Below are 54,630 nucleotides of genomic sequence, written 5' to 3'. Positions count from 1 at the left end.
AGAATCATTTCAGCCTAGGAGTTTGAGACCAGCCTGGGCAACATAGTGGGACCCTGGTTCTACAAAAATTTTTTAAAAAATTAGCCGGGCATGATGGCATGCACCTGTACTCCTAGCTACTCAGGAGGCTGAGGTGAAAGGATGGCTTGAGCCCAGGAGGTTGAGTCTGCAGTGAGCTGTGATTGTGCCAGTGCACTCCAGCCTGGGTGACAGAGCAAAACCCTATCTCACAAAAATAAAATAGGCCGGGCGCGGTGGCTCACGCCTGTAATCCCAGCACTTTGGGAGGCTGAGGCAAGTGGATCACCTGAGGTCAGGAGTTTGAGATCAGCCTGGCCAACATGGTGAAACCCCGTCTCTACTAAAAATACAAAAATAAGCTGGGTGTAGTGGCACACACCTGTAATCCCAGCTACTCAGGAGGCTGAGGCAGGAGAATCGCTTGAACCCGGGAGACAGAGGTTGCGGTGAGCCGAGATCGTGCCGCTGCACTCCAGCCTGGGTGACAGAGCGATATTCCATTTCAAAAATAAATAAATAAATAAATAAATAAATAAATAAATAAATAAATAAATAAAATATAAAATGAAATAAAAAGACTTGGGGGCTGGGCATGGTGGCTTATGCCTGTAATCTCAACACTTTGGGAGGCTGAGGCAGGTGGATAACTTGAGGTCAGGAGTTTGAGACCAGCCTGGCCAACATGGCGAAACCCTGTCTCTACTAAAAATATAAAAATTGGCTGGGTGTGGTGGTGGGTGCCTGTGGTCCCAGCTACTTGGGAGGCTGAGGCAGGAGAATTGCTTGAACCCAAGAGGCGGAGGTTGCAGTGAGCCGAGATTGCGCCACTGCACTCCAGCCTGGGCAACAGAGCAAGACTCTGTCTCAAAAAAAAAAAAAAAAAAAAAGACTTGGGCTTGGTGTCGAGTGTGGTGGCTTGAACCTGTAGTGCCAGGTACTCAGGAGGCTGAGCCAGAAGGATCACTTAAGCCCAAGAGTTTGAGGTTACAATGAGCTATACTCCAACCACTGTACTCTAGCCTAGGTGACAGAGCAAGACTCTATCTCTAAAAAAACAAACGAAAAAACTTGGGCTTGGGTCCTGGCATTTATTGGCTATGCAGCCTTGGGTAACCCAACCTTTCTGTTCTTTTTTTTTTTTTTTTTTTTGAAAGGGAGTTTTGCTCTTGTTGCCAGGCTGGTGTATGGAGTGCAATGGCACGATCTTGGCTCACTGCAACCTCCACCTCCCAGGTTCAAGCGATTCTCCTGCCTCAGCCTCCTGAGTAGCTGGGATTACAGGCACGTGCCAACATGCCCAGCTAATTTTCTGTATTTTTTTTTAGTAGAGATGTGGTTTTATCATATTGACCAGGCTGGTCTCTAACGCCCGACCTCAGGTGATCCACCCACCTCAGCCTTCCAAAGTGCAGGGATTACAGGTGTGAGCCACCAAGCCCGGCCATCCCAACCTTTCTGAGCTTTATTTCCTCACCTGAAAAATGGAGACAATAATGAGAATGCCCACTTAGTGAAGTTGTTAGGAAGATAAAATGGGATCAATACAAAAATTAGTCTGTTACTTATTAGATGAAAGCTTAGATACCTGGAGGCCAGAGTGACCCAAGGGCTTGAGGAACTTCGAATGCCCTATCTGGAGGTCAGAGTCTGGTAGAGAGATGCTTGGGACAAACTGAAGCCAGTAAAGAGCCTGATTCTGGGGGAGAGCAAGAGCTAGGCTGCACTAGTGTTGGCGGGGAGGGGTGGTGGCTATACTTCCAGGAACTAGCCTGCAGGCCATGGCTCTCCCATCCCAGCACTACTGGGCAGGGCTTGTTCCAGCCATGCCATGGGCGCAGTGCCAGGCTTATGGGCTTCAGTCACCTTCCAGGAACCCCAGAACCTCCGCCCCACCGCACACTGTTGCAACCCTCTAAAGTGGGTGGAGCTGCCTAGGAAGTCCCACCCTCTGCTCCTCCTTAGAGGATGGAAGGTCAGATCCCTGGCCATTTACCAACTTCTTTTCACAGGCATCCTTCTCATTCCAGACCTCTATCTTTGCCCCTGCTGCTCCCCTCTACCTGGAATGCCTTCCTTGGCCTGTTCTACCAATCTGAGGCAGTATGGAGTAGACGAGAGATCTGGGTTTGAGTCTTCAGCACCTAGCAGCGTGGACTTGGGCAAATTATCTAACCTCCTAGAACCTCAGTTTCCCCTTGGTAAAGAGTGAGAACAGAGCTTCCATCACAAATTGTGTAAGGGATCAGATGAAGCAATGCACATACAGTGCTTATACAGGAAACACATTAATGTTGGTTCTCTTCTTATAATCTACTGTCCAAGTAGAGTTCATTTCAAGCTCAAGGTCTACAACACTCTGATTACTTTCGCACATACACATAGTCCTCTTTTCTTTCTTTCTCTCTCTCTTTTTTTTTTTTTTTGAGACAGAGTATCAGTCTTTTTTTTTTTTTTTTTTTTTGAGACGGAGTCTCGCTCTGTTGCCCAGCCTGGAGTGTAGTGGCGCAATCTCGGCTCACTGCAAGCTCCGCCTCCTGGGTTCACGCCATTCTCCTGCCTCAGCCTCCCGAATAGCTGGGACTACAGGCGCCCGCCACCGCGCCCGGCTAATTTTTTGTATTTTTAGTAGAGACGGGGTTTCACCGTAGTCTCGATCTCCTGACCTCGTGATCCACCCGCCTCGGCCTCCCAAAGTGCTGGGATTACAGGCGTGAGCCACCGCGCCCGGCCTAGAGTATCACTCTTGTCAGCCAGGCTGGAGTGCAGTGGCGCAATCTCGGCTCACTGCAACCTCCGCCTTCCGGGTTCAAGCAATTCTCTGCCTCAGCCACCTGAGTAGCTGGGATTACAGGCGCCCACCACCACACCTGGCTAATTTTTTGTATTTTTAGTAGAGACAGGGTTTCACATCTTGGCCAGGCTGGTCTTGAACCCCTGACTTTGTGATCTACCTGCCTCAGCATCCCAAACTGCTGGGATTACAGGAGTGAGCCACCATGCCCGGCCAATTTTTGCAGAGATGGGGTTTCACCATGTTGGCCAGGCTGGTCTCAAACTCCTGACCTCAGGTGATCCGCCTGCCTCGGCCTCCCAAAGTGCTGGGATTACAGGTGTGAGCCACCACACCTGGCCATATTCCTCTTTTCTTTTTTTTTTTTTTTTTTTTGAGACAGACCCTGGCTCTGTCCCCCAGGCTGGAGTGCAGTGGCACCATCTCGGCTCACTGCAAGCTCCACCTCCCGGGTTCACACCATTCTCCTGCCTCAGCCTCCCGAGTAGCTGGGACTACAGGCGCCTGCCACCACGCCCTGCTAATTTTTTTGTATTTTTAGTAGAGACAGGGTTTCACTATGTTGGCCAGGATGGTCTCGAACTCCTGACCTCGTGATTCGCCCACCTTGGCCTCCCAAAGTGCTAGGATTACAGGCTTGAGCCACCGCGCCCGGCCCCTATTCCTCTTTTCTAACTTATTTTGCAATAATATGTACCAGAGAATTAATAACGTCATTTAAATATTTTTCTATTTGGACCACATGATTTTGTATTTTATTATATCATCCTATAATAGTGATGGTAAAAGTGGTATTGAACAAAATTTGTCTAAGGCACCATAGTACAATGGCTAAAAGCATGAGTTTCAGAGTCAGAAATGCCTACACTCAAATCTTGGATCTGAAGATGGGAACCATAGACACTGGGGACTACTGATGGCAGGGAGGGCTGAAAAACTACCTATTGGGTACTATGCTCATTACCTGGGTGACAGGATCATTCATACCCCAAACTTCAGTGTCATGCAATATACCCATATAACAAACCTGCACGTGTACCCTCTGAATTTAAAATAAAAATTGAGGCCAGGTAGGGTGGCTTATGCCTATGATCCCAGCACTTTGAGAAGTTGAGGCAGGAGGATCTCTTGAGCTCAGGAGTTGAGACCAGCCTGTGAAACATAGTGGGACCCTTCTACAAAAAAAAAAAAAAAATTCTTTTTAATTAGCTAGGTGTGGATGCATGCAACTGTAGTCCCAGCTACTCAGAAGGCTGCAGTGGGAGGATTGTTTGAGCCTAGGAGGTCAAGGCTGTAGTAAGCTGTGATCATGCCACTGCACTCCAGACTGGGTAACAGAGAGAGACCCTGTCTAAAAAAAAATAAAATAAAATAAATTATTATTATTATTATTTTCTTTTTTCTTTTTTTTTTTTGAGACGGAGTCTCGCTGTGTCCCCTAGGCTGGAGTGCAGTGGTGCGATCTCGGCTCACTGCAAGCTCCGCGTCCCAGGTTCATGCCATTCTCCTGCCTCAGCCTCCCGAGTAGCTGGAACTACAGGCATCTGCCACCATGCCCGGCTAAACTTTTGTATTTTTAGTAGAGACGGGGTTTCACCACGTTAGCCAGGATGGTCTCAATCTCCTGACCTCATGATCTGCCCGCCTCGGCTTCCCAAAGTGCTGGGATTACAGGTGTGAGCCACCACTCCCGGCTTATTATTATTATTTTTTGAGATGGAGTTTTGCTTTTGTTGCCCAGGCTGGAGTGCAATGGCATGATGACGGCTCACCGCAACCTCCGCCTCCTGGGTTCAAGCAATTCTCCTGCCTCAGCCTCCCGAGTAGCTGGGATTACAGGCATGTGCCACCATGCCTGGCTAATTTTATATTTTTAGTAGAGACGGGGTTTCTACATGTTAGTCAGGCTGATCTCGAACTCCTGACCTCAGGTAATCCTCCTGCCTCAGCCTCCCAAAGTGCTGGGATTACAGGTGTGAGCCACTGCACCCAGCCCTAGTTTTTCAATTTTTTTTTAGAGTCAGGGTTTGACTCCTAGGCTGGCATGTAGCAGTGCTATCATAGCTCACTGCAGCCTCAAACTCTTGGGCTCAAGTGATCTTCCCACCCCAGCCTCCCAAAGTAGCTGAGACTACAAGTGTGTGCCACCACACCAGGCTGATTTTTAAATTTTTTGTAGAGACAAGGCTTCACTGTGATGCCCAGGCTAGCCTCAGACTCCCAGACTCAAGCAATCCCCCAACCCTCGCCTTCCAAAATGTTGGGACTACAGGTGTGAATCACTGTGCCTGGCCTTTTATTTTTTAAATAATCCACTCACTCCCCTTCACATCCAGAACTATAAACTTGCAGACATTGTTAACTTCCTTGTCCCTCTTGCCCTCCATAGAACTTTCCTGGAAAAAAATCAAATTCTAGTTAAATCCAACAATTCAGCTTCTCCATATATATATATACCTAGGTAGCTGAATATTGAAGGAGAAAATCTCAGAATCTGGCTAACTAGCATCACTTTAAATTTATGCCCCTAAGCTGGGTGCAGTGGCTCATGCCTGTAATCCTAGCACTTCGGGAGGCCGAGGTGGGCAGATCACTTGAGATCAGGAGTTCAAGACCACCCTGGCCAACATGGTGAAACCCTGTCTCTACTAAAAATACAAAAATTAGCTGGGCGTGGTGGCACATGCCCGTAAACCCAGCTATTTGGGAGGCTAAGGCAGGAGAATAGCTTGAACCCGGGAAGCAGAGGATGCAGTGAGCTGAGACGCACCACTGCACTCTAGCCTGGGTGATAGAGCAAGACTCTGTCTCAAAAAAAAAAAAAAAAAAAAAAAAAAGCCCCTGAAACGCAACACTCCCAAATAATTCTGTATTTCCCTGGTAAATTCTCTTCTCTACCCTGCATAATGATTGTTTCACACCTTCTCTCTTCTAACATCTCCAATACCACCTCCACTTCAGTCTCAGCAGATGATCTTGCTTCATGTTTCATTGATAAAATAGATGCAATTAGATGAGACTACCTCATTTTTTCCAATACCAAATCCACCAGTTTACTTGTATCTATTCCCACATGCTTGGCCTTCTACCTTATCAAGGTGAAAGAAGGCAGCCGGGCACCGTGGCTCACGTCTGTAATCCCAGCACTTGGAGAGGCCTAGGCGGGTGGATCACCTGAGGTCAGGAGTTTGAGACCAGCCTGGCCAACATGGTGAAACTCCATCTCTACTAAAAATACAAAACTTAGCTGGGCATGGTGGCGCGCATCTGTAATCCCAGCTACTCAGGAGTCTGAGGCAGGAGAATCACTTGAACTCAGGAGGCAGAGATTGCAGTGAGCTGAGATCTTGCCACTGCACTCCAGCCTAGGCGACAGAATGAGACCCTCTCTCAAAAAAAAGAAAAAAAGATGAAAAAAATATCCCTCTTCCTAAGGAAAGTCATCCCCTCACAGCTCTGTGAAGGGATGAAAAAAATTGGATTCCTCTGGGTGCATAGCTAACATTCAATTCTGCCTCCTAGCAACGTTGTTCTCTATACAGGTTACTATGTGTGATGTAGTCCTGAGGAAGGCTGATAAATTAATTAAGAGGTAGGGGTGGATCTTTAGGTGGCAGTCTGAAGAGTTCATCCACGTAGCACCTCAACCTACTGGATGAAAGTTGCAACTACATAACCCCAGGAATCTTCTTTTTTGTGGTCTTAATTTTTATCATAGTCATATGTTAGGGAGACACCTCCTGCACCTCAGAGACAAAGCCAGACTGTTGTTGTTAGGTTAGATGCCACCTCTGGGTGCGGTGGCTTATGCCTGTAATCCTAGCACTTTGGGAGGCCAAGGCAAAAGGATTGCTTGAGGCCAAGGGTTTGAGACCAACCTGGGAAACATAGTGAGACCCTGGAAACATAGTGAGACCCTGTCTCAACAAAAAATTTAAAAATTAGCCAGCTGTGGTGGTGCACACCTGTAGTCCCAGCTACTTGGAGGCTGAGGTGCAAGGATCACTTGAGCCCAGGAGGTTGAGGCTGCACTCCAGCCTGGCCAACAGAGGTTTTTTTGTCTTATCAAAAAAAAAAAAAAAAAAAGATGCTGGGTGCCATGGATTACACCTGTAATCGTAACACTTTGGGAGGCCAAGGCGGGCAATCACCTGAGATTGGGAGTTTGAGACCAGCCTGACCAACATGGAGAAACCCCGTCTCTACTAAAAATACAAAATTAGCCTGGCGTGGTGGCACATGCCTGTAATCCCAGCTACTCGGGAGGCTGAGGCAGGAGAATCACTTGAACGCAGGAGGCGGTGGTTGCAGTGAGCCGAGATTGTGCCATTGCACTCGAGCCTGGGCAACAAGAGCAAAACTCAGTCTCAAAAAAAAATGTCACCCTTCTATTGTCTCCCCAAGACCTGATTTTGTGGAGGGGATGTGCCCACATCTCTGGGTCAACAGCTGCAGTTGCCCCAACTCTGCTGTGATGACCACTGTGCTGTTTCCTATTATGCAGTGGCTGGAGTAGCAGCAATCTATGATTGCTATAGCAAGAGCCAAAGCAAGCCCTGGGTTGGGAGTTAGTGTCTAGAGCCTTATCTAATTGAATTGTGTGGCCCTAGGCAATTTGAATTGCTTTTTTGAGTCTGCTTCCACTGTAGAATGGAAAAACCAAACAAAAAAATTCCTCTCACTGTCTCTTCTAAGCATATGAAATAAGGCTCCTTCCGCACCTGTGTTGATTAGACTATCAAGGATAGAAACATTGCTAACTTTTTTTTTCTAAGAACATTGAGGCTGGGCAAGTTGGCTTATGCCTGTAATCCCAGCACTTTGGGAGGCTGAGGCGGGTGGATCACCTGAGATCAGGACTTTGAGACCAGCCTGGCCAACATGATGAAACCCCATCTCTACCAAAAAATACAAAAATTGGGCAGGTGGGGTGGTGTGTGCCTGTAGTCCTAGCTACTAGGGATGCTAAGGTGGGAGAATCCCTTGAACCAAGGCGGTCGAGGTTGCAGTGAGCCGAGATCACATCACTGCACTCAAGCCTGGGCGAATAGAGTAAGACCCTGTCTCAAAAAAGAAAGGAAAAGAAAACATTCAAGCTTTGGCTTGAATGCCCATGTCAATTTTGGTCAATTAATTCATCTTGGAAGAACTCACTTATGCTGACCAAACTTAGAAGAATATAACATATAAACCACATGGTTAATTTACATATTTCCACATAAAACTTCCAGTGGCCTGGCCGGGCACGGTGGCTTGGGCCTGTAATCCCAGCACTTTGGGAGGACGAGGCAGGCAGATCACTTGAGGCCAGGAGTTTGAGACTAGTCCAGGCAACATGGTGAAACTCCGTCTCTACTAAAAATACAAAAATTAGCTGTGCGTAGTGGTGCACACCTGTAGTCCTAGCTACTTAGGAAATATTTATCTATTTTCAAGCTGAAAATCACTTGAACCTGGGAGGCTGATGTTGCAGTGAGCTGTGATTGCACCACTGTACTCCAGTCTGGGTGACAGACAGTGAGAGACTCTGCCTCAAAAAAGAGAGAGAGAGAAAGAAAGAGAGAAGGAGAGAGAGGAAGGAAGGAAAGAAAGGAAGGGAGGGAGGGAAGAAGGAAGGAAGGAAAGAGAAAAAGAAAGAAAGAGAGAGAGAGAGAGAGAACAAACAAAACAACCTCTCTGTACCACTTTTTTTTTTTTTTTTTGAGATGGAGTCTCGCTCTGTTGCCCAGGCTGGAGTGCAGTGGTGCCATCCAGCTCACTGTAACCTCCGTCTCCCGGGTTCAAGCGATTCTCCTGCTTCAGCCTCCCAAGTAGCTGGGACGACAAGCACATGCCACCACGCCCAGCTAACTTTTTGCATTTTTAGTAGAGATGGTGTTTCACTGTGTTAGCCAGGATGGTCTCGATCTCCTGACCTCATGATCCGCCCGCCTTGGCCTCCCAAAGTGCTGGGATTACAGGCATGAGCCACCACACCCGGCCGTCTGTACCACTTTTAAATTTTGTTATTAAAAAATAGAGGAAAAAAACGTCCAGTGGCCTAGACAATCTTATTGGCTAATCAAAATGGTTGACTATTTTGGAAGACAAGTTTGATCATTAGAAGGTTGCTTAGTGAACAAGTGGAATTAGTTGGATAATTTTATTTTATTTTTTTGAGACAGGGTTTCGCTGTCGCCCAGGCTGGAGTGCAGTGGTGCGATCTGGGTTCACTGCAACCTCCGCCTCTCAGGTTCAAGCGATTCTCCTGCCTCAGCCTTCAGAGTAGCTGGGATTATAGGCTCCTGCCACCACTCTTGGTTAATTTTTGTATTTTTAGTAGAGACAGGGTTTTGCCATGTTGGCCAGGCTGGTCTCGAACTCCTGACCTCAGGTAATCCATCCGCCTCGGCCTCCCAAAGTGCTAGGATTACAGGCGTGAGCCACTGCGCCCACCTTAGTTGGATAATTTTAATGACTAATAGAACAGCATACATCTTCTTTATACAGATATAAGATATACATTTGTGTTGGACAAATGGGTAATCTTCTTTCCTAAATGTCGCTGGAGAAACATTGACAATTTTGGGGGTGGGGATTCTTTGCAGACTACTTCCTTACTCCCCCTTCTCTGAAGACAAGGTGCAATTCAACTGATTGGGTTTCAGCTCTAGCCAAGTTAATATAATTGATTCTGTTTATATTCCCTTCAGCCATCTTATTCTAATTGATTGGGTTAGAATTTGATTGTGTTAGGCCTCCAGCCATTTTACTTTGAGTGATTAGGTTGCTAGAACTTTAGATATGTTGATAGAATTATGCTTTCCTGAAACTACACCAGGTTATTTGCTACTTCTACAAATGACTGATCTCGGCCGGGCCCGGTGGCTCACGCTTGTAATCCCAGCACTTTGGGAGGCCGAGGCGGGCGGATCACGAGGTCAGGAGATCGAGACCACGGTGAAACCCCGTCTCTACTAAAAATACAAAAAAAATTAGCCGGGCGTGGTGGCGGGCGCCTGTAGTCCCAGCTACTCGGAGAGGCTGAGGCAGGAGAATGGCGTGAACCCGGGAGGCGGAGCTTGCAGTGAGCCGAGATCGCGCCACTGCACTCCAGCCTGGGTGACAGAGCAAGACTCCGTCTCAAAAAAAACAAACAAACAAAAAAAATGACTGATCTCATCTATTATACTTTGACTTTTCCTTTCTTTTTTTTTTTTTTTTTGAGACAGGGCCTCATTCTCTTGCCCAGGCTGTAGTGCATTGTCGTTATCATGGCTCACTGAAGCCTGTAACTCCTGGGCTCAAGTGATCCTCCTGCTTCAGCCTCCCAAGAAGCTGGGACTGCAGGCACATACCACCATGCTCAGCTGACTTTTCCTAATTTCACTTGTGGTGCACAATCGTTTGGGGGACATTTTCTTACTGTTACTGTTTTGTGTCCATTGTAACCTGAAGAACTGCAATGAATTCCTAGTTGGTCTTTCTGCTTTCTGTCTCTTGAAATCCTTTATGCACACACAACTGTCAAATTAATCATTTAAAAATTGCTTCCATAAACCTACAGAATAGAAGAAAATAATTGCAATTTTTGTACCTGATAAGGATCCAGTATCTAGAATATATAAAGAACTTTTACAACTACTACAACAACAAAAAACAATAATCCAACTCAAAAATGAATAAAGGACTTGAATAGACATTTCTCAAATAAAGATATACAAGGCCGGGCGTGGTGGCTCATGCCTGTAATCCCAGCACTTTGGGAGGCCAAGGTGGGCGGATCATGAGGTCAAGAGATCGAGACCATACTGGCCAAGGTGAAACCTCGTCTCTACTAAAATACAAAAATTACCCGGGCGTGGTGGCACGTGCCTGTAATCCCAGCTACAGGAGAGGCTGAGGCAGGAGAACTGCTTGAACCAGGGAGTCGGAGGTTGCAATGAGCTGAGATCGTGCCACTACACTCCAGCCTGGTGACAGGGCGAGACTATGTCTCAAAAAAAAAAAAAAAAAAAAATCCAGGCACAGTGGCTCATGCCTATAATCCCAGCACTTTGGGAGACCAAGGCGGATGGATCACCTGAGGTCGGGAGTTCGAGACCAGCCTGACCAATATGGTGAAACCCCACCTCTACTAAAAATACAAAATTAGCCAGGCATGGTGGTACATGCCTATAATCCTAACTACTCTGGAGGCTGAGGCAGGAGAATTGCTTGAACCTGGGAGGCAGAGGTTGCTGTGAGCCGAGATTGCACCATTGCACTCCAGCCTGGGCAACAAGAGCAAAAGTTGGTCTCAAAAAAAAAACATATGCAAATAGACAAACATATGAAAAGATGCGCAAATCATTAGTCATTAAGGGGCCGGGCATGGTGGCTCACACCTGTAATCCCAGCACTTTGGGAGGCTGAGGAGGGCAGATCACGAGGTCAGGAGTTCGAGACCAGCCTGACCAACATGGTGGAACCCCGTCTCTACTAAATACAAAAATTAGCCAGGCGTGGTGGTGCACACCTGTAATCCCAGCTACTCAGGAGGCTGAGGCAGGAGAATTGCTTGAACCTGGGAGGCAGAGGTTGCAGTGAGCCAAGATTGTGCCATTGCACTCCAGCCTGGGCGACAAAGTGAGACTCCATCTCAAAAAAAAAAAAAAAAAAAAAATTAGTCAAGTGTGCTAGTGCACGCCTGTGGCTAACATGGTGAAACCTCGTCTCTACTAAAAATACAAAAAAATTAGCCGGGCGTGGTGGCGGGCGCCTGTAGTCCCAGCTACTTGGGAGGTTGAGGCAGGAGAATGACGTGAACCCGGGAGGCGGAGCCTGCAGTGGGCCAAGATCACGCCACTGCACTCCAGCCTGGGGGACAGAGCAAGACTCTGTCTCAAAAAAAAAAAAAAAAATCACTAGTCATTAGGGAAATGCAAATCAAAACCATGAGACACCATGGTTTACAACCACCACTAGGATGGTTGTAAAGAAAATACAAAACCAAAAAACTCCGAAAATACCATGTGTTGGTGAGGATGTGGAGGGGAGAAATCAGAACCCTCAAACATTGTTGTTGGGAATGTAAAATGGTGCAGCCACTGCGGAAAATAATTTGGTAGTTCCTCAGGAAGTTAAACACAGGGCCTGGTGCAGTGGCTCACGCCTGTGATCCCAGTGCTTAGAAGCCCAAGGCAGGAGGATTGCCTGAGACCAGGATTTCAAGGTCATCCTGGGCAACAAAGCAAGAGTCCATCTCTACAAATAATACATATATATTTTTTGAGACAGAGTCTCACTCTGTCGCCCAGGCTAGAGTGCAATGGCGTGATCTTGGCTCACTGCAATCTCTGCCTCCCAGGTTCAAGTGATTCTCCTACCTCAGCCTCCCAAGTAGCTGGGATTACAGGCATCCGCCATCGTGACCCGCTAATTTTTGTATTTTTGTAGATACGGAGCTTCTCCATGTTGGCCACGCTGATCTTGAACCTCAGGTGGTCCGCCTGCCTTGGCCTCCCAAAAGTGCTGGGATTACAGGTGTGAGCCACTGTGCTGGCCTACAAAAAATAAATTTTTTAAAAATTAGCCAAGTGTGGGCTGGGCACGGTGGCTCACACCTGTAATCCCAGCACTTTGGGAGGCTAAGGCGGGCGGATCACGAGGTCAGGAGTTCGAGACCAGCCTGACCAACATGGTGAAACCCCGTCTCTACTAAATACAAAAATTAGCCTGGCGTGGTGGCGCACACCTGTAATCCCAGCTACTCAGGAGGCTGAGGCAGGAGAATTGCTTGAACCTGGGAGGCAGAGGTTGCAGTGAGCCAATATCGTGCCATTGCACTCCAGCCTGGGCGAAGAGCAAGACTCCATCTCAAAAAAAAAAAAAAAGAAAATTAGCCAAGTGTGCTAGTGCACGCCTGTGGTCCCAGGTACATGGGAGGCTGAGGCTGAAGGATTACTTGAGACCAGGAGGTTGAGGCTGCAGTAAGCCGTCTCCTCGCCATTGCACTCCAGCCTGGAAAACAAAAACAAAAAAGCAAAAAAACAAAACAAAGCAAAAACAAAAAACAAAGTCCCAAAAAGAAGTAAAACAGGCCAGGAGTGGTGGTTTACACCTGTAATCCCAGAACTTTGGGAGGCCGAGGTGGGCAGATCACCTGAGGTCAGGAGTTCCAGACCAGCCTGGCCAACATGGTGAAACCCTGTCTCTATTAAAAATACAAAAATCAGCCGAGCATGGTGGTGCGTGCATGTAGTCCCAGCTATTCAGGAGGCTGAGGCAGGAGAATCACTTGAACCCTGGAGTAAGAGGTTGCAAAGAGCCAAGATCCCACCACTGGACTCCAACCTGGGCGACAGAGTGAGACTCCATCTCAAAAAACAAAAAGTAAAATATAGCTACCATATGACCCAGCAATTCTACTCCTAGATACATACCCATAATAATTGAAAATACTTGTGGCTGGGAGGAGTGGCTCATGCCTGTAATCCCAGAATTTTGGGAGGTTGAGGTGGGTGGATCACTTGAGGTCAGGAGTTCCAGACCAGCCTGACCAACATGGTGAAACCCTGTCTCTACTAAAAATTAAAAAAATAAAAAAATAAAAATAGCCTGGTGTGGTGCCGCACACCTGTAATCCCAGCTACTGCAGAGGCTGAGGCAGGAGAATCACTTGAACCCAGGAGGCAGAGGTTGCAGCGAGCTGAGATCTCACTATTGCACTCCAGCCTGGGTGATAGAGCGAGACTCTATCTCAAAAAAAAAAAAAAAAAAAAAAAAAAAGGAAGGATTCGTGAATTTGCATGTCATCCTTGCGCAGGGACTATGCTAATCTTCTCTGCATCTTTCCAATTTTAGTGTATGTGCTGCTGAAGCCAGCACTATATATATATATATTTTGAGGCATAGTCTTGCTCTGTCACCCAGGCTGGAGTGCAGTGGCATGATCTCAGCTCACTGCAACTTCTGCCTCCTGGGTTCAAGCCATTCTCCTGCCTCAACCTCCTTACAGGCGCGCACCACCACGCCCAGCTAATTTTTGTATTTTTAGTAGAGACGGGGTTTCACCATGTTGGCCAGGCTGATCTCGAACTCCTGACCTTGTGATCTGCTCATCTTGGCCTCCCAAAGTGTTGGGATTACAGGCATGAGCCACGTGCCTGGCCTCTTTCTGTGACTTCTTTGGGGTCTCTTAATGAAATGTCCCCTTCTGAATAAGGTCTTCCATTACCACCCTATTTAACTCTTCTTCCTTGTGCCTCGCTTCTCCCTAACATAAATGTACCATTTCAAATTGTGCAACATATAGCCCAGCACCCATGCCATGAGCCTGTAGTCCCAACAACTCAGGAGGCTGAGGTGGGAGGATCCCTTGAACCCAGTAGTTGAAGTCCAGCCTAGACAACAGAGTGAAACCTCATCTCTAAAAAAGAATATATATATATATAAAATAAATTGTTCAACAAAGTGGAATTGTCCACTACCCTCTTTTTCCATTTTGTTGTTCTCCATAACACTTATCACCTAACCTACTATATAGTTTACTTTTTTTTTTTTTTTGAAATGGGGTCTCACTCTGTCACCCAGGCTGGAGTGCAGTGGCAAGATCACGCAGCTCACTTCAGCCTTGATCTCCTGGGCTCAATCGATCCTTCAGCCTCAGCCCCTGGAGTAGCTGGGAATACAGGCGCATGCCACCACGCTCAGCTAATTTTTTAATCTTTTTTAGAGATGAAGTCTTGCTCTGTTGCCCAGGCTGGTCTCGAACTCCTGGCTTCAAGCAATCCTCCTGCCTCTGCCTTCCAAAATGTTGGGATTACTGGTGTAAGCCACCCCCCACTGGCCCTAGCTTACTTATTTTTTTGGTTTACTGTCTGCTCCTACACATTACCCCACCAGCTAGAATGCAAGTTACATGAGGGTAAACATACTTGTCTGTTCTGTTCACTGCTTTACCCCAGTGCCTGGCCCACAGTTGGCATTCAATAAATAGTAATAGAATAGAATATAAACATTTACAAACATAGTTATTCATAATTATAGTCTTTTTTGTTTGTTTTTGAGACAGAGTTTTTGTTCTTGTCGCCCAGGCTGGAGTGCAATGGCGCAATCTGGGCTCATTGCAACGTCCTTCTCCCAGGTTCAAGTGATTCTCCTGCCTCAGCCTCCCGAGTAGCCATGATTACAGGCGTGCACCACCATGCCTGGCTAATTTTTGTATTTTTAGTAAAGATGGGATTTCACCATGTTGACCAGGCTGGTCTGGAACTCCTCACCTCAGGTGATCCACCTGCCTCAGCCTCCCAAAGTGCTGGAATTACAGGGGTGAGCCACGGCGCCTCGCCTATAGTCTTATTCTTTTTTAATAAAAAAATAAAATCATGACATATAAATTACTCTGCAACTTACTTTTTCATTTAACATGCCATTGTTATTTCTCCAGGTTAATGTATGTAGATCTAACATTCCTTTTTTTCTTTTTTTTTTTTTGAGACGGAGTTTTGCTCTTGTCACCCAGGCTGGAGTACAGTGGTGTGACCTTGGCTCATGGCAACCTCCTTCTCCCAAGTTCAAGCGATTGTCCTGCCTCAGTCTCCCAAGTAGCTGGGATCACAGGCGCTCACCACCATGCCCAGCTAATTTTTGTATTTTTAGTAGAGATGGCATTTCACCGTGTTGGCCAGGCTGGTCTCGAACTCCTGACCTCAGGTGATCTGCCCGCCTCGGCCTCCCAAAGTACTGGGATTACAAATGTGAGCCACTGTGCCTGGCCTAGTTGCATATTATTCCACAGTCTAGATGTACAATAATGTATTAACTCATTCCCCTATTGACAGATGTTATTTCTGACCATTGTAAAAAATTCTATAATAAGCATTCTTAAATATGTATCATTAGGTATTGGGCTGTGTTTTTATTTCTCTAGGAGAGGGTATATCCATGTTTAGTTTTACAGGATATTGCCAGAATACTTTCCAAAAGACTGTAACAATTCCAACTTCCACAACATCTGGTCCCTCTATGGCAGCTACCTAGGTTTGTTTTCAAGGTGTTTCACAACCTGGACACAAAGTACCTTTCCAGTTTTATATTTATTCTCTTCCATATTTCTTTCTTTGAATTCTGTTCTATGAAATCGATCCTTCAAAGATTTCTTATGTAACCTTTAAGACATTCTGCTAAGTGAAATAAGCTAGATGCAAACAGAAAAATATTGCATGATTCCATTTTATGAGGTACTAGAATAGTCAATTCATAGAGACAGAAAGTAGAGTAGTGGTTACCAGCTGCTGGGCAGAGGAAATAATGGAGGTTATTGGTTTTTTAATTTATTTTAATTAAATTAATTAATTAATTAATTAATTAATTAATTTTTGAGACAGAGTCTCGCTCTGTTGCCAGGCTGGAGTGCAGTTGTATGGTCTTGGTTCACTGCAACCTCCACCTCCTGGGATCAAGCAATTCTCTGCCTCAGCCTCCCAGTAGCTGGGATTACAGGCACCCGCCACCAAGCCCAGCTAATTTTTTGTATTTTTAGTAGATACAGGGTTTCACCATCTTTGCCAAGCTGGTCTTGAACTCCTGACCTCGTGATCCACCCACCTTGGCCTCCCAAAGTGAACCACCATGCCTGGTCTATTTCCATTTTTTTGTAGAGATGGGGGTCTCACTATTTTGTCCAGGCTGGTGTCGAACTTCTGGCCTTAAGCCATCCAACCAACTCGGCCTCTCAAGTCCTGTGATTACAGTCATGAGCCATGGTGCCTGGCCAATCATAGAATTTTAAAGTTAGGTAGGGCCTGGCTGGGCATGGTGGCTAACGCCTGTAATCCCAGAACTTTGGGAGGCCGAGGCAGGCAGATCACCTGAGGTCGGGAGTTCGAGACCAGCCTGACCAACATGGAGAAACCCCGTCTCTACTAAAAAAACACAAAATTAGCTGGGCCTGGTGGCGCATGCCTGTAATCCCAGCTACTCGGGAGGCTGAGGCAGGAGAATCACTTGAACCCAGGAAGCGGAGGTTGCAGTGAGCTGACAGCGTGCCATTGCACTCCAGCCTGGGCAACAAGAGCGAGACTCCATCTCCAAAAAAAAAAAAGTTAGCTAGGGCCCTAGAAAGCTCTGGTCTGAACCTCTCCCCTTTCCAGAAGCGACAGCTATAATCCATCCAGAGAGGGTACAGAGACTTGCAGAGTTCTCTCACTGATTAAAGCAAAGTCACAACAATAACTAATGTCTCTAATTCAGTCAATTGTCTTCCCCCCACCGCACAATTACCCTAACAGGCTGGAGAGCTAAGAATCAAGCGATCTTCTGCAACAATATCTGACTTAAAATGTGTCAGTTACTCCACAGGAAAAGGAGCCAACCATCCCCATGAACCAACCATACCACACTTTTTCCTCTTCATGGTCCTCGTAGAATATCTGGCACTGAGGTAGAGTCCTCGAGGTAGGACTGGGTTGCAAGAGAGGCAGTACAACCAACTAGAGGAGTGGACTGTGGGTAAGAACATGGTTTAGAGTCTCCTGTGCGCAAACGTATGGCTGCTAAAATAGTTCTGTAGCCTTAAGTAAATTATTTAACTGCTCTAAACTCCATGTTGCTCATCTGTAAAATGGGTTTGATAATCATCTACTTCATAAGGATTTTTTTTTTTTTTGAGACGGAGTCTCCTCTGTCACCCAGGCTGGAGTGCAGTATGCAATCTTGGCTACTGCAACCTCTGCCCTCTGAGTTCAAGCGATTCTCCTGCCTCAGCCTCCCAAGTAGCTGGGATTTCAGGTGCCTGCCACCGCGCCCGGCTAATTTTTTGTATTTTAAATAGAGACGGGGTTTCACCATCTTGGCCAGGCTGATCTTGAACTCCTGACCTCGTGATCCACCCGCCTCGGCCTCCCAAAGTGCTGAGATTACCGCACCTGGCCAGGAATTTTTTTTTTTTTTTTTTTGAGACAGAGTTTCGCACTTGTTACCCATGCTGGAGTGCAATGGCAGGATCTCAGCTCATTGCAACCTCCACCTCCCGGGTTCAAGAGATTCTCCTGCCTTAGCCTCCAGAGTACTTGGGATTACAGGCACCTGCCACCACACCTAGCTAATCTTTGTATTTTTAGTAGAGACGGGGTTTCACCATGTTGGCTAGTCTGGTCTCGAACTCCTGACCTCAGGTGATCTGCCTGCCTCAGCATCCCAAAGTTTTGGAATTACAGGCATGAGCCACCACGCCCAGCTACTTCATAAGGATTATGAATAATACAAATGTATTAAATAATATATTTAAAGATTTAGCGCCGTGCCTGGCACATAATAAGTGGTCACTAAATGTTAGTATTATCATTAAGCCACCAAGCCAATGACAACCCACTGACTGTGATGCCAGGCACAGTAAATGTGTGAATAACTCTCCTTGAGGAATAAAAGGACAAGCCTTCACTTCTTCCAGATATAAGGCTTAACACCTGGGATTCCACCAGAAATTCACCTTCCGTCAGAGTACACTGTAGCTCTATAATTTGCATTGTGTTGTTTAATTTTTTATTTTATCTTATTTTTATATACAGACTGGGTCTCGCTGTGTTGCCCAGGCTGGAATGCAGTGGCTATTCACAGGCACAATCACTGCACACTACAGCCTCGAACTCTTGGGCTCAAGCATCCTCCTGCCTCAGCCCCTGGGGTAATTGGTACTACAGGCACATGCCACAGCGCCCTTGTATTGTATTGTTTTATATGTTTCTTTGATTCTACTCCGACTATTAGAAAAATTCCTGGGTGGCTGGGCACGGTGGCTCATGCCTGTAATCCCAGCACTTTGGGAGGCCAAGGCAGGTGGATCATCTGAGGTCCAGAGTTCGAGACCAGCCTGGCCCATATGGCAAAACTCTGTCTCTACTAAAAGTACAAAAATTGGCCAGGGGTGGCAGGCGCCTGTAATCCCAGCTACACGGGAGGCTGAGGTGGCGGCAGGGAGAACTGCTTGAAACCAGGAGGCGGAGGTTACAGTGAGCCAAGATCACACCACTGCACTCCAGCCTGGCAACAGAGAGAGACTCCGTCAAAAAAAAAAAAAAAAAAAAAAAAGGCCGGGTGCAGTGGCTCACGCCTGTAATCCTAGCACTTTGAGAGGCCAAGGTGGTCGGATCACGAGGTCAGGAGATCGAGACCATCCTGGCTAACACGGTGAAACCCCGTCGCTACTAAAAATACAAAAAATCAGCTGGGCGTGGTGGTGGGCACCTGTGGTCCCAGCTACTCGGGAGGCTGAGGCAGGAGAATGGCGTGAACCTGGGAGGCGGAGCTTGCAGTGAGCCGAGATTGAGCCAGTGCACTCCAGCCTGGGGGACAGAGCAAGACTCCGTCTCAAAAAAAAAAAAAAAAAAAGAAAAATTCCTGGATAAGTTTGGAATCTCTTCTTGGAGGGCTCCTAAGGACATAATTTTCGGAGATGAGGGAAAAAATCCCTTTAGGATAATTAAGGTAATAGGTGTCTCTGCCCTAAGCAGAGTCAGGGATCAGGAAACCAAGGGATAGGGGAAAAGCCAAGCTTCATCAAAATCATTCCCTATTGTGAAATCCTTGCATTCAGTAAACTTCTCTTTTCTCATTTTGTAACGGCTCGTTTCTTTCCTTTCCTTTTGTTTCTTTCTTTCTTTCTTTTTTTTTTGAGATGGAGTTTCACTCTTGTTGCCCAGGCTGGAGTGCAACGACGAGATCTCGGCTCACCTCAACCTCCGCCTCCCGGGTTCAAGTGAGTCTCCTGGCTCAGCCTCCCGAGTAGCTGAGATTACAGGCATGCTCCACCACGCCCCGCTAATTTTGCATTTTTTTTTTTTTTTTTTTTTTTTTTTGAGAAGGAGTCTCCCTGTGTCACCCAGGCTGGAGTGCAGTGGTGCGATCTCAGCTCACTGCAAGCTCCACCTCCCAGGTTCACGCCATTCTCCTGCCTCAGCCTCCCGAGTAGCTGGGACTACAGGTGCCCGCCACCCACGCCCGGCTAATTTTTTGTATTTTTAGTAGCGACGGGGTTTCACCATGTTAGCCAGGATGGTCTTGATCTCCTGACCTCGTGATCCGCTCGCCTTGGCCTCCCAAAGTACTGGGATTACAGGTGTGAGCCACTACGCTCGGCCTGTATTTTTTTTTTAGTAGAGACGGGGTTTCTCCATGTTGGTCAGGTTGGTCTCGAACTCCCGACCTCAGATGATCCGCTCGCCTCGGCCTCCCAAAGTGCTGGGATTACAGGCTTGAACCACCGCGCCCAGCCACAACGGCTTATTTCTATTGGAAAACCCCAGATCTTACTCCCTATAAACCCTCCCTTCTTCTAATCCCTTTCCCCGTTTGTCCCCCAAACCCCACCTCCAAAGCCGATTTCACGTTGAGCTCAGGTTGGCTTTTACAAACTGACTTCTCATGTTCCTCAGGCCCAGCAAAGCCTGGAACTCCACCTTAGGGAGATTGTTATTGCAACTATCAACTCCTGGCAGCCTTGGTTTATGTAGTTAACATGTTGGGCCTTTCTTGGCTCTACTCTATGGTTGTGCAGACTTTCTGTGAGGATACTGAAGTGACCTGAGCGTGCATGAGGGAAGGGCTAGCCACAGAGATCATGGACCTAATTGGGGCGCTGAAAATAGGGATTAGGGCAGGATTCCGGTTAGAAAGCGCCAGTGTTAAAGGCTAAGGAGACACAGCGCCCCCTAAAGAGGGTGCGGTTTAAAATCGCTGGATCAGTCCGACAATATCACGTGTCCTCGGCCCTACCAATTGAAAATTAACAATCGCTTCCTCTATTCCCCATGGAAACAACCCCGCCCCACTGACCGTCGCACCCCAATGAGTCGTGAGGTTTTGGCGTTTTATTGAGTATTCAAGCTGACAATCAAATACCTGCGCCTTCTGGTTGGACACTTTGCTTCCGGTAAGCAAGCTAGTACAATAATTGGCCAATAAAGCAAGCCTTACCCAATGATCCTTATCCTAGGCGGGGCCTAATGGGAACGTATGGCCAATCAGCGGCGGCGTTACTTTTGCGGCTCCACGTCGGCACCAGCTGCGGGGCAAGATGGAGGCGCTGATTTTGGTAGGAGCTGGAGGGGCAGCAGAGATGCTGTGGTGTCCACAGGGGCCGGGAGTCAGGGTTCAGCCCGAGTGGGAGACGGGGAAGGAGAGTTCTGGGTAATTCTTGGGGACTGAAGGTTCTGCTGACCCTTGGAATAAGTGTGTGGCCTAATGTAGAAGCTAAAGCCTTGGTTTAGAGTAGGAAGCCCTGCCGGGGAGAGGGCATAGAGTCGGTGGAAAGTTGAAGGCAGCACATAGACTCCTTAGGATACACAGACCTGTAGGCGTACTGGATTAGGACCCTTCAGGTTGCCCCTTATTTTTAGCATTGTGGATGATATCCTGATTTTAATTTATTAAACCACCAAACTCGCCCCATATTGTAAGAAAAGAATACAGATGTTTTGTCGTTACAGACTCCTCCTCATGGTTTCCCAAGTTTGACTCTCCATTGCCGATTCCCTGCCACATTCCTTCAGGAAACTGTTTTGTCTTCGGTTTCCTGTTAATCCCTATTATATAGGTTTGTCATTATAAAGAATCAGTATTCCATCAAAGTTCTGGGATACCGGATAAAGTTAGCATGGATTGTGGAATATTTTTTCTAGACTCCTTATTCTGTTCTCCTTTTCTCTACCCATTTAGACCTTAGGAATTCTTTTTTTTTTTTTTTTTTTTTTTGAGACCGAGGCTTGCTCTGTTACCCAGGCTGGAGTGCGCACGTGGCGCGATCTTGGCTCACTGCAATCTCCGCCTCCCGGGTTCAAGCTATTCTCCTGCCTCAGCCTCCCGAGTAGTTGGGACTATAGGCGCGTGCCACCACGCCCGGCTAATTTTTTTGTGTTTTTAGTAGAGACGTGGTTTCACCATGTTGGCCAGGCTGGTTTCGAACTCCTGACCTCAAGTGATCCGCCCCCCTCGGCCTCCCAAAGTGCTAGGATTATAGGCTTGAACCATTTTTTTTTTTTTTTTTTTTTTTGAGACAGGTCTCGTCTCGCCAGGCTCGGCTCACTGCAAGCTCCGCCTCCCGGGTTCACGCCATTCTGCCTCAGCCTCTTTGAGTAGCTGGGGCTACAGGCACCCGCCACCACGCCCGGCTAATTTTTTTGTATTTTTAGTAGAGACGGGGTTTCACCGTGGTCTCGATCTCCTTACCTCGTGATCCTCCCGCCTCGGCCTCCCAAAGTGCTGGGATTACAAGCCTGAGCCACCGCGCCCGGCCTATTATTATTATTATAATTTTTTTTTTGAGACGGAGTCTTGCTCTGTCTCCCAGGCTGGAGTGCAGTGGTGCGATCTCGACTCACTGCAAGCTCCGCCTCCCGGGTTCACGCCATTTTTCTGCCTCGGCCTCCCGAGTAGCTGGGACTACAGGCGCCCGCCACCACTCCCAGCTAATTTTTTGTATTTTTTAGTAGAGACAGGGTTTCACCGTGTTAGCCAGGGTGGTCTCGATCTCCTGACCTCGTAATCCACCCACCTCGGCCTCCCAAAGTGCTGGGATTCCAGGCGTGAGCCACCGCGCTGGGCCAGGAATTCTTATTGTATGATTTAGGATGCTAATTTCTCCCTCTCTGGTTACATGAGAATTGTGGTTGCTAAAGGGGTGTATTAGCCCTCTTGTCCATATGATGCTTTATGCTTGTTCTAACAAATAAAATACCTGTTACCCCTTTTTAGAACTGGACCAGAGAATTTCTCTCAAAAGTGCCCTATTTTGCGATTTGGAGGGGTGTGTGTGTGTGTGTATGTGTAGGTAGGTAGGTAGTATAGTGCAGGAATTTAACTCCCAGCCTCCTTCCTTAATTGGCTTGAACTCTAGGCCTCTTTCCAAAGAAGCTTGTCTTTTATTTTCCTTCAGATCTCCTATGCATACACATTCACATCCCCGTCAGATAAAGGAATAACAGGTTTTAATTCCTCTCTTTCAGTTAAAGACAGTTAATTCCTTATGTCGGTTGGTCAAGTATAGGTAAAAAGCTTAAAATCTGAGTAGTTTTAAATATTTTCTGTACCAAGCAGTTAACAAATATCTTTTTTTTTTTTTTTTTTTTGAGATAGAGTCTGGCTGTGTTGCCCAGGCTGGAGTGCAGTGGTGCGATCTTGGCTCAGTGCAACCTCTGCCTCCCAGAATCAAGCAATTCTCATGCCTCAGCCTCCCGAGTAGCTGGGGTTACAGGCACGCGCCACCACACCCAGCTAATTTTTGTACTTTTAGTAGAGACAGGGTTTCACCATGTTTGCCAGGCTGGTCTGGTCTTGAACTCCTGACCTCAAGTGATCTGCCCGCCTTGGCCTCCCAAAGTGCTGGGATTACAGGCATGAGCCACTGCACCCTGGCCAGTTAGCAATTTTTTTTTTTTTTTTTGGAGACAGTCTCGCTGTGTCACCCAGGCTGGAGTGCAGTGGTGTGATCTCAGCTCACAGCAACCTCTGCCTCCCAGGTTGAAGCAATTTCTCCTGCCTCAGCCTCACAAGTAGCTGGGACTACAGGTGCACGCTGCCACACCTGGCTAATTTTTTTGTATTTCAGTAGAGACGGTTTCACTGTGTTGCCCAGGCTGGTCTCGAACTCTTGAGCTCAGGCAATCCTCCCGCCTCAGCCTCTTATAGTGCTAGGATTACAGGAGTGAGCCACTGTGCCCGGCAGCAGGTATTCTTAATCAAGTAAGAGGTTGAGTGTGGTGGCTCATGCCTGTAATCCCAGCACTATAAGAGGCTGAGGCAGGAGGATCGCTTGAGCCTGGGAGTTTGAGGCTGCAGTGAGCTATGATTGTGCCACTGCACTCCAGCATGGGTGACAAAGCCAGACCCTGTCTCAAAAAATAAGAATAAAAAACCTCCCCCTGAACCCAATTGGCAGACTAGGATAGATTCTAGGGAATTGGTTTCTTTGGAAGTTTTTATATATGTTTAGAAGGGAGCCTGCTTAAAGGTAAAGGAATGAGGAAGATAATACTTGGGGAGCCCTTTTAACAATGGGCCTGTGTGTGGTGGGTAAGTTGGGGGAGTCATATGTGAAAGTCTCTCTGTCGGGCGAAGTGCAGTGGCTCATGCATGTAATCCCAGCACTTTGGGAGGCCGAGGCAGGCGGATCATGAGGTCAAGAGATGGAGACCATCCTGGCCAACATAGTGAAACCCTGTCTCTACTAAAAACACAAAAATTAGCTGGGCATGGTGGTGTGTGCCTGTAGTCCCAGCTACCTGGGAGGCTGAGGCAGGAGAATCACTTGAGCCAGGGAGGTAGAGGTTGCAGTGAGCCGAGATCGCGCCACTGCACTCCAGCCCGGCAGACAGTGTTAGACTCCGTCTCAAAAAAAAAAAAAAAAGGCCGGGCACGGTGGCTCACGCCTGTAAATCCAGCACTTTGGGAGGCCAAGGTGGGCGGATCATGAGGTCAGGAGTTGGAGACCAGCTTGACCAACATGGTGAAACCCGGTCTCTACTAAAAATACAAAACTTAGCTGGGCGTGGCCATGCCTGTCATCCTAGCTACTCAGGAAGCTGAGGCAAGAGAATCACTTGAACCTGGGAGGCAGAGGTCGCAGTGAGCCGAGATGCGCCACTGCACTCCAGCCTGGGCGACAGAGCAACACTCCGTCTCAAAAAGAAAAAGTCTCTCTGTCACATTTCTCTTCCCTTAGTTCTCTGTCTCTTCTTCCTCAGTGAAGTCTGTTTCAGCCTGCTTCTTCCTTATTTTTCTGCTTTAATCTATGCCTAATGGGCTGCATTCACAGATCCCTGCTAACTTGGTCAGGTAACCCTGGACTTTGCTTTTAAAACCACACTGATTCTTTGTTATGAGAAACCTATGTAATGCGGTTAGGGACAATCTGATCAAAGCATATTTTTCTGTCCTTAACTCTGCAAGGTACATACATAGCTGCAGGATGTCGAGAAAAAGGGATGGGTAAGCTGCAGGGGGTCAAGAAGAACTGTTGATCAAAGTTTGCATTGATTGTGGAATTTCTTTTTTTTTTTTTTTTTTTTTTTTTGAGACAGAGTCTCGCTCTGTCGTCCAGGCTGGAGTCCAGTGGCGCGATCTCGGCTCACTGCAAGCTCCGCCTCCCGGGTTCACGCCATTCTCCTGCCTCAGCCTCTCTGAGTAGCTGGGACTACAGGCGCCCGCCACCACGCCCGGCTAATTTTTTGTGTTTTTAGTAGAGACGGGGTTTCACCGTGGTCTCGATCTCCTGACCTCGTGATCTGCCCGCCTCGGCCTCCCAAAGTGCTGGGATTACAAGCGTGAGCCACCGCGCCCGGCTGATTGTGGAATTTCTAAATAACAATAAGTTCCCTTCTTTTAGGTACTTTACAATGGGTCACATGGTCACATTTCTTTCTTGAATTAAGTAATCCAGCTCTAGCTTTCAAGCAGATTTCTCTGATCTCTGTCAGGTCTCCTTAGGCTTTAAGGAAAGGGATCCTTTCATCTCTTTTAGTTCCCAATGCTTAATAATAGTGATCTCAGCCTGCATCTTTGGACTTGGCTTCTTCTCTCTTGCTGTTTCTGCTGGTTCTCGCTTTTTGAGTTGTGAATGGAGAGGATCTCTGCGGTTCACCATTCACCATTAATAACCTATGGAATCTTAAGGATTTCCCCTTCCTCCTTCCCGCTTTACTTTTTTTCTTTAAAGCTGAATTACTCGGGCTGGGCTCGGTGGCTCACGCCTGTAATCCTGAGGTGAGTGGATCACCTGAGGTCAGGAGTTCAAGACCAGCCTGACCAACATGGTGAAACCTGTCTCTACTAAAAATACAAAAATTAGCTGGGCCTGGTGGCACGCGCTTGTAATCCCCAGCTACACGGGAGGCTGAGGCAGGAGAATCGCTTGAACCTGGGAGGTGGAGGTTGCAGTGAGCCGAGGGCCATTGCACTCCAGCCTGGGCAAAAAGTGAAACTCTGTCTCAAAAAAACAAACAAAACTGAATTCTGTATCGGTTTAGATCTTTAAATCTTTGTTCATAGGTTTTATTTTTCCTAATCCTCTCTGGATTCACTTTCAGAGTGCTTCCCCAGTGCTTTACAGACTAGACTTCTAATTCTGTACTTTGTCTTACCTTAATATTTTAAAACCATAACCAAATCCTAAATTCTAAGCCTCATTCAAAAATCAGGCCATCCAAAGTGCACAAGGATATGAGTATATATGGAGGAGGAAACTATGCAGAATATGTCAGTGACTTTAAAGGTTGATATTGCTCCTTGGCCTTCGCTTCCTGAATCATCTTAATGGGGCTTTTGTTAAATTCCTTTGGCCCTAACAGTAGAGGTACTTGGCCTAAATGCCCCCCTCCCCCTGCTCTGGGCAAAGGTATCAATTACATTAAGCCCCTAAAGCACTCCCATCTCGTTCCTGGCAGTCCCCTGTGCCCCTCTCCCAGCTGCGTCCTTGCTGGTGCCTGGCCCCTCCATTTCGTTAGGAGAAGCAATCTCCTCGTTCCTGCGCTGTGGAGATATATTTCTCAGCTAGAGCGCGAGCAGTGCCAGCACTGCCCCCGGTGAGGTCCCTGGCAGCAATAAAAATTTTTATTGTGATTATCTTGGTGTCGGGGTGTCCATCTGGGTTATTGCACACCTAGTTTAATTGATTGAAGTTTAATTTATTGACACTTCAAATTAAATGATAAGAATAAACTGTGCTGTTACTCTGGCCGGCTTGTTTTAATGGTTGATTGCTGGAAGCAGACCTCGGCTTGAACTAAAACCCCGAAAGAGCAATTGACGCTGCTTCTAACTCTCCCCATGTCTTGCCCTCCAAGAAGACCTTGTTATAGATTTCCGACGTATTTATATATTTTTTTTCCCTCTCCTTCACAGTGGTGGGAAACAGTTGGTCCCTGGCAAGGTATAAATTATATCAAAGATCTAGGGGAGCTGTCACATGGTCAGAAGTGGAAGGGGGGCCTCCATGTGAAGAAAACCAGACCCTTGAGAAGCCAGGTCTGCCTTGGGAGGCAGAGGATGAATGCAATTATCCAGGTATTTGATGGAGCCTAGTGGCAGGTTTAGGGTCCTTTTTATATAGATACTTGCTGCTGTTTCTTACTTTACTCCATTGACATGACTTGATTAGAGTCTGGATGTTGACAAGAAAACAGGTTGTGGAAAGGGAAACTAGAGGAGCAAATCAGATGGAGCAGGGATAAAGAATCAGTACTCATGTACCCACTTGTGCTGGAGTAATTAGGAAGAGGAAAGGCAGAGTGCCCAGGGGACAGCTGATGAAGATGGATTGGGAGAATGAGTCCATGCACTTGTAAGATGCTTGTGCTGGCAAGGGCCCTCTCACATTCTGTCCCTCCTGTTTCTGGGCAGAATAGGTTTCCTTTTTTTTTTTTTTTTTTTTTTTTTTGAGACGGAGTCTCGCTCTGTCACCCAGGCTGGAGTGCAATGGCGCGATCTCGGCTCACTGCAAGCTCCGCCTCCCGGGTTCAGGCCATTCTCCTACCTCAGCCTCGCTATAGCTGGGACTACAGGCGCCCGCCACCACGCCCGGCTAATTTTTTGTATTTGTAGTAGAGACGGGGTTTCACTGAGTTAGCCAGGATGATCTTGATCTCCTGACCTCATGATCCACCCGCCTCGGCCTCCCAAAGTGCTGGGATTATAGGCGTGAGCCACTGCGCCCATCCAGAATAGGTTTCCTTACATCAGATTATTAGGGGGCTCTCTCCTGGCCTTACGTTCCCTAGCCTGTGTCACCTCTTCTGGTGTTTGACCACACCCATCTCTTCAGGAAGTCCTTCCTGTTGTGTAACCTAAGTTATATGTGCTGCAGATGAAGACTGCTTTTTTATTTTCTCACTTTTTTTTTTTTTTTTTTTTAAGACAGAGTCTTGCTGTTGTTGCCCAGGCTGGAGTGCAATGGCATGATCTTGGCTCACCGCAACCTCCGCCTCCCAGGTTCAAGCGACTCTCCGCCTCCCGAGTAGCTGGGATTACAGGCCCCCGCCACCACGCCTGGCTAATTTTTGTATTTTTAGTAGAGACGGGGTTTCGCCATGTTGGCCAAGCTGGCCTCGAACTCCTGACCTTGTGATCCACCCGCCTTGGCCTCCCAAAGTGCTGGGATTATAGGTGTGAGCCACTGCGCCCGGCTTATTTTCTCACTCTCAATGCAGATATCCCATCCATAGCCAATTGCCCTGGATAACTCGATCAACTAATTTTCTGCAACTTCTTTTCTGTTGTGTAGTTTTAGAGGGAGACTAAAACCAGAGGAGAACAGAGCAATTCTGCCTCAGGGGGTTGATTTGGGGGCATAAATAGACTGAAAGATAACACAGAGGCTGTCATTTCAGTCTTTCAGAGACTAGCTTTTTGTTTTCAGGAGCAAAAGCAGGGAGCTGTGGCGGGGAGTAGAGGGATAAATCATGATACAAATCATGACCCAGGACTCATCAGGAATGGATCTAGCCCCGTTTGATTTTTTTTCTTTTCTGAGTAATATTTAAGTGAGGGCTCCTGGATTACCAAACTGAGAAGGCAGAATGTTCTAATGGTGCTCTCAGGCCTCAAGTCTGGAGTACAGTCTGATTTCTCATTCAGTTCATCTCTCTTCCCAGCAGTACTGCTTTGTCCCTCATTTCTGTGATTCTTTCACTTCCATGATAGTTGAAGAATTAGAGACTATGTGACCCCTGGGTAAAAAATTATCCAGCAAGGCCGGGCACGGTGGCTCACGCCTGTAATCCAGCACTTTGGGAGGCCGGGGCGGGCAGATCACGAGGTCAGGAATTTGAGACCAGCCTGACCAACATGGTGAAACGCCGTCTCTATCAAAAATACAAAAATTACCCAGGCGTGGTGGCACACGCCTGTAATCCCAGCTACTCAGGAGGCTGAGGCAGGAGAATAGCATGAACCTAGGAGGCAGAGGTTGCAGTGAGCCACTGCACTCCAGCTTGGGTGACAGAGTGAGACTCTGTCTCAAAACAAAAAAATTTTCCAACAGACAGCCTTTCTGAGTTTTGAGAAAGGTCCTGAGACTTTGCATTCCTAAAAAGCTTAGGGTTTGGTTATCTTTGTCCTGCCCATTTCATAGTCACCAAATTCAGCCATTGAAAGCTGGAGGCGGCTGGGCATGGTGGCTCATGCGTGTAATCCCAGCACTTTGGGAGGCTGAGGCAGGCGGATCACCTGAGGTCAGGAGTTCGAGACCAGCCTTACCAACATGGCAAAGCTTTGTGTACTAAAAATACAAAATTAGCCAGGTGTGGTGGTGGGCGCCTTGTAATGCCAGCTGTTTGAGAGGCTGAGGCAGGAGAATCGCTTGAACCTGGGAGGTGGAGGTTGCAGTGAGCCGAGACTGCGCCATTGCACTCCAGCCTGGGCAACAAGAATGAAACTCGGTCTAAAAAAAAAAAGGGGCAAAAAAAAGAAAGCTGGAGGGGGCATGGTTGCTGACCTTTATTCCCCCTGCTGGCCGTTAGTTTTCTCAGTCATACTTATTAATTTATGAAGGCCACACACACATTTATTGAAGTCATTACTGGGTGCCAGGTAGAGTAGAGGGGGTGACTTACAAAAGTATCACTCATTTCTCCTCTTTTTCCTGCCCCCTCTACACCATCTTATTATCTTCAGAGAGAATCTCATTTAATTCTGAACTCGACTCTGTGAACTCTTTGAAATCATAAAAACATTATTTTTATTTATATATATATTTTTTGAGACAGAGTCTTGCTCTGTCATCCAGGCTGGAGTGCAGTGGTGCGATGATCTTGGCTCACTGCAATCTCCATCTCCGGGGTTTAAGCAATTCTCATGCCTCAGCCTCCCAAATAGCTGGGATTACAGGCATGCACCACCATGCCCAGCTAACTTTTTTGTATTTTTATTTGAGACAGGGTTTCACCATGTTGCCCAGGCTGGTCTCGAACTCCTGACCTCAAGCTATTTGTCCCCACATTGGCCTCCCAAAGTGCTGGGATTACAGGTGGGAACCATCATGCCTAGCCATGAAATCATAAAAAAATTTGTGAATGTATTTTGCTGGGAATAAGGTCCATAGATTTAATTGGTTTATCAAAGGGGTCTGCTGTAACTCAAAAAAGGCATTAACCTTAACTGATCTAGGTCAAGCCTCTCATTTCTCTGATGAAGAAGCTGAATCTCAGAGAAAGGGAAAATTTGAGTTAATGGCTGATCCCCATTATAATACAAGTATTGTAGCCAGGCGTGGTGGTGCATGCCTGTAGTCCTAGCTATTTGGAAGGCTGAGGCAGGACTCCTTGAGCCCAGGAGTTCAGGTCCAGTCTGGGCAACATAGCAAGACCCTGTCTCTATTTAAGAGATGGATTGTAGGAGTTTAGAGACATTTTCTCCTGTAATATCAAAACTCTTGTTGACTGTGCTTTACATGTTTTGGATCTGTGTCAGATAGGAAGATTGTAGGTGTCTCTTCCTGCCGTCAGTTCTTCGCGAGTCATGTGTTGAGTTTTTTCTTTATAACCAGTATTTGGTCTCATGTCAGCTGGGTAGTGTTCTGTGGTACCAGTGGCTCCCACTCTTTCCTAAGCTGTGCTTTTTGAATCTAATCTTGTTTGTATACAGAAATAATTAGCAGGGTGTGGTGGCATGTACCTGTAGTCCCAGCTACTTGGGAGGCTGAAGGGGGAGGATTGCTTGAGCCTGGGAGGTTGAGGCTGCAGTGACCTGTGATGGCACCACTGCACTCCAGCCTGGGTGACAAGAAATAATAATAATATTAATAAATCTGATATAGGCTGGGCGTGGTGGCTCATGCCTGTAATCCTAGCACTTTGGGAGGTCAAGGTGGGTGGATCACCTGAGGTCAGGAGTTCGAGACCAGCTTGGCCAACATGGTGAAACCCCGTCTCTACAAAAAACACAAAAATAAGCCGGGCGTGGTGGCAAGCACCTATAATCCCAGCTGCCTGAGAGGCTGAGGCAGGAGAATTGCTGGAACCCAAGAGGCAGAGGCTGCAGTGAGCCAAGATCATGCCACTGCACTTCAGCCTGGGCAACAGAGCAACACTGTCTCAAAAAAAAAAAATCTGATTTGTAAAAACTGCTCTCCCCTGTCAAAAGACTTTAGCTAATTCTTCTTTTCTTTTCATCTGAAGTCCATAGGATTGTGGCTGGCAAATTGGAGCCCTTAACCCCAAAGGAGCTTTTAATTTTAAAAAAGTTGGCACAGGCCGGGCACGGTGGCTCACGCCTGTAATCCCAGCACTTTGGGAGGCTGAGGCGGGTGGATCACGAGGTCAGGAGATCTAGACCATCCTGGCTAATATGGTGAAACTCTGTCTCTACTAAAAAAAAATACAAAAAAAATTAGCTGGTCGTAGTGGTGGGTGCCTGTAGTCCCAGCCACTCAAGAGGCTGAGGCAGGAGAATGGCATGAACCCGGAAGGCAGAGCTTGCAGCGAGTGGAGATCACACCACTGCACTCCAGCCTGGGCGACAGGGCGAGACTCCGTCTCAAAAAAAAAAAAAAAAAGTAAAAGTTGGCACAGAGGCCAGGTGCAGTGGCTCACACCTGTAATATTAGCACGTTGGGAGGCCGAGACAGGCAGATTGCCTGAGTTCAGGAGCTCAAGACCAGCCTGGTCAAGATGGTGAAACCCCGTCTCTACTAAAATAAAAAAAATCAGTTGGGCATGGTGGCCATCACCTGTAATCCCAGCTACTGAGGAGGCTGAGGCACGAGAATTGCTGGAACCCGGGAGGCGGAGGTTGCAGTGAGCCAAGATTGTGCCACTGCACCCCAGCCTGGACAACAAAGTGAAACTCTGTCAAAAAAAAAAAAAAAAAAAGTGTTGGCACAGAGTCAGGAAGTGTATCTATTTAGCCACTTGGAGCTGGGAGTGGTATCTAGAAATTTCTCCTTCTATTTTTTACCTTCTTAGTTTTACTTTATAAACAGGATTGAGAGAAGAGAATCTTGTTACAGTTTTTAATTCATCAAGACCCATTGCCACATCAGGGTAACCCCTTTTGGTATGGCCTTAAGGAATTTTTTTTTTTTTTTTTTTTTTTTTTTTTTTTTTTTTTTGAGTTGGAGTCTTGCTCTGTCACCCAGGCTGGAGTGCAGTGGTGTGATCTCAGCTCACTGCAACCTCTGCCTCCCAGGTATAAGCGATTCTCCTGCCTCAAACTCCTGAGCAGCTGGGATTACAGGCGTCTGCTACCACGCCTGGCTAAGTTTTGTAATTTTGGTAGAGACGGGGTTTCACCATGTTGGCCAGGCTGGAAGGATTTATTTTTAAGTAGACAATGAAGAACTTTTTAGTGATCTCAGTCAGCTTCTTTTTTTTTTTTTTGAGGCGGTCTCTTTTGTGTAGGCTGGAGTGCAGTAGCGCAATTGTAGCTCACTACAGCCTTGAACTCCCAGGCTCAAGTGATCCTCCTGCCTCAGCATCCTGAGTAGCTGAGACTACAGGTGCATGCCACCATGCCTGGCTAATTTTTTTTTTTTTTTAAGTTCTTGCAGAGACAGGGTCTCACTGTGTTGCCCAGGTTGGTCTTGAACTCCTGGCTCTAGTGATCCTCCTGCCTCAGCTTCCGAAAGTGCTAGGATTACAGGCATGAGCCACTGCGCCTGGCCTCCATATTCTTATTTGTGCTCTTTCAGCTCTGTAGATAGCATCCTGTAATTGCCTCCATAAAGGCTTCTTGTTTTTTTCCCCTAAATGAGTCAATTCATTATAGTTCCCAAGTATCCTATCTTCCCCAAACACTATTCCCCCAGTCTTCTGGTAGCTTACTAAGATCTTACCCCAGAGGGTTCTCTTACTATATACATTGTGAACAGACTTAATTCAGTTATTTTTTCAGGGCCCATCTCTACTAGTTTGTCCTACAAGACACACAAATGGAGAGCTTTTGCCGGGTGCGGTGGCTCACGCCTATAATCCCAGCACTTTGGGAGGCCGAGGCTGGCAGATCACAAGGTCAGGAGATCGAGACCATCCTGGCTACAGTGATGAAACCCCGTCTCTACTAAAAATACAAAAAATTAGCCGGGCATGGTGGCAGGCGCGTGTAGTCCCAGCTACTCAGGAGGCTGAAGCAGGACAGCTTGAACCGGGAGGCGGAGCTTGCAGTGAGCTGAGATCGTGCCACTGCACTCCAGCCTGGGTGACAGAGCGAGATTCCATCTCAAAAAAAAAAAAAAAAGAGCGTTTATCCAGAGCTGCCTTTGAAAAATATTTTTGCGAATGACTATAATCCTGTGGAAGCTGCAGGTCACCGAGAAGGCCCACAGGGGGCAGCACTAGGAATGACTCTTCCACTCTAGTCCTCTATGTGCTAGGGGAGAGAGTTCTTGGAGATGTTGATGCTTTTCACCAGGATTTAGAAGCCCCTGACTGAGGTCCGGCACGGTGGCTCACGCCTGTATTCCCAGCACTTTGGGAGGCTGAGGCAGGCAGATCATGAGGTCAGGAGTTCGAGACCAGCCTGGCCAATTTGGTGAAACCACATCTCTACTAAAAATACAAAAATTAGCTGGGCGTGGCGGTGTGTGCCTGTAGTCCCAGCTACTTGGGAGGCTGAGGCACGAGAATCACTTGAACACGGGAGGTGGAGGTTGTAGTGAGCCGAGTTTGCCCCACTGCACTCCAGCCTGGGTGACAGACTGAGACTCTGTCGCAAAAAAAAAAAAAAAAAAAAAAAAGAAGCCCCTGAGATCAAAGATTCATTTGCAGCAGCCTAGTTACTTGTTCTGTGGTGTTTCACTTGTCTTAAGGACAGCATTCTTGTTTTCTTGATAATAAAAACATAAATACATGAAAATCTGTCTAAGTCACCCAACCTCCCACAAAACAATCTGCCTATACATCATTTCCAAGCACGATTAGCATTTGAGGTGAAGTTCTGTTATACACTCAGGCTGTGGCTCTCTGAAAGTCAGTGCATCACAGAACTTTGTCTCGAAAGCTTTCTAGCAGCTACCCATTTTGGGAGTGGGAGGGAAGAATAGACCTTTTAAATTCTTTCAATGTGGCCCTAAGCTGATAAGGTCTTTCTCGACAGTCAGCATTTAATGTGTTACAAGGTCAAGCCTAGTCCATTGTCCTGGAAGCCCATTTCTCAGTAGCTGGGAGTTATTTATAAACTTGCCCTTTGCAAAAACTTAAAATGAAATTACATTATCAGTAATGACTTCTGGGGCCTTTAAACTGGCTAGTTTTATGGCATAGCCCTCCCCACTCCTGAGAGGTAAAAGCCCCAGGCTGAAGTGGAACCAGCTGCAGTCAGGAGGTGGCAGGAGAAGTAAAGAAGCTGCTGGCTCCAGCTGTAGCAGAATGGCGAATTGAAGCAGCATTTAAGCTCCTGCCTAAATTCTCAGCTTTATTTAGTATGCTTCCTCCTTTGGAAGTTTGAAATGACCAGCCTTTTCTGTAATGCCTTCTTTCCCTTTTGAGAGCTCCAGTAAGCTCTATGTCAAATCTAGTCTTTATCCTTGTCCTCCTTAGCCTGTCTTTTATTCTTCCCAGGAAGATCCAATGTTTCTGTTTTGGGGGTTTCTTTGATAATGTCTTCTAGGAAGACAGTGAAAAGAACCAAGAGCAGAACCCGGGGATATGTTGTCTCTTTGCTGGTGTGGCTGTCATAGGCACTCACACCGTGTTGGCCACAAAGGACATTGTCTGACTCTTCCAGTTGGCTGGTGGCCATTAGGGCTTTTCTTTTCTTTTGGTTCTAGGGATGCCAGACTCTATGGCTGCAAGAACCAGTTTCCTATGCCAGGTTAATGCCCAGCTTAAACTAATGGGCAGCTCTCTAAAGTTGCTGTGAATGTGGATAGAGGAACAGAGCCAAAGATTTCCAGGAAAAGGTTGTGGGAAAAAATGATTTTGTCTAAATTTTGTTCCTTTTGGACTTCTTTTCTTCCATTAAGAAAACTCATTCCCATTGTTGTCTCCCTTTTGGAATTGAGGACCCAAGTTGTTATAGAACTGAGCCTGCTTTACAGGAAGATCTTTCTGTGAGGAATTAGGAGTTAGGAGAGCTGCTTCTACTTGTGACCTTTTAAGACTAGACTCTAGAGGACTTCCCTCCACTAGGCAACAAAGCTCTTTAGTTTGAGAGAGGAGTTACTCATGCCCTGTTTATTCCAGAGTGTCACATATACAGGATGGGTATCTCTAAGGAGTGTTTATCAGAGGAGGGATAAAGTTGGTAGTAATATCACCCAAAGTGGCCACATCAGAAAATCCACTTATATGTGGAAGTCTAATTATAAGTAGTCCCCTAGATGCATACTGCATCAAGATATTTTAACTTTATTCTCGAACTTCCTTTATTCTCTGAATTATTCACCAAATATTGAGAGTTTAGTATGTGTCAGGCATTGTTCTGGACAAATGGGACAAACCAGCGAAGAAAACAAAAATTGCAGTCCTCAAGAATTCAAGTAGGGAAAGCTTATGTTCCTCATCACCTTGTTGTCAAAAGACTGGCTTCCTTTTACTCCCATTCTGAACTGCCCTCCTCTGCCCCCGCAAACAGGGTTGATTCGTTGCATGGAACCATAAACCTCCTGAAGCCTCATGAGGCAATTTATGTTTGTAGAGGCTGCAGTTTCTGGGTTCTTGGCAATGATTTTTTCCTCCTCACTCTTGGATATCTGTCAAACACATACTTTTGTGTTTGACTCCTATGAGGACTGTGGGTTTCTTAAATAAGGCCAGGAAAGAGGTAGCAAAGCAACAGCCTTGTCTCACAGCACAAGGGATATCAATGGTAAGTAATGTTGATTAGAAAATCAAGGAACGTAGGTCAGGCGCAGTGTCTCACACTTGTAATCCCAGTACTTTGGGAGGCCTAGGTGGGAGGATTGTTTGAGCCTAGGAGTTCAAGACCAGCCTGAGCGACACAGTGACACTTTTTCTCTTAAAAAAAAAAAAAAAGGAATGTGAGGCTGCAAATACCTTTCATGCACACATCACTATCTCTCCACACTTTTGGTTTTTTCTATTCAATCAATTAGAGATGGGGTTTCACTCTGTCACCCAGCCTGGAGTGCAGTGGCTCAGTCATAGCTCAGTGTGGTCTTAAACTCCTGGGCTCAAGAGATCCTCTCACCTCAGCCTCCTGAGTAGCTAGGACTATAGAGGCATGCCACCAAACCTGGCTAATTTTTTTTTATTTTTGTAGAGATGGGGGTGTCTCCCTATGTTTCCCAGGCTGGTCTTGAACTGGCCTTAAGCAATCCTCCTGCCTCAGCCTCCTACGATTTTTCTTCTAGTTAGCTGGCTCCCCCGAAGTTGCAGTGGTAGAGGAGAGCACCAGACCACAGGTTTCGCAAGTGATATACTTACCGTTGAAGAACCATTAAGACTGAGGCTGTGATTCCTTATTTGATTCTTGGTAGTGGAAAAAAAATTACCCTCTTGCTCACTCACTCTAGGCCCCAGAGTGTTTCTCAGATAGATCATCTTCTCACTACTTCTTAACTCCCCCAAAATTCAGGTTGGCTTTTGTCCTTGGAAGTTAAGTGGTAGTGGTTAAGATACAGTGGAAGAATTGGAGAACATAGGAGAGTTTTTGGAAGATGGCTGTTTTACTAGGCTGCATTGAGAACTGGTGTGCCTGTGCGTGTGTGTGTGTGTGTGTAAACGCTCTTTTCCCTCTGCTCAGTGTGTGGGTGGTTTAGGGAAGGCTTGCTTTATGCTTCTGCATTGCTACTGCATTGGGACTGCAGAAACTTCCAAGTATACTAGGACATTCAACCCTATTTTTAAATGGCCTTGTTCAGTGCCTTTTAATTAATCTGGTCACATTCTATAGCCACCTGTACATGGGAGAGCAGGAAGGGAGAGGGTAATTTGGAAAATAACTGTACCATAATATTTGGAAATAACAGCATGACCTCTCTTGATTAAGCCCCCTGTGAGTCAGAGAAACTGTTTCTCTGATGGTACTTTGTAATCCTTTGTTTAAATGCTTTCTCCGTCAATTCAGTTTACTTACCCTGGGTCTTTCTCAATGGGAAATATCAAAATCTGACCATGTTGAGGTAAGGGACTTACAGAGGTACCTCTGTATCCCCTTGCAGCCCCAGTGGGACTAGGGGAAGGTTATCTGGTTTACCAGTGGTGGTGGGAGCCTTCAGGACTGAAGGTGTGTTCGTATCTCTTCAGGAACCTTCCCTGTATACTGTCAAAGCCATCCTGATTCTGGACAATGATGGAGATCGACTTTTTGCCAAGGTGAGATTCCCTTTTGAATTAGTTTAGGAACAGCACAAAGGCTTATTCTGAGATTTGAATCTTGGGACTGATCCCCTATTAACTCATGTTCCTCAGTCGTATAATTTTAAGAATACTTCCATCTTTTTTTTTTTTTTTTTTTTTTGAGATGGAATTTCACTCTTGTCACCCAGTCTGGAGTGCAATGGCGCGACCTTGGCTCACTGCAGCCTCAGCCTCCTGAGTAGCTAGGATTACAGTCACGCGCTACCATGCCCGGCTAATTTTTTGTATCTTTAGTAGAGACAGGGTTTCAGCATGTTGGCCAGACTGGTCTCAAACTCCTGACCTCATGATTCGCCCTCCTCGGCCTCCCAAAGTGTTGGGATTACAGGTGTGAGCCACCATACCCGGCCTGAATTCTTCCATCTTATCTTGCCTACTCCAGATAAAACCTGTTTTCTTTTGTCCCTTAGTTGTACTGCTGCCCTGCTTGCTGTCCTCAGACTTTGACCTCCTTCCTTGTCAGCATCAGATTAGGGAAAAGCTTTGAAACCTTGGTTCCTAACAAAGCAGTATGTAGATGCTAAGAGGCAGCCCGCCCATGTCCATCATATTCCTGTCCCCTTCCCTTCTACCATGTCACCTGCCTGGGTTTTTCCAGAGAATTCGCTTGCAGTTCCAAGGTTCCATTCCTAGGTTTATAGTCACCATCAAGCTTGTTACCTCCTGACTTTCCCAGAGTGATGTTTCCAACTTTAGATCTGTTGGAAGAAAGAAGAAAGGACACCCTCTCTCCCTCCATATTCTCCCCCTCCTGTAGAAATTTCTTCTGTCCCTGGTGTATTAACTCCGGGCGAGCATAGCATAAATCAATCAGCAGGTAGAGATTAGTTTAGAATTCACCAGCTGTTCCTCCCAGTAATTGGATGTAACTATGCAGGACACCTTTTGAAACAGTTATCCAGTTACTAAATGCCAGACCTGTCATAGGTCTTCAGCTGACTGCGACGGATTAGCCCCTAAAGAGCTAGCGATTTAGCAGCCTGCATCTCCGCCCCCTTGCCAGGGAGAGCCTGGGAATGGGCTCAGTGGTATGCTGGATGCTTCTTTCAGCTTGCAGAAAAGAAAGCTACGATAGACCATAGGGCAGGGTTTGCCTTTCTTTGGAGGAGGTTTTTGTAGCCTTTCCCCATTCCTGAGCTTCATACAGTGAGTGGGGATCTATGGAAGTGTTCTGTGCTTCTAGTGTTTTTTGTGTTCTCTGGCACTGCTTCCTGACATGGGGTAGCTCCTAGGAAACACTTGATGAGAATGGTTTTAGGAGAGATCTAGATTGCAGACAGGTGCAGAGCCTCACTGTAGGGTTGGTAGGCTTCTGCCCTCAGACAGTCTTAGAAATGTGAGGTGGGGTTGCTTATGGCAGGGTCTTTTATTTATTTTTCTTGGATTACTCACTGCCCATTCTCTGCCTCTACAGTCCTTCCTTTTCCATGTCAGTATTTCTCCCTTGCCCCATGCCTTGAAGGAGAGAAATCCAAGATCCCAGGGCAAAACATAGTCACTAATCATTCTGGCTTCCAGCTCTAGTGACCCAACCCTGTCTCCTTTCCCTCTGACCAGTACTATGACGACACCTACCCCAGTGTCAAGGAGCAAAAGGCCTTTGAGAAGAACATTTTCAACAAGACCCATCGGACTGACAGTAGGTCATTTTCCTTTCACTACTACCCGTGTTGGGGGGAACCATGGTGGAAAGGGGGTGGTAACAGGGCTGCGGAGAAAGGATGAAATGACTCTGCCTCCTTTTTCTTTTTTTTTCTTCCTCCCCTTGTATAATAAACTCTTCAGAATGTAATGGGGAGGTGAGTGTACCTCACACGGGAATACCGTGCTGGAAGGTTGGCTGTTAGCTACCTGTCTAGTCCCTGGATTTATGAGCCTCACTTGACAAATTTAACTGCAGCTCTGCTTATTGTACCGCATCCATTAGGGCAGGTAAATGGAAGTCTGTAAAGGTGACCGCTCTGCATTTTCACCTCCGAAGGATCGACTAGTATCCTGTCTCATATACAAGGAGGGAAATAGGTACAGTGGGCAGGAACGGAGGATGGTGGTTACAGAAGATACATTTAGACTCCCCCAAGTTCATACTTCTCTTCTCCTGCCACCACCCAAAAAGTGCAGATGATCTTCTGGCTTTGGAGGTCATTACAGTCGGCCTCACCTTAGCCCAAAACAGCTGGATACTAGGAATTGGTGGTAACGCCTTTTTTTTTTTTTTTTTTTTTGAGACAGAGTCTCTCTCTGTCGCCCAGGCTGGAGTACAGTGGCGAGATCTCAGCTCACTGCAACCTCCGCCTCCCAGGTTCAAGTGGTTCTCCCATCTCAGCCTCCCAAGTAGCAGGGATTACAGGTGCACACCACTCCCGGCTAATTTTTGTATTTTTAGTGGAGACGGGGTTTCACCGTGTTGGCCAGGCTGGTCTTGAACTCCTGACCTTAGGTGATCCGCCTGGCGCGGCTTCCCAAGGTGCTAGGATTACAGGCGTGAGCCGCTGCGCCTGACTGGTAACTCCTTCTTTCCTACTTCCTTATCTCAGGCCACCCACTCTTTTTACTTTTTTTCCCCCACCAGGTGAAATTGCCCTCTTGGAAGGCCTGACAGTGGTATACAAAAGCAGTATAGATCTCTATTTCTATGTGATTGGCAGCTCCTATGAAAATGAGGTGAGAATCCCCACCCCTCTTTGCTATTTCTGATCCTACTTTCTAAACCACAGGCAGTACATAGCCACTGGTTTGGGGCCCTAATAGAGCCGTATTCCTCTGGCTTCTGACCAAGCTAATGAAGTTGTCAGAGATCCCACCAGCCTCACAAACATGGCCCGGCGAATGAATCGCCTAGAAAGGAAGTTTTCCTAGATTAATCTTTTATATCCATTAGGAAACATCATATATGTTTTAATACCCTTCCCTGAGTAGTGTTTTTTAAGATGGATTTCTGAGGTATGGTCAAGATTGCAGGGGGATACTTGCTTCTTCTATGAAGGGTCCATACCTGACTGAGTTTGAGCCAATTAGCTAACAACCTGGGTCATGTTGAAACCATACATTCTGAATGGGTCACTGGAGAAGACCTTGGGGTATAGTCCTAACCTGCTTCCTATATGCAGGAAAAGCTATTTGCCTCAGGTAGCAACTTCTAGGAGAATAGATAAACAAAATAAGCCCCCAGATAATTTGAGGCAAAAGTAAAAGTTTGAGAAAGTCAACTCTTACTGAGCTCTTATTATTATAAGTGCTTTGTAAAGTACATTGTTATTTAAACCTTGTAGCACTTCTATGAGTTGTAGGCATTAGTGCCTTTGTTTTACAAATGAGGAAACCAAACCCTGAAGAACCATATGAAATTACTTGTATGTGACCATTGTGAAAAGTACAAAAGTGGCAGTTATCTGATGTGGTTCAACCTAATAACTTTCTCAGGGTCACACGTAGAAAATGGCTCAGCTTGGATTCAAACCCATATCTGTCTGACTTAAAGTCCATGCTTTTTAAAAAATTTTGAGACATAGGCCGAACATGGTGGCTCACGCCTGTAATCCCAGCACTTTGGGAGGCCAAGGTGGGCAGATCACTTGAGGTCAGGAGTTTGAGACCAGGCTGGCCAACATGGCGAAATCCCGTCTCTACTAAAAATACAGGCCAGGCGTGGTGGCTCACACCTGTAATCCCAGCACTTTGGGAGGCCGAGGCAGGCGGATCACGAGGTCAGGAGATCGAGACCATCCTGGCTAACACAGTGAAACCCCATGTCTACTAAAAATGCAAAAAATTAGCTGGGCGTGGTGCAGGCACCTGTAGTCCCAGCTACTCGGGAGGCTGAGGCAGGAGAATGGCGTGAACCCGGGAGGCGGAGGTTGCAGTGAGCCGAGATCACGCCACTGCACTCCAGCCTGGGCAACAGAGCGAGACTCCGTCTCAAACAAACAACAGCAACAACAAAAATTAGCTGGGCATGGTGGTGGGTGCCTGTAATCCCAGCTACTTGGGAGGCTGAGGCAGGAGAATTGCTTGAACCTGGGAGGTGGAGGTTGCAGTGAGCTGAGATTGCGCCATTGCACTCCAGCCTGGGTGACAGAGCGAGACTCTCAAAAAAAAAAAAAAAAAAAATTGATACAGGGTCTTGTTCTGTCTCCCAGGCTGGACTGCAGTGGTGCGATCTCGGCTCACTGCACCCTCTGGCTCCCGGGCTCAAGTGATTCTACCGCCTTAGCCTCTCAAGTAGCTAGGACTGCAGGTGCCCACCACCATGCCTGGCTAATTTTTTTTTGTATTTTTTGTAGAGACAGAGTTTTGCCATGTTGTCTAGGCTGGTCTCAACTCCTGAGCTCAAGCAATCGGCCTGCCTCGGCCTCCAAAAGTGCTGGGATAAGAGTCAGAGTCTAGACAGGGTCTAGACGTTACAGGTGTGAGCCACTGTGCCCAGCCAATTAAAGTCCATGCTTTTTACACTAACTCTGCAGCCTTCCTCTGACCTCAGCTATTGCTTGGTTAATGATTTCTCTACCTAAGACATCAGGTAACACATAAACAGTTGGTGAAGACATTGTAGAGGACTGTGACAGGAAAGTTCTGTTTAAACTTTTGGCTAAAAGAGATGTTGAATTGTGGGATCATGCAGCAGAATTTATTTCTGTGAGAAATCACAGATCCTCTTCCTGTTGTGCTCTCACTTCCACCTTATGTTTTTGGTCCTTTGTGAAAGCCTGTGTCTTTTGATGTTTAATGAATTAGGAGGTTTTGTTTTTAGGTAGCAGCTTTCAGGGCCTTGAACCTTATCCTTCTGCCTCCTCTGTTTCCCAACAGCTGATGCTCATGGCTGTTCTGAACTGCCTCTTCGACTCATTGAGCCAGATGCTGAGGTGAGCAGGACATTCTTTTTTTTTTCCCTCAAGTTATGATGGAAAGAGCAGGGCATTGTTGATTTCTTTTTGGGAGATAAAGTAACCATTCTTCAGGCCCAGGGATTATAGGCGATTGGCAAAGGCTGCAGGGAGTTGATTTAGTTTTAGAAGTTGGGTTTTGCCAGGCTTGGTGGCTCACGCTCATAATCCCAGTACTTTGGGAGGCCGAGGCGGGCAGATCACGAGGTCAGGAGATCGAGACCATCCTGGCTAACATGGGGAAACCCTGTCTCCACTAAAAATACAAAAAATTAGCCAGGCATGGTAGCAGGCACCTGTAGTCCCAGCTACTCCGGAGGCTGAGGCAGGAGAATGGCATGAACCTGGGAGGCGGAGCTTGCAATGAGCTGAGATCGCGCCACTGCACTCCAGCTTTGGCGACAGAGTGAGACTCTGTCTCAAAAAAAAAAAAAAAAAAAGTTGGGTTTATTAATTCACAATAATTCATGCTACTGGGGAGGAATGGATGGAGAGTATGTCCCTCCCATAGAATAATTCTCTTACTAAGGAAGAGGACTGGGAGGGAGCCGAATCTTTACCTCTGTGTTTACTCTTGTGATCCCCTGTGGCCCTGTCAGATCTGAGCATCCTCAAGGTGCTTTCCTGGGCTTCATTCTTGACATTAGAAGTAGGGAAAGGGCAAGCATAAGGAAGTGTCCCAGATGAAATGTCATTCAGTACTTCAGGAATGGAAGTAACACTCCCAATTTTTTTTTCTTTTTTTTTTTTTTGAGATGGAGTCGGCATGATCTCTGCTCACTGCAACCTCTGCCTCCCAGGTTCAAGCGATTCTCCTGCCTCAGCCTCCCAAGTAGAGTAGCTGGGATTACAGGCACGCGCCACCATGCCTGGCCAATTATTGTGTTTTTAGTAGAGACGGGGTTTTACCATGTTGGCCAGGCTGGTCTTGAAATCCTGACCTCAAATGATCCACCTGCCTTGGCTTCCCAAAGTGCTGGGATTATAGGCATGAGCCACTGTGCCCAGTTTTTTTTTTGACTTCTAGTCCTTGTTTTTTCCCTTCTGTAAAACAGGAAGCACCCAGGCAGGAGGATTGCATGAGTCGAGTTCAAGACAAGCCTGGGCAACACAGTGAGACCCTGTCTCTGCAAAAAATAAAAAAATTAGCCAGGTGTGGTGGTGCGTGCCTGTAGTCTCAGCTACTCAGGAGGCTGAGGTAGGAAGATTGCTTGAGCCCAGGAGGTTGAGGCTGCAGTGAGCTGTGATCATGCTGCTGCACTCCAGCCTAGGCGACATAGCAAGACCCTGTCTCAAAAAACAAAACAAAACAAAAAACAGGAAGCTTCTGCCATTTACCCTCTCCTCCCTTTCCACCTCCCCACTAGCCCTCTGTTCTCTGTTACCCGTGTAGATGGGTAATAGAAGAGATATAAGTTACTTTTCCTGAAAACATCCAGGGCTCTGAACTTCATTCCCCCAGCAGCTCCCAAGTGAACCCAGTACAGACATCCATCCAGACCAGAACAGCAGGTACTCTCAGCCCTGCAAAATCAGCAGGGTGAATGGCTCAGATTTCCTCAGGAAGGGGATGATTTATTTCTTATCCAGGTGAATGAGTAGACTTCATTTTAGGTAATCTAGTGAAAGACTCAAACTGACGGATGTGACAGGCCACATGCACCAACCACTGGATCTGAGCCTGTTGTATGCAGACCCTGCCCCCCTTTGGGCTTCTTCTCAGGGCCTGAGTAGAGCTGGTAAGGGATAGGGAGAAGAGGGAACAGAGAATGTCTCAGGAGGTTTGTCAGAGCTTGAGTACAAATAAGGTTTGCATTCAACCCCTCCCACCCCCAGCCACCTCCAGATTGAATCCTAGCTCTGTTTATATCGTTTTTTTCCACCCACTGATGTCAGTGTTTATGAGCAATGTTATGAGCAGCATCATGGCAGGTAGGAAAGAATAGTGTGGATAATCAACCCCTGAATAGTCAGAAATTGACTGTGTTATTTGAATCTCTTTCCATACATTCCTTATTCAGCAAACAAGAGTAGAAAGGGTTTTGAGTGAACTAGCTAAAAAGTTCTTCACCTTATTTACTTCTTTTTGTGGTTGGTGGAAATGTTTATTGGTCTAGTTTAGGTTCCTCAATTCAGACAAGGTCCTAGGATTTCTTTCACACACAAGTTGGTTTTTCTCTTCTCTTCTCTTGGGGACGCAGGAAAAATGTAGAAAAGCGAGCACTGCTGGAGAACATGGAGGGGCTGTTCTTGGCTGTGGATGAAATTGTAGATGGAGGGTAAGTTCTCTGACCTGCCTTGATCTTGGGTGAGGTGGTGGGATAACTGCCCCTGTCCTAAGTCAAGCAGGCTCAGTGGCCAGAGGTCCTATTCCCCGACAGCGAGGCACTCTGTGCCTTCAGGACAGAGTGAACAATGATCTCTTCTTTGTTTTTGCAGGGTGATCCTAGAGAGTGATCCCCAGCAGGTGGTACACCGGGTGGCTTTAAGGGTAAGCAGGAATGTGCTTCTCTGCATCCCCACATCTATTCACAAACACCCTCCAGAGCCAGACCTGCTGGATGTGTCCAGTAGTTGGGGCTCATAGGATACATACAACCTTCTCTTTTTCTTTCAAATACATTCAGCCTTTCTCTTCCCTTCTCTTATTGTCCCAAAGAAAGAAGCAGAAATAACTTATTTCTACCCCTAATATGGTGCCTAACATCTCATACAGTCTTTGCACAAAGTGGACATTTAATACATACTTATTTAATAAATGATAAATAAAATAAACTTTAATATTTATGGTTTTGAAATCATAAAGGAACTTGAAGTTGGCTTATTCCCTTCTTGGAGATGGATCCAATCATCTGAGACAGAAGAGTGTCTGTTTTGTCTTTTAAAGTGTTACATAGGGCTGGACGTGGTGGCTCACACCTGTAATCCCAGCACTTTGGGAAGCCGAGGCCAGTGGATCACAAGGTCAGGAGTTCGAGACCAGCCTGACCAACATGGTGAAACCCTGTCTCTACTAAAGATACAAAAATTAGCTGGGTGTGGTGGTGCGTGCCTGTGATCCCAGCTACTCAGGAGGCTAAGGCAGGAGAATCGCTTGAGCCCAGGAGGTGGAGGTTGCAGTGAGCCGAGATTGCACCACTGCACTCCAGCCTGGGCGACAGAGCGAGACTCTGTCCCAAAAATAAAAAATAAAAAAAATAATAATAATAAAGTGTTACATAACTGAGGATGGTACCTCTCCATTAGGAAGTACTTATTTGCCAGAACCTCAGTCCTCTTTGGTGCTAGTGATATCAGAAAGGGGCCTCTGAGTTAACCATAGAAGGCCCCAGGTCAGCTGAGGAGATAATGGTGGATGCAGAGAGAGCCCACCAACAAATTACACGGGTGCAAAGATGTCTGAGCAAAGCAAATCTCCCCATTCACAGAGATGTCCTGGCTCTGACCTCCACAGAGTGAAAGCTGACAGTGCTTGATAATGGGAAATCTTCTCTCTTAACTGCTGTGGGCTCCATTTGCATAGTTTAATCTTCTCCTCTAACATATGTCTCTATGTGGCAAGAGAGAGGGTCCCCCCACCAACTCCCCTCTTTGTCTTCTTAGGCTGCTGTTGCAGCAGTTTATTTCTTCAAATTAACATGCTGTCGTTACCCATCAGGCTTTGTGGGATCCATTAAACCACTCCTGGCTCCCCCTCATCCTTTCCCTAGTGATACTGATATTCAGAGAAGGCCTTTTCTGACTAGGGAATCAGGTCCTTCACCCCCAAGTTAAGGGAGTTGAGGATCAGATAACCTGCTGGTTACTCGGAATGGAGTTAAATCTTTTAAGAAGTCCTCCTGCCTTAAAATGGAAGCTGGATGAAATGACCCTTTTTTGTTCATAGTCCCTCTGGCCAAGTAAAATTGTAGCTGTACTAGTCCCTAGAAGGGACTGAGAAGTTCAGTGCATCTGCCCTTTGTTTCAGTTTAAAGGATCACTTTTTTCTTCTCTAATACCAGACTCCAATCAGGTCTTACTCCAGCTTTCTCCCACACTAAATGCTTGTGTCTCTGTGCCATAGGGTGAAGATGTCCCCCTTACGGAGCAGACCGTGTCTCAGGTATGACTCTCCCTTCTTCCTTTCCAGAGGGACTGGGTCACTAAAGAGGCTAGAACAGCATTCCACCCATACCTCCCAAGTCTGAGTGAGACTAGAGACTCAAGACACATCTTCCTTGGCTCCCTCTTATTCCAGAGAACTGGGACTCATACAGCCAGCCACTCCCTACCCCTCCTTCCAACTCCTTTCTCAGTTTCCTGTGAGCAGTGGCTGTCAGCCTTGCTCTGTACCCTTCAAACCCTCCCTGCCTGATGCCTCATTCAGTGATTTATTCCCCAGCAGAGGCTTGCCTTAAGCAGATGGTCTGTGTGCATTTGTGCACACACTCTCTCTTTCTCTTATTATTCAAATGAGGGCTAAGCTGGAAATGCATATTCTAGAATATGCAGGTTTTGCAGATCCATCTTGCTACCTTGACTGCGGATAGATTGTCTACCTGATGTAGGGGGAAGGGAGGGGTTCCGTTTTCTACCCATTTGGAATTCTCACCAAGAAGTCCATCTGGATTTGTTACCCGCCCCCTGCCCGCCGCCCCTTTTAACATATGTCCAGTAACTCCCATTTTTTTTTTCTTTTATACCAGGTATACCTCTTCTCTCTTCATCCCCTCAATGGATTTGAATTTTTTTGGAATTTTCCAATCTGCTAGGGCCTTAGAGAGCTTCTTCCCATCTCTTTACTCTTGGGGATTTTCTATTCTCCATTCTTCTAAAGACAGGGAAGACAAGTGAGGGGAAGGAGATCCCCAGCCCTCATCCCTACCTTGCCCTGTCAGCAAGCTTTCCTCAATGCTGCTCTTATCTCTGCAGGTGCTGCAGTCAGCCAAAGAACAGATCAAGTGGTCACTCCTTCGGTGAAGATCCCACTGTTCCTGGCTCTTCATCCTCTTCAAAAAATTCGCATGTCTGCTGTGAATTTTCATCTAGTTCCCCAATCGATGCTCTCAGGGTCATCTCGGGGATCACAGGGATCCTTAAATCTCCATTCTGTTTGTGGTTGCCCCCCCTAACCTCCCCTACACCCTTCCTATTCTTTTTCATTCTTCTTGCAGTTCTGGGAGTAAAGCTCCCAGCATATTTAGATAATAGGGCAGGGGAAGCACCTTCTTTCTTTCTAGACTGGATTATGCTCACATGCTCCCCTGCCCTGACATTTTTGTAAATTCTGTGCCCTTTGCTGTAGCTACACTTTAGATTAAAGTAGGAGAAAGAATGTGCTGAGTGTTTTCCTCCCTTTGCCTTTACCTGGCCCTCATCCCGACAGCCCAGCAAGGGGAGGGAGAAAGAGAATTCTTTTCTATAGAACAGGTGGGGGTGGGGATGGGTAGGGATTTATCCAATCTAAGCCCTAGCCCCACTTAGTGACCTCAATGTTTTCTTCCATTCCTGCTTACTGCCCTGTCCTCTGCCTTGGAAGAGGCATTGGGAATAGCTCATAGGGAAGGGACAACATGGAAGAAACAGTGATTTAAATTGTATTGAATAGGGCATATAAAATGCATTCTGTACCCTGATCTGGCATATAGCTTCAAAACTGCCGTGGTGAGTGTCCATCTCTTAGTTAGCTACCTTAACTCTCCACCCTTACTACCTGTGGGATCTTTGCCTGGTTTGTCTTCTCTGTGTCCTGGAGCAAAGCCAGTTCCTAAAACTAAAACTCCATTCTAGTCTTGGGAAGAAAAGTTTCTACTCAGAACTGGGAAGGAGTGGAACTTATGACTTGGGCCTCTAGGCTGTCTCTGTCCCCTCAGCTCCCCGACATGCATTTACTCCTCTGCCGTGGGTCTGCAGTCGCTGCAGCCTACCCTCTCTCTGCCTCAGCCTTACACCTAAGCAGTAGGTCTGTGCTCTCCCTGTCTCTAGGTCGCTGAGAGAGGTGCTTTTCTTCATAAAACCTTTGGGATTTGGATTTCCCCAGGAAGATGGAGAATGGAATACTCACTCTTGGGTTTAATCTTTCCCCTTGACCCAGAACTTCCTCCCCACAAAAATGCCTTTAAAAACCTTCCTGCGACTTAAGCATTCTGCCCCACTTACTAACTGCCAGTTCTCCAGCACTGAAGTGGGGCAGATAACTGGGCATATTTAAGGGGGCATCTTTGTGTAAAAGATGCATGGAGTCAGGAGATAGCCACCTTCATAAACTGCTCTGTGCAAAGAGGAATAAAACATTTTTTCCAAACTGCCTTTGTGTGATGTTTCTGTTTCTCTTCCTCTCTTTTTGGCAGCTACTCCTGTGCCTCCAGCACCCCCCTCATTCCCCATCTTATAATATTTCTTCCCTCCTACCTCAGAGACTCTCTAGCAGTGCTACCCCATCCCTAATTTACGGGGCTGTTTGCCTCCTTGGCATCTCTCCGTCCCCTCGCCTGGAAATTGGCGCCAGGGGTGGGGTGGGGATGGTATTTTCTCAGTGGGAGTCCCAGGGAACTGAGTTCTTCCCCCACCACCCCCAAAGCCAGCTGCCTGCTCCCGCCTCAGCCATTAGTAACCCAGAGACGCGCACCTGCGTGGGGGCTCTCCTCCAGCCCTTGCTCCTTTCCTGCACCTCCCACTCCTGCTCTGAAACGGCGCTGAGCGGGTTATTTATCGGAGCCAGCGCTGCTACAGAAGGTCAGGACGGTGGTGTAAATAACCTCTTCTCGCCATTTCCCCGTCCCTCCAGAGCCTGCTCCCCTCCCCCTCCTCCACCTTTATTCGCACAAATGAATGTAGCTGGGCTGGCGCAGCGCCTGGCCCTGCATCTTAATGGGGCGGTGAGCTCACAAGATGGATTTAGCTGGGGGTTTTATGGTTGCCGCGGCGACAGAATGCTTTGGTTTTCTTTCCCCCTTCCTCTGCAGGATTTTTAAGGAGGGGGGAGTGTGGGGAGCCTCTTCTCCACTGCAGTTTGAAGGGTCTCCTCAGTCACCTCTGCCGCTCATAAAATGGACCTGCAATTCCAGGATTAAGCAAGGGAGACCAAATTAGTATCTCAGATGGGAAAGGATGAGGGAAGGAAGGTAACAGGAATGGGGAGAGTCTCTCCAGCGTCAGAACATGAAACCCAGAGTTTTCCAGTCTTGCTTGCTCTTCTGTGAAAACCTGACAATTAAGCTCAACAACTATGGGGCACCTGTGCATGGGATACTCCTCAGCAGGTAGAAAAGAAAAATGCCTGGGTGTACCACGTCTGCCTACAGTCCTGCATTGAAAGTTGGACTGCAAGAGTTTGGATAAAGACTAGGTACTTCTTTTGTCTTTGCCTGTCTGAGCTGGGGAAAAGCAATACTCAGCCTTACCATCCTAATCTTCCTACTCACCACACAGCATTGACCTGGGGGAGGGGCAGTGTCAGTGCCAGAGCTGGGTGGTGGTGATCTGTGATGGTGTGGAGTTCTATCCAGTTCTCAAACTTGGAATTGTCTGAGCTTCAGTTTCTCCAGCCTGGCCTGGGTTAAACTCCTGCCTTCTGTTTTCCAGTATGAATGGAACTTTGGTGCCCTGGCCTAGTCAGTCTTTTGGCCAGCAATTTTTTTTCAGGGCTATGAGTAAACACATCCCCAAGCACTGACTGAAGCAGAGCCTGGGAGCAGGGTCTGATTATTTCTCTTCCTTGGTTTCTTTCTGTCTGTAAGCCTCTGTCTCTGTTTGTGAGCCTTTCCCTCTTTCCCAGGGGATGCTGGGAGGCCCCTCCTCCCCTCTCCCCCTTCCTCCCCTTTGGCTGGGAAAGTGACTACAGCCTGAACAGTGCCAGACACCTGCCTGCCAGATGTGGCGATTCCCCATTCTTCCCCCCACCCTCCTATGTCTATTCTTTCCCTACCCCACTGAGCTCAGGCAGAGGGAGCCCCCCCACAGGGTGATTTACTGCTGCTGCCTCTCTTCCTCAAGTGCCCCCCTCCACTCCTCTCCCTCTCCCTCCCCCTGATGCCCATGCCTCCTCTTTTCCCACAATGTTCTGCAGCTACCTTCTTGGTACAGCCTCCTCCCACTCCTACCCCAGAGTGCTAGGCTATGTAAACTCCAGCTCCCGGACTAGAGAGTGAATGCATGGGGCAAAGGTGATTAGCCTTCTGTTTCACCCATGGGAGAGTACATCAGCAACAGGGCTGAGGACAGGGGCAGCCAGAGCTGATGTCATTCTCACTGGGAGAGGAAGGGAGGTGACAGAGTGGAGGAGGTGAATGGGGAGGGAACCAACACTCCAAGACGGTCTGGAGAGGAGAAAAAGGTCTCTGAGAACTTCCTAGGTAGGTGACAGAGAGTCCAGAATTGTGGATGCCTGGTGGACATCACATCTTTCTGGCTGAGCCTCCAGACCTTGTCTTTGAACCTGTATCTCTTTTTTTTTTTTTTTTTTTTTTTTGAGACGGAGTCTCGCTCTGTCACCCAGCTGGAGTGCAGTGGCGCGATCTCGGCTCACTGCAAGCTCCGCCTCCTGGGTTCACGCCATTCTCCTGCCTCAGCCTCTCCGAGTAGCTGGGACTACAGGCGCCCGCCACCACGCCCGGCTAATTTTTTTGTATTTTTAGTAAAGACGGGGTTTCACTGTGGTCTCGATCTCCTGACCTGGTGATCCGCCCGCCTCGGCCTCCCAAAGTGCTGGGATTACAAGCGTGAGCCACCGCGCCCGGCAGAACCTGTATCTCAATATGACTTAGGAGATGCCCCTCAGCTCCTCCCCTTCACACTGACCCAAAACACACACCTAGAGAGAACTTTAAGTCCGCACCCTTCTCTCTTAGTGTTTGTCCTTCTGTGTCTTTTCTTTTCTTTCTTTCTTTTCTTTTTTTTTTTTTTTTTGAGACAGGGTCTCACTCTGTCACCCAGGCTGGAGTGCAGTGGCATGATCGTAGGTCACTGCAGTCTCGACCTCCCTGGGCTCAGGTGATCCCCCCACCTCAGCCTCTTGAGTAACTGGGACTACAGGTGTGTGCCACCATGCCCGACTAACTTTTTGTATTTTTTATAGAGACGATGTTTTGCCATATTGCCCAGGCTGGTCTTGAACTCCTGGGCTCAAGTGATCCACCTGCCTTGGCCTCCCGAAGTGGTGGCCAAGTGCCATGAGCCACTGCATCCGGCCTGGTGTCCTTTTTTTTGTTTGTTTGTTTGAGATGGAGTCTTGCTCTGTTGCCCAGGCTGGAGTGCAGTGGTGCAATCTTGTCTCACCGCAACCTCCGCCTCCCGGGTTCAAGCAATTATCTTGCCTCAGTCTCCCGAGTAGCTGGGATCACAGGTGTGCGCCACCATGCCTAGCTTTTTTTTTGTTTTGTTTTGTTTTTTTTGTTTGTTCGTTTGTTTTTTGTATTTTTAGTAGAGGCAGGGTTTCACCATGTTGGCCAGGCTGGTCTCCAACTTCTGACCTCTGGTGATCCGCCCGCCTCGGCCTCCCAGAGTGCTGGGATACAGGTGTGAGCCACCATGCCCGGCCTATGCCTTTTCTTTATCAATCTCTTCCTTCTCATTTCACCCTACCTCCCTTCGTTGTGCTTCTCTTTCTGGTCACCTTCTGCCCACCCCGCCCTTCCGTGCCATATTGTAACCCAGTATGATTCCCAGACCTCCCACTAAAGCAGGGACTCATTCAGAGCCTCTTTTCTCCTTCCCATCTATTCTTGGAATCTAACTCCCAAAGGTCTCCTCTGGGCCAGAACAGGGTTCTGAGGTGGGACTGAGGTAGGAGGGATGGCTAGACCGAAGAGTGGCAGAAACAGGACAGATGGAGCAGCGTCCAAGGAATTTGGGGAGGGGGGAGAGGGAGACAAGAAGATGGAAAGAAACAAAATGAGAGAGAAAAAATGATTGAGAGACCGAGGCAGAGGCTGAGAGACGGTGAGAATAACAAACTGGGAGAATGAGAGACACAAAGAAGGAAAGCAAGACTGGGAGTAGAGAAAAAGAGTAGAGTTGGAAACAGGAAAGTCATAGCAAGAGAAGGCCACTAGAGAGGGGCCAGGCAAGGGGCAGCCTGGCTCTCCGGGGCTCCCTCATGCCATAAGTCCCGTGTGTGTGAGTGTGTGTGTGTGTGCATGGCACATTTGCATAGGAGTCTGCGGTATGGATAGGATGATTTCCACAATATTTTTCCACTTCTTTCAGCAGTCTCTTTCCTTGAGGCACCCCATACTAGCCCCCCATCTCCCAGTATTCCAGATGCTCAAGGGACCATTCCGAAGGTATTTCCACAACTCAGCAATCCTGGCTTTCTCACTTGGAATGCAGACCTGCTGGAATGTCCAGGATCTGTAGAATGAAGAAGCCCCATCCCCTCACCGCCCACCCCCCATGCCTGCCCACCAGCTGCTCCTGTCCATCTTCTCCTCCCATTCTCCTTGTATCTCCCCTTCCTCCACACTGACCTCTCCCCCAGCTCTGACCCCCAGCCTGCCTGGGGCCTGGGTCAGAGGGGAGACAAAGACAGGATTTATCACCAGTATTGAGAAGCAGCCAGAGACCAGGGCTGAGGGCAATGGCTGACCTCCTTCGGATAGGAGGGAGCACTAGGCTGGATGCTGGGAGGCTGGAAGCCTGGGTTCCAGTGGCTGCTGCTCACAACCCCCTTTTCCCACTCCAGCTTTCATCTCTCCCTTGTCTCTGAAGACTTAGAAAACAGAGAAGAGTATGACCCTGGGGTGATTTTAGGCCTCTGAAGGAAAACCTGGGAGAAAGGAAGAGATGAGATTGATATCTTAGGGTTATTCTCTTATGGATATGGAAGAGGATTTGGAAACTACAGGCAATCAGGCACCAACTGTTTCCAGGGCTGGGAAAGAGTTCAGGCCTAATACTGCAACAGATGAGAGGGACTGTCCTCTAATATAGAGAGGGACTTCTCAAGAACAGGCCCTGGTTGCCAGTAGGAAAGGAAATAAGGGTGATTATGGGTCCTGAAAGGTGGAAGAAACAGTCTCACCTGAAAGCGAAGAAAGAAATGAAATTTACCAGGGCTCATTCTAGCTCTAGCCCCTCTGAAAAAGTCTTTTTCCCTAAGATCCCCAACTCCCTCCTGAAAGGTACAAGGAGCAGCTGGTCCTTTACAGTAAATACACTATTGGCCTGAAATTGTCTCTACTCAGCAGGCAGGGTGTGTGCTTGAGGAGAGGGAACGGTATGATCCAGGAGTTTCCGAGAAACCAGACTGTATATCTTTCAGTGGACAGCTCCCGCAGCGTCCCTAGCTGCCCTTGGAAGCCCACTGCCAGCCCCTCTAGAATCTCAGTGTGTCAGAAGCCTCCACAAACCCAGCTCAGAAGCTTTCGTGCCCCTTCCAGCCCCTGGCACCCAACTTCCTGCTTCTTGCCTTTACCCTATTGTCCTGGAAGACGGCTGCTAGAGTTACCTCCAAGTGAGAAGAGGGTGGAAGGATGAGAAACTGAGGGATCTGGGAGTTACCAATCTACCAGTTTCTCACCACAATCCACCAAGCATTCCCACCTGGGGTCTGGTGAGGGAAAAGTTGTGATCTCCTCTCTTAAACTCCTCTGCAAGCTGAGACCATTCTGTCAATTTCTGATGCAAAGCCCAGAATTGGAAATTTTAGTGGGAAGGGGTCGTGGATTGCAAGAGAATGGGAGAGGACAAAAGAATTGGGTGGAGGGGGGGTGGTGTGGGCACACCAAGTAAGGAAAAAACAGGAAAGGGGAGAAGAGAGCATGTCTTTTTTCCTCAGTCCCCCTTCCCCCAGTTAAGAGGCAGATTTACAGCCTTGGTTTGGAGAGGGGGGTGAGCATAAGGAAGACAGATCTGCAGTTCTGCCCTCTGAGTGTCTGGGTACTTAGCTTTAACTCCCCCATTAGCATCAATCCCCATCTTGCTGCCCATCTGTCTTCTGACATCAGCTCCTTCCCCTCTCTGTAGCCCAGGCTTTCTGACCCTAAGTGGCTCTTAAAGGGCCAGTCTAGACCCTTCCCTCCCTCCTGCCACTCCAGGCAGCAGTCTAGTGTATGTACGCATGTGCATTGCGGCCATCCTTGCTAAGGCCATAGCGGTTGGAGGGCATGGGGGATGGGGGCGATGTGTGACTCTTCCCCAGCTCTGTTTTCCTTAGGTCTCCCTTATATTATGGACCTCCATCTTTGTTCACTACCTACCCAAACTCAGAACAAGCCCTTTCACTGGGCTGGAGGGTCACAGACACATGGCTCCTAGAGCTGAGGGCTGGAGAAGGTATGTGGATCCATAGGCAGACCCACCACTCCTTCTCAATTTCCTGGAGGCCCAGAGCAAGGGATGTCAAGAACTGTTGGCTGTTTTTAATTCTCAGCAGCAGTGGGGGTGGGCAGGTTGGAGGCCAAGACTCCTAGGAGATGCCCTGAGCCCCACATTCCTAGCCTCCTTTCCCAGGGATCCAGGCTGTGGTCTGTGGAGGTGGGGGATTTCAAATCTTCCTTTCCTGTGAGGATGGTGACAGGCCAGAGAAATCTGCCTCTGAATTATCTGGCTTATCTCCCCTATTCCTCAGCAACTGAGCTTAAGGGGACAGGGGGGAAATGGGCTTCTTCCCACCTTCTGCAAAAATGTTGTAACTGCACACTAGGGGCTATAAGAATGCCAGGATGCTTGGAAAGTTCCTCCCCTATCTGCC

At 47.4% G+C, this 54,630-nt stretch overlaps 1 protein-coding gene and 1 non-coding gene across 3 annotated transcripts; one reads left to right on the top strand and one right to left on the bottom strand.

Annotated features, from left to right (window-relative positions):
* Positions 1-13,553: 13,553 nt before the first annotated feature.
* Positions 13,554-13,660, bottom strand: LOC116481404 (U6 spliceosomal RNA). The gene has a single exon (XR_004251558.1). It is a non-coding gene; the product is annotated as a U6 spliceosomal RNA (small nuclear RNA).
* A 7,124-nt stretch (positions 13,661-20,784) lies between these two features.
* Positions 20,785-47,274, top strand: COPZ1 (COPI coat complex subunit zeta 1). 2 transcript variants are annotated; one of them, XM_032173504.2, is made up of 9 exons: positions 20,785-20,864; positions 36,964-37,032; positions 38,635-38,716; positions 39,650-39,741; positions 41,884-41,939; positions 44,162-44,239; positions 44,400-44,451; positions 46,024-46,062; positions 46,872-47,274. In XM_032173504.2, exons 1-9 carry the CDS (start codon positions 20,847-20,849, stop codon positions 46,917-46,919), a joined length of 534 nt encoding a protein of 177 aa, XP_032029395.1. In that variant the 5' UTR covers positions 20,785-20,846; the 3' UTR covers positions 46,920-47,274. The 2 variants fall into 2 exon arrangements, with proteins under 2 accessions (XP_032029395.1, XP_032029394.1); XM_032173503.2 differs by lacking the exon at positions 20,785-20,864 and adding an exon at positions 26,686-26,827.
* Positions 47,275-54,630: the final 7,356 nt, after the last annotated feature.

Source organism: Hylobates moloch, unplaced genomic scaffold, assembly GCF_009828535.3.
Source record: "Hylobates moloch isolate HMO894 unplaced genomic scaffold, HMol_V3 SCAFFOLD_13, whole genome shotgun sequence".
Classification (NCBI taxonomy): Eukaryota; Metazoa; Chordata; class Mammalia; order Primates; family Hylobatidae; genus Hylobates; species Hylobates moloch.
Note: the sequence above shows the minus strand (reverse complement) of the source record. Positions and strands in the feature narration are given on the sequence as shown.

What these genes read in the sequence shown, in the direction of transcription:
- COPZ1 (XM_032173504.2), top strand. An exon ending in TCATTGAGCCAGATGCTGAG is followed by an intron (nt 41,940 to 44,161) that starts GTGAGCAGGACA and finishes TTGGGGACGCAG; the next exon opens with GAAAAATGTAGAAAAGCGAG. An exon ending in GATGAAATTGTAGATGGAGG is followed by an intron (nt 44,240 to 44,399) that starts GTAAGTTCTCTG and finishes TTGTTTTTGCAG; the next exon opens with GGTGATCCTAGAGAGTGATC.